The sequence below is a fragment of the Myotis myotis genome, unplaced genomic scaffold (assembly GCF_014108235.1).
Source record: "Myotis myotis isolate mMyoMyo1 unplaced genomic scaffold, mMyoMyo1.p scaffold_m19_p_1, whole genome shotgun sequence".
NCBI lineage: Eukaryota > Metazoa > Chordata > Mammalia > Chiroptera > Vespertilionidae > Myotis > Myotis myotis.
Window position 1 is genome coordinate 118,052,283 of NW_023416313.1, and position 70,066 is coordinate 118,122,348.

The 70,066-nt window shown below is 49.7% G+C and overlaps 2 protein-coding genes across 2 annotated transcripts; one reads left to right on the forward strand and one right to left on the reverse strand.

The window, feature by feature from the left end:
• Positions 1-3,355: 3,355 nt before the first annotated feature.
• Positions 3,356-39,433, reverse strand: CSPG4 (chondroitin sulfate proteoglycan 4). Its single transcript, XM_036349697.1, has 10 exons — positions 39,295-39,433; positions 19,525-19,688; positions 14,567-18,094; positions 12,954-13,436; positions 12,443-12,619; positions 10,683-10,881; positions 10,467-10,601; positions 10,189-10,355; positions 6,473-6,656; positions 3,356-6,176 (listed from the first exon to the last, which is right to left on the reverse strand). Exons 1-10 carry the CDS (start codon positions 39,380-39,382, stop codon positions 4,354-4,356), a joined length of 6,948 nt encoding a protein of 2,315 aa, XP_036205590.1. The 5' UTR covers positions 39,383-39,433; the 3' UTR covers positions 3,356-4,353.
• Positions 39,434-58,979: 19,546 nt separating this feature from the next.
• On the forward strand, positions 58,980-69,064 carry ODF3L1 (outer dense fiber of sperm tails 3 like 1). Its single transcript, XM_036318272.1, has 4 exons — positions 58,980-59,100; positions 66,463-66,573; positions 67,678-67,791; positions 68,583-69,064. Exons 1-4 carry the CDS (start codon positions 58,980-58,982, stop codon positions 69,062-69,064), a joined length of 828 nt encoding a protein of 275 aa, XP_036174165.1.
• Positions 69,065-70,066: the final 1,002 nt, after the last annotated feature.

A 70,066-nucleotide genomic window follows, 5' to 3' on the forward strand; every position in this document is an offset into this window, starting at 1 on the left:
TCACAAGACCCTCTGAGGAGCTGGCACCCGTACAGTGGTTCTCAACCTTCCTAATGCTGCGACCCTTTAATACAGTTCCTCATGTTGTGGTGACCCCCAACCATAAAATTATTTTCGTTGCTACTTCATAACTGTAATTTTGCTATTGTTATGAATCTGATATGCAGGATGTATTTAGGCGACCCCTGTGAAAGTGTCGTTCGACCCCCAAAGGGGTCGCGACCCACAGGTTGAGAACCGCTGCTTTATGAGGCTAGTGGCTCTCAGTTAAATACTACACTCATTGCACTGAGAATGGAAATGTGACAGGAGGTAAGTTTGGCGTTTTTGGCTCGTCTTTAGTGGCTGCATAGCTGCTCCTTCCAGGGAAAGGCCCAACACTCTCTAAAAAAAGAAGGAAGCAGACAGAGCCAGTTGCCCTCTTTTTTTAAAAAAAATATATTTTATTGATTTTTCACTGGGAGGAAGGGAGAGAGATAGAAAGTTAGAAACATCAATGAGAGAGAAACATTGATCAGCTGCCTCCTGCACACCCCCTACTGGGGATGTGCCCGCAACCAAGGTACATGCCCTTGACCGGAATTGAACCTGGGACCCTTCAGTCCGCAGGCCGACGCTCTATCCACTGAGCCAAACTGGCTAGGGTGCCAGTTGCCCTCTTACTCTGGGGTTTCCCTCATCAGCCAGCACACATCATGGTATGGTAGTTACTCATGGCGGGTTGGGGGATCTTCAGCAAGGGCTGGGTGGATTCTTATCTGCATTTCCCATAGCAGTTTTGGCACAAAATAAATATGCTTTCCAACACCTGACTAATCATAGCAATAACTACACAGGGATGGTGTTACCTGAGAGCACTTGGGGTGGGCCAGGAACTTTGGAGAGAGGGGTCCTGTAGGTCTGGTTCCTGCTCCACCCACATGCCAGGGCTTACTCACATGTAGGGCCAGGAACAAGAGACCCAACCTGAGAACTCTGCGGGCACTGCCCAGGTACCTTTATTCCTTTAAGATCAATAATCTTCAGGGCCCAGAGGAAGATGTCAGCAACGCTGGAAGTTCCCATTGGTCAGCAGAAGTGGTGGTGGGGAGCCATTTCTTCTACTTTCTATTGGAGGATGATGGTTCTAGCTCTGTGGGTTCCACAGCTCCAATAGCAACTTCATTTAAAGGGCCAACTTGTAGAATGAGGAGAGGGGCTCAAAAAGAGCCTATTATTTGGTACCTAAGAGGTTAAACCATTTGATCTGGGCCTCTCTGGAGCCCCCTACTCTGCTCCCCACTGCCCTCTCCACTACAACCCCTCCCACTGTGGGGCACTTCCCAGTTCTGCTGGTGTCACTTGGGTCTCTGGATGAGCAAGGCATCTTGGTCCTTGGCTCATTGTGGCCAGCTCCTGGGATTGTGGGAAGGCCACAAGTAAAGAGCATAAATCTCCAGTTTGTGTGTGTATGCATGTATTATGTAGGCAGCTATTTATCTCTGTACTGTGTGTCTGAAGATGCACAGCTGTTTGTATAAGTGCACATTGTGTGTGTGTGTGTGTGTGTGTGTGTGTGTGTGTATGTGTATGTATGTATGAGAAAGAGGGTCAGAAGCTCCCAGACATTCCTGATCACTTATATACAGGTTGACTTCTGTCCTCAATGCCTGGGAGGAGCTGGCTCCTTAACAGGAAATGGTGGATTATTTTGTAAAGTGGATAGCAATCCCCTTAAGCCTCAGGGGCATATCTGAAATCTACAAGATCCTGGCATAGTTGCTCACACTATTCCTCTGGTGCCAGCCCACTGTCTAGCAGAGGCTTAGAAGAGCCAGAGTAGACACTGGGGACAGGTCAGGCTGGCCTGTAACAGAGAGGGTTTGGTCAATCCTCTGGGGAAATTCAAGCTGAGGCCAGATCCTGCCTGGAGAGTCTGTCACCTTGTCTCGGCTTACAGTTTCAGGGAAATTGCTTGCTCTGGGTGGAGGCTGGCCCCAGATATCAGGGCCCTGAGGATCCAGCCCTGGGTTTCTGGGAGAAGCAGAGCAAAACATGGGGTGTGGCATAGAGACACCCTTGGCAGGGCCCTGCATGAGGCTGGCCTGGAGGGTGCTGAAGAAACCGGAAAGTCAGACCAGGATTAGAGCTCTGGGTATGAAGGGATCTCTGTGGGGGTCCTCACCTATGGGTCCTGGCTATCCTATAGGACAAGCTTTTCCCTGTGGCAACAAGAGCTGGCTGGGCCTTTCTGAGAGAGTGAAGAGGATCTAGGTGGCTGGATATAAAGGCATCAGAAGGAGAGGTGGTCCAGGGGCAGCTAGTGAGGAGGATGGGATCTCCTCTCTTGTCCTAGTTTCTGGTTTAGATGTTACAGATGTTGAGGCACAGGGAAGAGGTGACTCAAACACAGGTCAGCTTCCAAAGGCTGGTTGGGGCTCTCTACTCCCAATCTGGCTGTGCTCAGGCCTCTTCCCCGCTACTCCAGAGCTCAGACACCTCTCATGCTTCTTCTGAGGACATTAACCTGGGGCCCAGAATCTGTCTCCATTTCCCCCAATTCTGGGAGACCCTCCAAAGGAAAAGGACCAGAGGGTGGTGGCTCCTCAGGAACTCATTAGGGGCCTTCTTGAGACCCCGTGTCTCTAACCCACCCCTAACCAAATGACAACACCGTGGGCCACACACAGAAATAGCTTGCAGAATCCTTGCTGCTTACTCAGCTTTTGAGGAGCACCCTTGATCCTCTTGTTGGAAGGTGAGAGGCCAGTAGAAATCTTCCTTGTGAATATCTCCATGGAGCTGAGAGCAGGTGTCTAAGATGGTTGTGTCTCAGCTTTCCCATCACCACCAGGGCCCAGCCTTGGGGTCCTCATGTCTCCCTTACTCTCCTCCCGTTTGGTGCTCTAACCTCTTGAGAGGTGGGTGGAGAGGGATAGGTATGTGGAAGCCAAAACTCAGGGTAAGACATCTAGGGCTGGGCACTGAATATCTCTTGGTTTCCTTTTTTGCTTTAAGCTCTTTGAAGAGAGCCTAGCCTATGTGTACTAAACCAAAGGGCTTTGGTCCCATCCCACAGAAGAAGCAGAGATCTGGAAGGTCCGAGGAGGGGGAGGTTCAGGGCTCCTGTGGCCTTGGCCACCCTGCTGGCTTGGGGACCAGGGGAGTGCGGGCTGATGTGGACAAAGGCCCAGTGCACAGTCAGACAAACAACACACAGCTGTCTAGAACAGTGATGGTGAACCTTTTGAGCTTGGCATGTCAGCATTTTGAAAAACCCTAACTTAACTCTTGTGCCGTGTCACATATAGAAATTTTTTGATATTTGCAACCATAGTAAAACAAAGACTTGATTTTTGATATTTATTTTATATATTTAAATGCCATTTAGCAAAGAAAAATCAACCAAAAAAATGAGTTCGCGTGTCACCTCTGACTCGCGTGTCATAGGTTTGCCATCACTGGTCTAGAACCTCTGAAGCACCGTTTATCTAGGCCCCATGGAGCCGAGTGTCCCAAACTGCCTGTCCTCTAGTCCTCAGGGGAGCACAGGCATTACAGTGCCCATGGCCTCAGACCCTGCATGCTCCCCAGCCCAACCTGTTGCAGGGCCACACATGCATGCTTGCTTAGCCCTCATCCCATGCAGGTGGAAATGAACTGGCCCCAGACCCTCCTCCATCCCACATGGCCAGGGACTCCATCAATCTGGGCTAGCTCAGCACGTTAAATACTTTCCTTGCAATCTCCCTTAAATAAACCCATCCCCAGAGCAAACCGCCCACCTTGCACTCTGAACATATTCTATTGGCTTCTGCTTTCCAGAGGGTGGAGGGACTCTCTCTTCCTCCGCTCCAGGGAATACCATTTCCCTAAAAGGCCAGTGGGAAACATTTTTCTCTCAACCCTGGGGCAGAGACAAGGGGAGGCCTGACTTGGAGGGACCACCTAGGAACCCTGCCTGCCCCTCCCTTTCCTTTCTTCGCCTTGCTCTTAAGAAGGTTAGGGGTGACTCACCCAAGGTCACAGACCCAGTACCCAGAGTTCTGACACATGTAGGAGGTTGCTCTGGTTTTGATAGCCTAAGGTTTAGGTCCTAAACTAGCTCCAGGGCAGGGGACTGACCTCCCAAACCTGCCTCTGTCCTTGGCCCCTTGTAGTTCTCCAGGCATGGAGTGAGCTGGGGAGATCACAGTTTCTGACTCCACTCTGTCCCAGACCCCTGAAACTTCCTCCCAGCACCCTCCATCCCTGGTGTCCTCAGGTCTTTCTGGCTCTGTGGTCACTCAGACAGTACAAGGGCATGGGAGCAATGGGGCCTAGGCCTGAGCAAGCCTGTCCCTGGCCTGTCAGCGTCTGGGCCAAGGACAATCCTTATACCCAGTACTGGCCATTTTTGAGGGCAGGGTTGGATGTCCTGCAGAACTGCAGAAGCTCTGGGTCCTGATGGCCCCCTAGTGGGGGCCTCTGGCCAGGCACAGCTGTGAGTGGGATGGTTTGGCCAGGCTCCATCTTGCGGAAGGTCTCCGTGTCTCCGTCTCCGGCCAGGCCGTTGCGGGGCTTGGCTGTCAGCACCTGGACGTGGTGCTTGCCTGTCTTATTGCGTTTCCGGAGATAGAAGAGCAGGGGCAAGATGAGTGCCAGGAGCAGGAGGACCAGGCACACGGGGATGATGACACTGAACATGTTGTCCTCGAGGAAGCCCAGGAAGCCCCCTCTGGCCACAGGTGGCACGGGGCTGGAGGCTGTTGGCCGTGGCTCACCAGTTGGAGGGCTGCTCTCTGGCCTCCCTGCTTCTGTCTGAGCAGCCTCAGGGAGACTGAGCAGGGCCACGCTGTAGGACTGGGCCGCATTGTAAGGCTCAGTGGCGAAGTCCAGCGAGGCCACAGCAGGTGGGACACCTCTTGCCCACAGCTCAAGAGTGAGACTGTCACTTGCGGGGCCAGGGGACCTACTCTCTGGCCTGCCTACCTCCAGCCCAAGCCTTCCATCCTCAAGGTCCTGCTGTGTAAACTGCTCCACAGGTTGGCCATCCCTGGGCATACGGACCACACGGCCATGCCGGGGTCCTACCAGGAGCCGGAAACAGGGTACACTGCCTGTGTGGTTGGCCAACTCACCTGCATCTAGGATGGTGGAGTCCAGGCGTAGGGTGGCACCCTGGGGCCACGGCCCACCTGCCCACACATGCAGCAGAGCCCTCACAGTGACATTCACTGTGGCTGATGTATTGGCACCTCTGGCCAGTGCCAGGACATTGAAGTGGTCGTGAGAGGAGGAGAAGTTGGTGAAAGCAAAGACCACCTCACCCTGGTCTACCTGGACCTGGCTGAAGGCTGTGGCTGGCTGCCCTCCCACCAGGAGATGCCCATACTGAGGCCCCTGGGTGAGGTGGTATGTGGCGTCTGGCTCCTCCTGATCTGAAACCACCCGGAGCTGCTGCCGGCTCAGTGAGGAGTGCCCTAAGGCTTGGGGCACCTCTAGGGGTGCCTGTAGCTGCACCTCAATGGTCGATGGCAAGACATCCACGGCCAGGGACATGGACAGGGGTGGACTGGCCCCATCAGACACGCTCAGCTGGAAGATGCCTGCCACACTGCTCCCATTGGCCACGAAGGCTAGCCGCCCTGCATCCACATCGCCCTGGGTGAAGTGCCTCACAGGGCCCGCACTGGCCCCTGCCAGGCTCAGGAAGCCATTGCCGGGTGCTCGTTGCACCTTGAACTCGATCTCCTCGGGAGCTGAGTCTGGGTCCACCACACTCAGCTGGGCCCTGGAGATTGAGGCGTGGGAGCCACGGGTGAGCCGGAGTGGAATGGAGGCCTGTGGCAGAGGTGGCCGCTCATTCACATCTCGCACCGTGATGGTGAAGGCCTCTGAGGTTTGGGGTCCTGCCAAGGGGGCCCCTGCCATCCCCTGGAGGTGGGCATGAAAGCGGAAGCCATCTGGCTGAGTGCCCCCACCACCATGGGCATACACCAGCTGCCCTGAGGCCAGCTGGGACTGTAGGAAGTGGGGCTGCCCAGCATGGAGGGGCTCCTCAGACAGCAGCAGCTGGCCCCAGGCAGGGAACTGTGTGACCTGGAACAGCACATCATGCTCTGGGCGCTGGGATGACAAAACACTGGCCAGGAGGTTGGAGGCGTCAAGGGCAGCCCTGGTAATTTTGGCTCGCTGGCCTTCAGAGACCCAGAGACCTGCAGGTAAAACACAGGCTATTAAGGTTCAGTCCACGCAGGTAAGAGCCATGGACCTTCAGCTGGGGCCCCCAAGGCAAGATTTGCCTCCCCCCTCAGACCAGGTATCCCAGGATGGGGTTCAGAGTTCTCAGGAGGAACAAGGACCATGTCTCCCCTCTGACCTCAAAGCCTCTCTATCTGCCCACCCTCTCTATAACATCCCAGGTCCTGGGGGTTGACCCTCTCTTTAGTCCACTCCTCTCTGGGCCTCTCCTAGTGTCCTCCTAACTTTGCCAGCCTATCATACTGTTCACCTTTGTTCCTCCAGAGACGGCTGGGGCGCTGGGGACAGGCAGCCTCAAAAGATACAGCCACAGCAAGGCTGGTGTCTACATCAGGAGCAGGAGGTGAGGCCAGACGGAGCTTCAGAGTGTCATGGGCCTCCCAGAAGGGCTCAGCAGGCATCTTGTGCTCATATAGAACATTCCCGGCATATACCTGTGGGAGACCACCACCGTTGGAACAAGGCAGGTCCCGCCTCTGTGCCCAGCAGCTCCCTCCCAGGCTGGCATCTCCCTCAGACCATCCCTGTATTATAGTGATAGCCTCCTAGCCTTATTCTAGGCTCTCCCAGTTGTGCCTGTAATGTGCACCTCCCAGAGGTGTCTGTAATGTGCACTCTCACTGTCTCAGGGGCTACCACTAGGCAGTCATATGGCAGACCCAGGCTTTGCCACCTTGGGCAAATCTCTGAGCCTCTGGGGAAAGCAATATTCTACCTTATTTCTCTCAACAGAGGTCTTTCCTCTTTTGCACTGATCCTTGCCCCTCTTGCCTACTGAGTACACCTCTTACCATCTCCCCTTTTTTTCATATGGTGTCAATTTTGCCCCAAATGGATCATTCCTATCATTATGCAGCCATATTATTCTTTCTTCCACCTTAAAGAAAAAACTTGACTTCACTTTTCCCACAAACATTTGCCACCTTCCCCTTGTTGTTCTTTGTAGCAAACTGCAAAAAGAGTAGCTTATACTGCCCAGCTGGCATGGCTCAGTGGTTGAGTGTAGACCTATGAACCAGGAGGTCATGTTCAATTCTTGGTCAGGACACATGCCCGGATTGCGGGCTTGATCCCCAGTAGGGGACGTACTGGAGGCAGCCAATCAATGATTCTTTCCCATCATTGATGTTTCTATCTCTTTTTTCCTTTCCCTTCCTCTCTGAAATCAATAAAAATATATTTTTTTAAAAAATAAAAAATAGCCCACACTCTCCCCATGATGTCCTAAGTGTACTCCACCCAGGCTTTGCTCCTATTCTGGCCAGGGGCACCAGTGGCCTCCGTGTTGTTAGATCTAATGGTGGGTTGTCAGGCCTCATCTTGCCGTGGATGTCATATGTGAGCATCCCTTCCTAATGCAACTTTCTCCAGGATGGCACTCTGTCTTTGTTTTCTTCCTACCTCAGTAGTTGCTTTTTCACAGACTCTTTTGGTCCCTCCTGTTCTTCCCAACATCTATGATTTGGCCTTGAGATTCTTCTCCATCTACAGGCAAGCCCAACTTGCTCTCATTTAGTCCTCAATGCCAGCTATGTGATGATCTGCTTATGTGTACCTCCCACTCAGGCTGCTCTCTCTGGAACCCCAGCCTCTCATATCTACCTGTGTCCTTGGCAGCTTCTTGGGGATGTATAGTGGATATCTCAAACTCTGCATGCACCATGCAGACTCCTGGCCTGCCCCCCTTTCTATCTTCCCAATGCAGAAGATAGCAGCTCTGTTTTTCTAATGGCTCAGGCCAAAGTCTGGCATCATCCCTGACTTCCCTCCTCTTCCCACAGCCCATCATCTGTGGCCTGGATTATGGTGATAGCTCTCCTAACTATGGCCTGCTTTGGCCCCTGCTCCCCTCCTCCTACAATTTATTCTTAATACAAAAACCAGAGTGAGCTTTTAAAAAGTAAGATCATGTCACTCTTGCTCAGATTGTGCAATAGCTTATCATTTGACTACAGAGACCCCATTGTGACCCCATTACCCTTTCGACTTCACCTATGACCACCCTTCTTTAGCAAGTCCAGTCCAGCCAACCTGCTGCTTGCTAGGACTGTCTGCATGTTAAACACCAGGCATATTCTTCATTTCCATAAAGAAGTTCCTCTCCCCTTCTGATCCTAATGTGTTCTCTTGGCTTATCTTTTGTTTTCTCCTTTTAGAAGACACAGAACTATTTTCATTCACTCAGAAGAAAAGGACTTGTGCAATAGCAACATGGAAACTGATTGGTGTGGAAGACTTTAGGAGAGAAGGGTTGTGATGACTGGGGAGCACAGCCTAATTAAAAGAGTGGTTGCTTCTCATCTGATTGCTGTAAGAGGGAACACAGGCCTTTTAAAAAACTGGAAATTAGCTTTCTTTAATTGAAATTTTCTAAAGGTTGTACGTTGACCATTAATTAAAAAAATATTGAATACATTGTGCAGGCTGTTGGCCAGATGTGGCCTGCAAGGACAGCCAGGTGTGACCTTTGGCCTAGGCTGAAGGGTGGGCAGGAAGGAAATGAAGACCCCTGGGAGTGAGGGTGGGAGGCTGAATGCCTGGGCACAGGAACATCATGGGTGGGAGGGGTCTGCTTGAGGGGGGGGCAAATCACAGGCAGAGTGGAGAGGGTCCCCAAGCTCTGGGAGCAAGCAATGTCTTCTAGGGAAAGAAACCTTGGACTAACAGTCAGAAGGCACAATCCTGGCTTTGCTTCTTACTAGCCACATGCTCTGACGTTTCACCTGACCTCTGTGACCTTCAGATTTCTCATATGCAAGATGGGGACGTTCCCTGACCCACCAAGCTCAGAGTATTGTGGGGCAGTGGTGGATGTCAGATATCACCAAGTCTTCCTCAGCCCCCTTCCTCAAGGGCAGATGGGTCTCTGCCATGCTCCTCTGCATGGCACTGCCAGCTCACCCCCTGTTGACTGTTCAACCTGGTCCTTCAGATTACTGGGATGTGGGGAGAAGCACTGTAGGGTGGGGGCAGGGCTCAGGAGGCCTAGTCTATTCCCTCCCACTTCCTGGGCATCTGATGATAAAGGCTCCCAGGGACTCAGGTGCACAGCTGCTGCAGCCTCCAGTCTACTGAATATTTCATTATAGGGAGGGGCAGGAAGAGGGCCATAGCAGAAGCCAGGGCTCCAAGAGAACCAAGAACCCAGGCCTAGTGGATGTTGATATGAGAGACCCAAGAAACCTTTCCCACTACCATTAAAGACTCTCCTTTCCTGAGGCCTAAAAGCTCCCTACCTGCTCTGTCTTTGGGAGAACCAAGGCTGCCCTGGCACCTCTTGCACATAGAAGGGGTGTTAAGTGATGGCTGCTGGTACTGGTACTGTTAGCACAGAGCTCTGTGATCCCAGCAGCCCTGTAGTCTGAGTGTTTACTGTTAGCTTCTGCTGTGTTTTAGGACAGTCAAGCCCTGAAACTGCAGTGATGGACAGATGGCAGCTCCACTCCCCACTGGACCTACTCAGCTGCCTTCTGTCCACTCATGTGCTCCCAGGACCCACTCTGCTTCTTGCTGGCTCCTGACCTGAGACCCAAGCTCATACATCTGTCCACAGGCCCAAATTGTCCAGGGGAAGCCTCCATTCAGGGCTGCCTTCATCTCAAACTCCATCCCCTGAACCAAACAATGCCCCTCACCAGCCACCGGGGTGTACTAATGTCCCCCAACCAGTGCACACTTTCTAGCTCCTAGGGTCCAACTTCATTTTCCTTCTGGAAGCCAAGTCCCAGGACCTGATCCCTGTTCTGAGCTCCTTGACCTCCTGAATCCTTCTCTCTCACCATGGAACACTAAGTCCCATTTGCCTTAAGGGCCTAGTGGCTCCTGGAGAGCAAGGCATGCATGGCCTGGGTCATAAGAGGTTCAGGGAGTGTGCTGCCAACTATGCTGGATCTGGTACCCGTATCCATGTGTGTCCATGGCAGAGTGGGCCACCTAAGATGTGGCTGTAGAGAGTGGAGGCCTTACCTCAGCCTGAGTGAAGTTCATCAGGGCCTCCTCAGTGCTGCCCTGCTGGGTGTGGAATAGCCGGCCAAGCTGGGGGCCCTGCACCACCCAATAGAGCAGATGGTGAGGGTCGGTGCCTGTGCTGGAGGTGGCTCTCAGATTCTGGCTGCTAAGCGGCTGGACAGATCCTATGAGAGGCAAAAAGGGCCTGTCAGACTCAGACCAGGGGCCAGGCAAGGCCTGTGACTTCTGGAGAGGCAGCATGACCCTGGTATGCCACCCATACTTGACAGACCCACCTGGGCAGACAGTTAGTGTTCGGCTGCCCTCCAGTGAAAGGAGTGGCTGCTTCTGGGCCATCACGTGGAAGAAGTGTCCAGGGGAAGTGTGCTTGCCATCAGAGAGGCTGAAGCGGAAGCCTCCATCCAGGGCTCCTGAGGGCAGATGTGGAATTGGGTATCACTGGCCCATGCTGGTACCCTCTCCTCAGGGTGTCCCCACATCTAAGCACCCACCTCTGTGTGAGAACAGCACAAGCCCACTGTCCAGCTGGGCCTGTGTGAAGTTGTGGGCCTCGGTGCCCAGTGTTGCCTGGAGCACTACTCGTCCATTGCTGGGCTGCTCGATGGTGTAGACCAGGTCCTCGGGCTCTGAGTCGCCGTCTGTGCCCTTAAGGGCTGCCACAGGGATGGGCACAGTGCCCCCCTCCCACATCTGAGGACACAGGCCTGTGAAGGTTCTGCCCCCACCAATGGCCATTCTGGGCTTGTCTGCACAAAGGGTCCCACCCTATTCACCTTTCTCTGTTACCCCAGGGACCCCAGGCCCAGGCTCCCTGCTCCCATCTGCCCTAATCCTGACTGTCCCTCAAGGACAGCTCATGTCCCTCTACCTCAGGAAGCTTCCAGCTCTCACTCTCACAGGCTTCTCACCTCCAGAACCCTCCAAACCTGGCCAACAGCACTGCTTAATCTGGTTGTCTCACTGGCAGGGCAGTGAGTCTGGGAAGCAGGGGCTGGGAACAGTAATTTCGCCTGCCCAGGATACTTAGAAATGGGCTCCCCTTCCAGATGAGGGAGGGGATGGGAGGCAGGGACAGCTGGAGAGGCTGATGGTTGGCCACCACCCTGAAGCACTGAAGCAGCACTGGGAATAGGGCAGTCACAAGCCTCAGTGGGTGGGTGAGGCCTGCCTGGATGCGGACTGCCCCTCCCTATGCTCAGAGTGAAGGGGAACCTCCCTCAGCCCTCCTACCTGCCAGCAGGGCAGGATACCATTCCCAGAGTAATGTTACATGCCCTGCTGTGTCAACAACTTGTGAGCAGTATTGGGGAGGGGCTTCCAAACCTGGAGAACTAAGGTCTCTGGGATGCCTGGACTCTCTCTCCCAGCCCCAGCTGACTCCTGCCAGAGCTCTAGAATGAAGACAACTATGGTCGAAGGCTCCTGGCATGAACACAGTGGACAGCACCACCTGGTGGCTGAGCTTCCACACAGTACCACCTGACTATTCCCCGGGGGTGAGGGGTGGGGGACAGGGGATGGGGTAGAGGGACAGCTCTTAGCCTATACCCTACCTTTTGCTGGTCTCCCTACCACTGAGCAGTAGCACATCCTATATCACAAAAATGCCCAGTGCTCATGTCACAGACAGCCTGTCAGCCCTCTTTCGAAGCCTCCCATGTCTTCTGCTGACCTGGAGTCCACACCCTGTCCATCGTTGTCTTGCTGGGTGAAGCCACACCCTTTCTGTTCCACCAATAACTAGTTTTGAGACCGTAGAGAAGTTTTGTCACCTGTCTGGGCTTCAGCTTCCACCTCTGCTGAATTGGGGCACCACTGTTGTGCCCCATGTGGGGGCAGGGACTTGGGGAGCCAAGCTGTGAGATTTACTTTCTGGGGGTGGAAGTGGGGAGCTTAATGGCTCCTCACCTGGAGTCCACCCTTAAGGGCTTGAAAGAACTTTCTTCAGGAATTCTGGTCCTAAGCCATAGAAAAACCCTTCTGTTGAGAGTGAGCCCAGGAAAGAGCAGTGCCAAGTGTGGCCATTCACAAGGTTGCTTCCTGTACTTAAAAGTGTCCAAGAAGAAAACCTCACACCTGTGTTCTATTTTCAGTGCAATAGCTCTTCCCTCTTCCCAACAACCTAGTGAGGCACGTGACATTGTCTCTATTATAAGGAGGAGGAAACTGAGGCTCAGAGAGGGGGAAGCTGTGTGTTGGGCCTTTCTCCAGGAGGGGGTGAGGGTGGGAGATGGTTCTAGAATGCTCTCACCTGCAGGCCTGTGTTTGTGGTGAGGACAGGGGGTTGGTCGTTGACAGGCAGGATGGTGATGGCAAAGGATACGGGACGGCTCTGGCGGTCCATCTCTGAGGCATTAGCCACTAGGATGAAGCTGTCTGTCCGTGTCTCGCTCCCATCATGAACATAGTGGATCAGCTGTTCTTTCACCTGCAGGTCGGCCCAGGCTGGAGGTCAGGCTCAGTACCATTCATGCCCTGCCCTCGGATGGGGGAGGAGACTGAGTCCCTCAGCACTTCAGTTTCTGCAGGTGGAGACAGCCCTTTCTCCCCGAGTAAAGGAATGAAGGAGTGAAGGAAATGGGATCGTCATTTCTATCTACCTGGTGAAGAAGGAATGAGGTAAGGCATCTGAAGCAAACATGCTCTGTAAAGGTGGGCTCCATGCCTCCTCTCTTCACACATCTCCAGACTGGGCACCCCTAGGCTCCCTCACTCTGCCCCCAGAACTGGACTGTACCCCTGGGACCTCCCTGACAGCATACCTCTCTCCAGGAGAAGGTGCTGAGGGTCCTGTTTTGAGGGTCGTCTTCTCTCCGCAGAGCCCCGTGCCAGGGTGACTCTAACACCTGCAGGACAAGGCCTGGCAGCATGGGGAAGTAGGGCCCAGTGATGCGGAGCAGCGGAGGGGCCAGGGTGCAGGTGCCACCCTCAGGAACACTGAAGTTCTGTGCCTCCAGTGGGATGGTGGTGGGCAGCACCTCCAGCTCCATGTGGATACCCTCGAGGGGAGCACCCAGGCCTGAGACCACATCCAGGGAGAAGGTATCACTCCAGAACTCAGGGCGGGAATGCAGGTATAGGACCCTGCCTGCATCCACGGCCTCCTGAGAGAAGCTCTGCACGGGGTCCAAGATGGGTGGCTCGGCTGCAGGGGCGGCATGAGACAACATCACCAGGTAGCCAGCGCTTGGGGGAGTCTTCACTGAGAACACAATCTCTGCAGGTGGCACTGTCTCCTGGGCTGCCTGTTTAACAGAGGGTCACAGGGACTCACCACAGGCATAGGGGAGGCCGTCATGACCTCTGAGACACACTCCCTGAGATGTACACAATCTCACATCCTCAGATTCAGTGACATAGACATATAATTTTACTAAATACTGACGTGTGACTAGGGACACACAATCATCCCACACGTGTGTACACACACACACACACACACACACACACACACACACACATGCTGCCCCGCCTCCACTATTGTCACTTCTCACCACCAGAGAGCGCCCCATCCTTCTTGAGGCACAGACGCTAAGACACTATAGGTTCCGTGGGACTTGCAGACCCTGTCTAGATCCAGGGCTTCTGGATGCTCCCTCACCTGATTGTCCACCCCCAAGTTCACATTCCTGATTCTGTGCCTTTGCCTGGGCCTGTAATATGGTTCCCCCCATTTCCTGCTAATTGAAATCCCAGACTCTTCAAAGCCTGGCTCAAATGCTGCCTCCTCCAGAGCAAAGACAGCCTGATGCCAGATATATAGTCACATTCTGACAAAAGCCCAGACAGCCAGAACCACAAGGGGTTCAGAAATTGACAGTGTAGGAGAATAAGGTCCAGAAAGGGCAAGAGACTGGCTAAGATCACAAAGCAAGTCAGTGGGCCTGCTGGGAAGCCTGTGGTTGCTCTGTGAGGTTCCTGGGGGTTCAGCAGCTCTCTTCAGACCATGAGTCCTAGTCTGAAGTCTGGGAAAAGAGCTGAGGACATGGGAGCCTGAGGACCAGCTAAGCCTGTCTCCAAGGTCTGTAGTCCTCAAAGTTTGTGTCCAAGAAAACCCTCCAGAGAACTTATTGTTACTAGAATACAGATTCTTAGGCTCAATTCTTAGGCTTCAGAGATTTTGTGGCCTGGGAGGGGCCCAGAAACATGCATCGTTAACCACAGCATGTACACATATGGAGGTACACACAATGCACAGGTAGCTTTATGTACAACAGATTCCCCAGAAACTCTTGGGCACACAACATGCATGTGAACAGGAGCATACTCAAGGCATGTACATACACCTGACCCAGAAGCCACCACAGGCATACCGGAAACATCCAAGCACACACAGCATGAAGGCCCATATGCTGCTCATCCCCCAGCCCTTTACCTCCAGCTGATCCTTTCTGATCTTAGTCGCCTCTCCCTGGAAGACATAGACCTTCTTGTGCTGGACCAGGTGCAGTGGGGCCAGTGGCCCTTCTAGGGCTATGGTCACTTGTAGGGTGGCATCTGTGTGCATAGGTCCTGCATCCACAGACAAGGCCAGGGTGTCATGGGGGCTGAGGCTGCCATTGTGGCTATAGAGAACGGCCCCATTCAGCAGATCCTGCTGAAAGAAGGCTGTGGCTGGCTGGCCTGCCCGGAGCAGCTGCCCCCAGTGTGGGCCAGCTGTGACATGATAGTGAACCTCATCCCCACTGCGGATGTCTAGGTTGGTGTCCAGGTGGAGTACAGCTGTGTCAATGGTGCCCTGGCCTCCTTGAGGGACCACGAGGCTAGAGTCATTGGCCACACGGAGGTACGGCTCTGAAGCCTGCACTTCAAGCAGTGTGGTGGCCTGGTGCTGCCCATCAGACACTTGTAGCTGGATCCAGCCACGGTCAGCCCCGGAGTGCACGAATAGTACTCGCTTCTTTCTGAGGTCCTCCTGAGTAAAGCGGTAGATGGGCCGCATGGGGTCATCCACAGCCACAATACTGCCAAAGAGGAGGTCCTTGCGGGTCAGCACCAGTTGGGCATCAGTAAAGCCAGAGTCGGCATCGCTAAAGGCCACGTCATCTGTAGTGAGTAGTCGCTGCCCACCCCGGGCTACATGGAAGATGCGGCTGATGGTCTGCATGGGGGCGTGGTCATTCACGGGCTGGATGGCCACTCGGAAGACACCACGTACCTCTTCCCAGGCCATGCCACCGCTGCCCTCCCCCTGGCGGGTAGCTACAAATGGAATGTCATCTTCTGTGGTCTCAGAGTCATCATGCTGGTACACCAGCCGGCCATGCAGTAGGTCCTCATTAGTAAAGGATGTCACCATGATGGTCTTGTCTTGTGTCCCTTGCCATGCCAACCTCCCATGGCGGGGCCACTCCATGACCTCATAGAGATAGTTGGCACTGTTGAGACTCTTGATGAAGAGGTGGTCAGCGGAGAGGATAGCCTCACCACCTTCAGGGACTGAGAGGAGAACATTGGTGAGGACAGGAGCATCTGGGTCACCACCAATATGGATGGGGAAGGTGTACAGAGGGGAGAAGTGTGGTGGAGCTGTGACACGGAAATGGAAGACATCCTCGACCACCTCTGAGGCACGTGCTGTGGCCCCATAGGTCACCCTACCAGCTTGCAGGTCATCTTGGGTGAAACCCTGACCTTCTGATAGCCGCATGCCCTGGAGTCGCAGATTTCCTTTCCTGGGGGCCTGAACCACTTCATAGTGAAAAGTGGTGGGGCTCAGGCCTGCCTCCTCTATGGTGGCCTCCAAGTGGGCTGTGGTAAGGGCCTCCTGCCGGGTGTTCTGAGTGTGCAGTGGCTCCAGCCGCAGCAGCCACACGGTGGCTCTCTGGACTGTCACAGGGAAGGACAGATTGCTTAGGGTCTCCTGACCCACCTGCACCTCCAGGGTCAGTTTCTCTACCATGTCCTCAGCATGGTGCTGTGGGTCAGTGCTTAGGTACCTCACGCGGCCCTGTTCCACATCCCGCTGGTGAAAGGCCTGTGTGGCCCACCATTCTGCACCCTCTGCCCCGCCTGATCCCTGCTTCTGCAGCTCCCCGAACTGCAGGGCTCCAGTGACTCGGAATAGCACACTCACATCCTGCCCTACAGCATTTGTCTCCACTGACAAGTTGGTGGGCAAGACCAGTGCAGCAGAGCCCTGGGCCAGGCGCAGCCCTGTGTTGTGGCGGATCTGAATGGCTGGCCGGATAGCCACCACCTTCAATGTGGCCAGGGAGCTGGCCTGCAGCCCATCGCTGATCCGGAAGATGAGGTCCTGGGCAGGCCCGCCGCTGTGGACATAGACAAGGCTGCCTGCCTCCAGCTCCCGGCAGGAGAACTCTGTTGCTGGCTCCCCGGGTTTGTCTCGGCGTTCCACGGGGCCACTAGCCAGGAGCTGGAAGGTAAGGTCCTTGCAGGGGGAGTCTGGGTCATAGGCCTGGAAAACCTCAGGCCCCAGTGGCTTCTGTGTGTGTTCCAGGATCACCATGAGGCTGCCATGTGGGAAGATGACACGGGGCGGGTCATTGACAGGGTTTATCTGGACAGGCAGAATGTAAGTTTGGCCCCTCCGAAGGCAGGAGGGCACGGGCCCCTGAGCTGTCACTGACACCTCCAGCACCAGCTGGTCGGAGGTGTCCTCAGAGCCATTGTGGACAAAGCGGGCCTTGCGGTTCACCACATCTAGGAGAGTGAACATTTGCCGAGTCCGCGCACCCGGAATGTCCAGCTCTAGCTTGCCGTGGCGTGGCCCGCGGCTCACACTGAACAGCACCTGGGATTTGCGCAGTTCAGCCTCTCTCAGGTCCAGGGTGGGTTGCACATGCCGCCATTCAAGCCAGGCTGTGCCACCCTCGGCCACTACCAAGGGGCTGATGGTCAGCAGTTGGGTGAAATTGTCAAAGATAGGAGGCAGCCCAGATTCAGGCACACAGGGCTCAGGCAGCTCCATGGCTGGCCAAACTTCAGGTGCCAGGGTGGAGAAAACTTCGTAGGGGCCATAAGCATCCTCTTCGTATTCATCTTCCTCAGGCTTGCAGCCGGCCACCATGTTTCGAGTCAGCCAAGCCTCCCGGAGCCCCCACCTCTGGCCATTGATGCTGAGGTCCTCCATGCAGCCCAGTAGGGAGACACTGACAGCCCCCGCGGCCAGGCCCAGGCGGTGTTCCTGAAGGTGGTGAGAGGCCTCTGCATCTAGCCCCCCGAGGAGAAGACTACCACGTGGCTCCAGGTAGCTGAGGACCCCACGGTTGGAAGTACGTGTTGGGTACTGGTCCACGGAGATTTCCAGCTGGTGAGCATCCATGTGGACACTGACCTCGTGGGGCTGTCCATCGGCCACAGGCACACTGTTGTGGAGCAATACAGTGCCCTTGCCTTTCTCGACCACAGCTCGCAGGTGGCCCTCAAATATATCCAAGTAGATGAAGTCACCACGCTGACTGCCTGCCTGGAAGGCCAGGGGTGCCTGCTGGCTCCTTGTGATGAGTGTAAACTCTAGGGTGCCTTCATTCCGAGTGCTCCAAGGAGGGAAGGCTGCCAGTGAGTGGGGCCCAGAGAAGCCCAGGGCCACATCATCACCAGCAGAAAACTCTTCAGCACAGCCCTCATGCACATCTGGGGTTAGTGGCTGAAGGAGGCTGTGGCCATTGAGGGTGGCTGCATGGAGGCAACCCCTCAGAGGTCGGCTGGTTCCCCTCAAGTAGGGCAGGCCCAGGCTTCCAGTGCCCCCCACAAAGAGTCCATAGGGGACCTTCAGAGGCCCCCCTGCGACTGGGGTGGAAGTGTTGAGGAGCCCATCCACTGACAACGAGGCCCAGCCATCTGATATCATTAGCCCCACTGTGTGGAGGACGGAGTCACTCAGCAGCATCTCCGATGGGGTCTGCAGCTTCAGTTCCTCCTGGCCTAGGACAAGTCTGACCTGAGGAGAGATGGGGAATAGGGGAGGCAGCCCTGTGAATCTACCAGTTTTGCTGGAAAAGCATAGTTGGTCCCTAGGGCCTAGGACAAGGTCTTCTCATGCCACTCTCTCTCCTTTCTGTCATCTCTTATTTTCTAAACATTCACCAGAGTGATCCCTATGAGGCCTGGATAGCCTCTGGTCTCTGATATGAGTCAGATGTGGTCCCTATCCACAAATAACTGATATCTAGAGGATGCTCTCCTAGACATTCAATCTGGGTTAAAAAAAATTTGTTCCCTCTTTCCTTGGCTGGGAGATGCTAGAAAAATTACTTTGGAATATAAAAGATTTCATCATGGGCACCTGGGAACCCCTGCTGAGGGCCCTCAGTGGGGCAAACATGGAGGGTTACCAAAGCAGCCAGGCTCACTATTCAGGGATGGGGAGCCCAACCAGAGGTTCTGCATTGTGAAGGTTTAGTAAGAAAAGCTCCATGACCTAAAGTGAGGGGAGATCCTAGGGAGAGAAGAGGGACATGGTTTTGACTGCAGGACATTGACACCAAAACTGACTCTGGTGCAGTGCTCCCACAACCAGAAGGCAGAACAGGTCTTGGCAGAGTAGGGGAACTGAAAGGGCAGAGCACTATTAATAAGACCTTGGCAGTCCAAGTAGGGAGCACCTCTGTAGGGGTGTGGCCTTATTGCATCTGGCCGAGAGGAAGGGTATCAGGACCAGGCTATAACCAGGCCAGGTTTAACAGTGATATCTTATGGCAGTGAGAAGCAATGGCAGCAGCAGATGGATTGATGGGTGATCAGGCCATGGTCCTCTCCTCAGTGTGGCCTGGAATCAGCTGACTCTCATTTGGACTAAGACCTTGGGTTCTCAAACTCTTCATGGTTAGGGAGAAGCCTCAAGAGAGAGCCAGAGGAATCCTTGCTAATATAGCTTGTAGTGACTTGAAGGATTAAATGGAAAAAAGAGGAAGCTGTGGCAGTACTGTTGTTGCCATCATCTACAGACATGATTGTTGCTATGCAGAGCCCAGGTGATCACTGGGTGGGGTTGGGGGTAGGGGGAGGGAGAAATGTCCATGCTGAGACTTCAAGGAGAGACTAGTGTTAGGTGCAGGGGGTTGGTGAGACAGGCATGAGGCACAGGGATTGGAGTGAGAAAACACCTGGCAGCAAGAGACCATAGATAACCAGGGAACTGAAAGCCATTGGAGTAGTCAGCATCTAAAGGCCAGCTAGAGTTGTGGTAAGAAGTGAGGTTGGAGAACAGGAGGGCAGAGCAAGTTCATGACAGACTCACAGCTTCTGGGATTCAGTTGTCCATCTCACAGTGGAGAACTTGAGACCCCAAGGTGAAAATGACTTGCACAAGGTCACATAGCTGGTTAGGGGCCATTGAAAGCTAGAGTTCAGCAGGGAGATGTCACTGACCTGCAGGCGTCCAGAATTGAGCTGCAGGAGGAGGTGGTCAGCTGGGCCTGCTGCCAAGAGAAGCAGGGCTTCACGCTGGGATGTGGAGAACTGTAGCTGTAGGTCTATGTTGGTCAGAACTGTGGCCACTAACACCTCCAGGTGGTTCTCACCAAAGAAGGAGGCTGTGTGAGAGAGGGAGTTTTAGTCAAGTCTCAGACCCTTGCCTGGAGGAGGACAGGTGCTACAGAGTGAATATGTGTGCTGTAGGGAACAGTTTCATGCTGGCGCACCCTCATGGTCTTCCAGATGGCTGTCCCATGGGCCTCAGCCAGATCCCAGTACCTGCTTGGTCCTGGCCCCAGAAGGTACCCAGTCTAGATTTTGCCTCTGAAGAAGGCCCAATCCAGCAATTTCAAGCAACTCAGGTCTCCTCTTCAGAGGTTCCTGGGGCCAGGGTCCTCTACTAGCAATGGCTCTCTTCCCCTCAGCCCCAGCAGAATCTGGGTCTGGCCCCTTCTTGGCCCAAAGGAAAACCATCACTGGTGTGATCACCTCTCTGGTGGTCCAGACTGGAGTTCCAGAAGAATCACCTTTACCCTCAACTGATCCCTGTTCAAATTTCTTCTCCTAAGTACCCTTACACTTTGGCCACTTTGCATGCTATGCCCCACCTCCGTGGGTTGGCTGGGGCCTGGTGGTGTGGCTGTCAGGCAGCTCACCCATCTTTGCTTTTCTCTTGGGCCATGCTCCCAGCTGCTTTTGGGGGTGGGCAGAGGCAGCTTGTTTGGTCTGAGTCCATAGAGAAGCAAAAGTTCTAAGGCCAGATGGAGGCCATGTGCAGTGCTAGACCCCAAATGGGCCAAAACTTCCTGCATCACCCCATGCTGCATCCTGTGGTAGAGCTATTACTGGTCCCTGGTGAGCAGTCAGATCCGGTCCCATTGTTTGCAAGCCAGGGATGACAACAGCTGAGTTCTCTAAGGCAGGGTCTGAGGCTGAAGACAAGGCTTGGGAGGAGCTGAGGGGCTGCTGGGCAGGCCAGTGGGCCTCCCAAAGCAGCAGCGGCTTCATAGGGTTAGTGGTCACTGTCCAGGGTCCTTTTTGTCCCATGCTGGGACACCTCCTCTTTTTAAGTTGCCACCTCCTTCCAGGCAGTTTCCTCAAATTAGCCTCTCTTGCCCTCCAACTTGCTGCTACAATTTCTGGTCTATTCCTTGATGGAGATTAGGGCCAAAAATAACTTTGAATCTGTCCCCCAGATGTCCAAGGCTGGGAGAGGCAGACAGTAATGGTTTAAAAAGATGATTCATCCCTGTTAGGCTTCCCTTAAACCCCATGCGAGTGAATAAAGGCTGATGGCTTGATAGGGATGGTCTAGCATTGACTATATACCTACTAGTCCACGGCCAACCTGAACCAGCTGATGTGTGCCTGAAAAAATAGCCACTGGAGGAGTCAGAGGCATGTATGCCCTACGGGAAGCCAGCACTATGTGAGGGAGGTCCAAGGATAATGCTCTTCCACTTGGGCTGAGCTTACAATCCTTATAGTCATCTCCTTTGCTGGCACTTGCTGGAAACACAGGAGCCTTTGATTGGGTAGGTAAAGGAGTCAAATAAGAACTTCAAAACCACCTGAGAACGTGGCCCAGTAAGCCCAGCAAGGCCAACAGACCTTGGTGCTGGTAAGGGACAGGTCAGGGGACCTGTGGGTAACTTACCTGCAAGGACATTGATTCTTAATAACAAAATGCAGCACACTACACTGAGTGCACACACAGCTGCAGAGGTTGGGGCACGTGGCCCCTGCAGAACAGGGCCAGCATGGTGGTAGGCCAGCGCTCATAGCAGCTGGCAATAGCTGGTTGTAAATTTTTAGGGATATTGTTAGCCAGGTGATGTTGCATGGTGAGAATATTTATACCATGATGTAAAGAGGCCAAAACCACAAATCAGGGCTCACTCTCTCCCAGAGAACCTGTGGCTGAACATTTACCTGCCTACCACCCACAGAGAGAGGGCCCAGTTCTCTCCCATGTGTGGGAATGAACCCAAACACCCATCGGTACTCCCTTTTGCTAAAGGTGGATATAAATCTATTGGGGCCTGGCCGGTGTGGCTCAATGGTTGAGCATTGGCCAGGAGGTCATGGTTTGATTCCTGATCAGGGCACATACTAGGGTTGTAGGCTCAATCCCCAGTGTGGGGCATGTAGGAGGCAGCTGATTAATGATTCTCTCTCATCATTGATGTTTCCATCTCTCTCTCCCTCTCCCTTCCTTTCTGAAATCAATAAAAATATATTAAAATATATTTTAAAAAAATAAATATGCTGGGGCATGATCAAGGTCAGGGCTCTGGATTAAGCAGGAATTGAAATAGATGGCTGGCTCTAACCAACCTGCCTCCAGTGCCCTCCCAGCAGCCAGTTTGGCCTGGTTCTCCAGGCCCAAGTGGGAGGGCAGCAGGATGTACTAGTAGAGGTACTTTCCAGAGGGCTGGAGTCTGAATGGGCTCATTGAGGGGCTGGACCCTGCTGTTTCCAGTGGGGCCAGGCAGGGAAAGGCTCACACAGCAGCCTTGTGCTATGCTGGGAGTTCACAGGCCAGGCAGCCCCTCCACCCAACAGAGGCTTCTGAGGCCTTGCTGGCCAGGGTTTTGGAAACTCTGACAGTCCCCCCTCCACCCCCACCTCACTGCCTCTACTTTCTGTTCTTCTTCTGCCCCTTACTGTCTCTGATGGCTGCAGATGCAAGAACCTAGAATCTCTGTCCTGGGGAGGGGGCAGTTGGAGAGGGAATTTGAATGAATAGGTGGTACAGGATAAAGAAGTAATGAGCTAGAAGTCAATCCCCAAGGGCTTCCCGGGGGAGATAAAGGTGGCGTAGAGGAGCAGAGAGGAAGGGGAATGGGAAGCAAGGACAAGGACAAGTGAGAGACCAGCAGGAATATATAGGCTCCAGAATGTTGAAGACAGAGGAGAGTAGAAGGAAAGGTAACATGACTAAATTGGGCTTAGTGGCTGCTGGGGGATTTGGGTGATCCGGGAGGAGAGGAGGAATTAGAAATGTCTGGAGACCTCCCCTTGATTCTCTTGGGTCAAGAAGACCCATGATTCATCAAAATACCAGCTCAGGCCTGCAGCAGCTGGAGAAGGGCCCATGCTAGGGTTGGAGGCTTGATCCCCAGTGTGTGCTGTACAGGAGGCCTCCTGGTCACCATTTTGTAAAATGAGCACTCCTTCCAATCCTTCCTCCTCCTGTCTGTTGGAATTATTCCTGGAGGTCCCTCCCCCCTCCAGAGGTTTGCTCTCTAATATGGATGTGCAGAGGGTTCATGCTGTGGGCTGCCGGAGTGGTGCCAAGCTTTCAGAATGGTGGGAGCAGGATGCTCCACAGGGTCAGGGGGATAAGTGAAGGAGCAAGAAGAATCCCATATGTATGAGTTTCTCTGCCTAGAAGAAGGAAGATAGGTGAGTGTCCAGAGTAATACAGATGTGTATTTGCATGTGTGTGCAAGTGTGTGGGTGGCTGCTGGGGGTATGTTTTGGATTTGCATAAGGCTGCACGTTTGTGTATGTGTGTGTGTGCGTGCGTGCGTGTGTGCGTGCGTGCGTGCGTGTGTGTGTGTGTGTGTGTGTGTGTGTGTGCTGGGAGCTGCCAGGACAGAACAGTGATTGTGCCTAGGCCTGTCTTGCCCCTCAGTGCCCACCCACAATGACTTGGCTGGGCCTGGCTCTGTGAAAGGGGCCCTGTGTTCCTGGAGGCTTTCTGCCCCTCCTCCCTGGCGCCCATCCATCTAAGTCTTAGATTCTAAGAGGTTTACTGAAGGTGGAGAAGGCCCATAACATCCCACCCTTCCTGCCCATGAACAGGGCACTGCTGACTGTGCCCAGGGCTGGGCAGCTCCATTCCTCTTCCTGAGACAAGGGCTGGGAGCACAGAAAGAGCTTGTGTCCTTCCCTACCAAGCCCCTTCTCACACGGGGAGATGAAGCCTAGGCCAAGGGACCCTAGCAAGCCACCCTCTAGCAGGGCACAGGTTATGTGGGCATCTTCTGGCTCCCTGGGGGGCACTCCTGCGACATTTATGAATGGGAACCTGGCTCCTGCTCTGCAGGGAGTGGTGGGGAGGATCCTAAACCTGAGGCTTACTTCCATGGTGATGCCCAAGTGTCTGCCTGTCAATAGGCTCTTGTGACATGGGGCAGAGTATGTGCACATCAGGCTGTCGACCACTTCCCAGGCTAGGGACAGGTTTCAAATATGGTGCCTTTCCAGTCGGGCATGGGGATGGGGGGGGGTGTGGGCTGCTGCAGACCCTGCTCCTTCTGAGTCCTTAGGAATAGGCTAGCCAGCCTGTCTCTCCCTCTGTCTGTCCCATCTCTCCTTATCTCTGTCCTGGCTCTTCAGCCACCCTGCTGCCTGTCTCTGCCTCTGTTTTCCCTCATCTCTCCCTCTCTTAGCCTTTGCCTCCCCTCTTCCCTTTGCCCCATCCTGGTTGTATCTTAGAACATCACCCTTGCTCCAGAACAGTCTAAAGAGTCTGGCCTGGGGCCTCTTGCCTTCTCAGTCTGGTTCCCACTTCCTGGGTTGTGGGGACCACAAAATTCTCTGTAGCCCTGCCTGCAGTAGGGGGACTTGGCTTCCATTTCTTTGAACACCCAAGGCCCCAGAGGAGAAGCAATTTGACAGAGAAAAGCAGAAAGCCTGCAGTGCTGGCCCTGCCACCTGTCTGGGCACCCCCACCCCCACCTCACGCCTCCCTGGCAATTGATTCCTTGTGCCTGCTCCTGCCACATTCCTGGTCGCTTGGGGGCAGCCAGGCAGCCCCACAGCCAGCATGCGTCATGGGCAGCAGCAGCATTCCTGGGTGTTTGCTGCTGTCTGACTTTATAAGGGAGAAAGTTTGGGAGCTGAGAGCTGCTGGGCAGGATGGCCAGTGGGGAGTGCCTAGGCGCACAGTCAAGTGTGGGTGGTGTGAGACCTGGACATGTGTTGTTGAGGAAGGACTTATTGGTACAGAGACAGAGCAGGAGCTGAGAGATGGATGGTGAGAGAAGGCAGAACCATATTCATTCATCCACAAATACAATACTGAAATGATAGGGATGTAGAGGGAGAACCAACCGAGGAAAGACAGAAAGCCTGAGAAAGATATTAAAACTGAGAATGGGCCCTAGCAAGTTTGGCTCAGTGGATAGAGCATTGTCCTGCGGACTTGAAGGGTTCGATTCTGGTCAAGGACACATACCTCGGTTGCAGGCTCGATCCCGGCCTTGCATGTGGGAGGAAACCAGATGATGCGTCTCTCTCTATCTCCCCCTTTCCACTCTCTAAAAGTCAATGGAAAAAGATCCTCAAGTGAGGATTAACAATGAAAACAAAACAAAACACACCTGAGAATGGAAAATAAAGACCCTTCCTCCACAAAGACTGAACTCAGGGATCCAGACTGAGGCCTGAGGGAGATGGGGAAGGAAAAACCCAAGAGAGTTGGAGAAGGCAGGATATCGGCAGTGAGCCTGCTGCTGTGGACAGGAGCAAGGAGGATGAGGAGGGGACAACCCGCAAGCCAGTTGGAGACTGAGGGGTTCCTGCTCTAGGTGAAGCTGTACTCTTCCACTACGGGTGACAAATCCTGGTTCCAGATTCAGGGTAGGGAGGGACTAAGGCTGGGAGATTCCCCCTGGGGATTCTGAAGAGTGGGGTATTCTGAGAGTGCCAAAGCAAGGGTGAAGGGTCCTTTGTCTTCATGGGTGTGTTTGTGAATGGCCCTGTGTGAGAGCAGGGATGGACCAGGTGTCCTTCCCCTGTAGCTGGGCCCTCCCTGAGGTCACCTCAAGCCAGATCCCCAGTATTCTGCTGCCCAAGCCAGGGAACCTCTAATGAGGCTGGGGTAGGAAAGTTCCCTCTGATTTAGAACCTGATGGGGCTGATATTCCCTATGCTGCTCCCTCCCATTGCAGAGCTGGGAGAGAAAATGTACGGGTATGAGAACTCAGTCCCATGGAGCAGCGCAGACCCTAACCCTTGCACAGTGGATAGCGGTGGAAGTGAGTGCAGAACAAGAGAGGATTTGGTGTGGTGGGCCCAGCCTGTCTCTGAATACTGAACCTGCCAGGGCTGGCTGCCTGGAAGATGCTCATGCACCTGGCACCCTCAGTGCTTACTACCTGTGTCCTTGGTTCCAGATGGAGTCCATAACCCAGCGCCATTCAAGCACCCTCAAGGCACGAACATAGGAACAACAGTAGATTAGTTCAAAGTCATGGGGAACTTAAAACAGCGGCCATTCCTGTTCCTCTCAGGAGACAACAGCTTGTCCCAGTATACAGAGTGTGGGAATCACTGAGAGCAGGCTGTTGGAGAGGCTCCTGTACTTGTGGGCAAACCCCTATCTTTACATCTCAACACTACAGAGACCTCAGCTGTGGTCCCCATTCCTCCTCACTTGGAGAACGCTTAACCACAAGACTCACTCTCAGGGTACTTGACCTTGTGTTTGGTTGCCAAGGAGTACAGGGCAGGACAATGGCTTCCTCAGTTATTGGCTGAGCCCTGACCCTGGTCACTGGCCTCAGCTACTGGTCTTCTAACCAAGCACCTGGAGGCCACCCATACCAAGGGCCATACACTGAGGAACATGTCCAATTTAGGAACCCCTCTGGAAGGTGAGTGCCTCTGGGGAGGAAGCAGGGGACTAGTGGAGTAAGATACAGAGATTGGTCCACAGACAATGATCAGGCAGAGTTGGTGCCCTGGGCTCCCAGCCATGTGTTCCTACCCTGGGGCCATGTGGGACACAGAGGAAGTGGGAGAGAAAATGAAAGGTTTTGCTGGAAGAAGCAGCCCAGAGTCCACCCAGGCTGGAAGGCTGGGGCAGGAGGAAGCAGGGCCCTCAGTGGAGTCTTTGTGGAAGCCTGCTGTTCTCCAAGCCAGAACATGAAGGGGTGGGGCTTCTGTGGTTTGAAGCAATTCAGAAAGGCCTTTTCTTGTCCTGTGATTTTCCTCCTTATAAAGGGAGGATTTCTAGGCCCTCATCCATATTCCCTTTCCCCTAGCTTTCCTGGCCCTGGAGGGAATATGGGTCCCTCATCTCAGTTGACCAGGCTGAGGTAGGGGCTCTGGAGAGAAGAAAGAGTGAAGGAGCTTGCCTGGCATCTGGCCTGCCCAGCCCTCACCTCCAGCAGGGTCCCCGTGAGATTGCTCTCATTTTACAAGTGTGAAAACTGAGGCAAGGAAGATAGTTACCTGTGCTAGGGCATAAAGAGCAGCCATGGAATGGGATTCAAGACCTTGTTGGTGTGCTTCCTGAGCCTGGTACTGTAGGTGTCAGGGTGGGGTATGCACATAGAAGGGGGTGTTGATTGCTATGTGTGACTTAGAAGTGGAGCATCTGCCTGAGTGTGAGAACTGGCCCCCTGCCTGGGAAAGACACACTTTTTCCCTTCCTGTCCTTAAGACTCCCTCTTTCAGGGTTGGGGGTAGTTGAGGGGGGAGGGAGTGAGGGAAGGGGAGAGCATGGTTTGGCAGCTGGCCTCTCCCAGCATGGCTGGCTGGGGTCTGGCTTTGGGTCTTCAGGGCTGGCTGAGAATGACACGTTCCAGAAAATAGTGATAAGTGAGTCAGCACTGAAGAAGGTCCCTCTCTGATCCACCAGCCCATAGAGGTCTTAGAGGTCATGGAAGAGGCTGGAGAGGTGGGAAGTGTGGTTCCACTCAGGGTGAGAAGCCTGCCTTCAGGAGGCTGAGGGGCCATCCCTTCTGTCAGAATCCTTTCTGCTCTGGGATGAGAAATCACTGAGGGAAGGCTGTTGGAGAGGTGTCTCAGGGCTTTTCTGAGCCTGGCAGACGGCTTGGAGACAGTGAATGTTAGCTGGGATGGGGGAACAGTGTAAGCCAGACAGAGGTCTGGACCAACTTGACCAACTTGTGCTCAATAGGCTATGTGCCTTAGAGAAGACGCCACTATCTTTGCCTTAGTCCTCCCAACTGAAATATAGGGAAGGGAGGTAGGATGACCCCACAGACAGAGGTTCCATGTCCAGGAGACCTGGGGGAAGCAGAGGCTTGGGTCAGGAACCCACACACACACTATACTCAGAGCCACATGCTGCCATACCCTCTCTGGCCTCAGTTTTCCCATCTGTGAAAAGGGACTTAGGTGTGGAGACTGACACATACACCTAAGCCCTGGCCAGATCAGCCTAGCCCAGCCCAAGAGGAACTGCTGGTGTAGAGGTGTGGTCACTACAGTGGATACAGCAGAATTCACCTCTGACCTAAGGGATGACAGGCCTGACCAGGCTGGAAATTCTTGAGAACAGGGCCCAGAGCCTGTGTCCTGTGCCTGGGGCATCTATCATCCAGGAGGACTAGACACATGTACTGACAGAGGAAGTACCAGCACCTAAGGGAATACAAAGATTAAATGAGGAAGCATTTGGCTCATATGAGGGATTTTCTATTGGCAGAGCTGACAGCAGATAGGCAGAACAGCAAGCTCTCATACTGGTGTTGTGCTGCCAGGAGGGTGTGACCTGTGAGGGTGGACCAGGTAACCTAAGTGTCCTTGCTAGTGGCCTCTTTGCCAACCAGGTACCCCAGAGATCCCCAGACTGAGTCCCCCCACGACAGGCCTGAATCCTCTTGGCATAGGTCCCTACCTAGCATGCTCACTAATTCTGTAACCCCTATCAGTACCTCCACGCTGTGCCCATACTACCACATTCTCTGGTCCATCTCTCTTTCCTGGCCTCAGGTACCACCTCTTTGCTATGGTACCCAATCTCTGTCTCTGGCACTGCCAATGACCTCTAGACATCTACACCAGAAACAACCCTAGGAACCCCCAAGCCCACCCATCTCAAGCCAGAGTCAGTGTCATCTCTGCTCCCATCCAGTGAAGGTCCCACCACCCACCCACTGCTAGGCAGAAATCTAAAAGTTGTTTCAGACATTCTTTCTCCTCCCTCCTTATGGACACCCATCCTACTTTTAAATTCTCCTTCAAATTCATCTCCCCCTCTTGCTCCTCTGTGCTATCCTGCAAAGCAGATGGCCACCATCAATTGCCTGGCTTAATAAATTTTCTGCCTTGTTTTGCTAATAGCAGCCACAGTTAACCTAAAATGAAAGTCACTCCATCATCCTTCTTTGCCTGGAAGACTTTGATGGCTTCCCATTGCCCCATGATCAAACCTCAACCCACCAGTGCAGCACTGATGTGAGGTGCTGTGTGACCTTGCTCCTGATCCACAGGCTTTCCTGTGCACCTCCCTTGAACACCCCACGTGCCACCCTTACCAGACCTTGGCTGTTTTCCATCCATACCTGTCAGGTTCTTACTCCCAGCCTCTGCTCAAGGCCTTCTACGTGGTGAGCTCTTCTTTCTTCTCTGCCTGTGAAATGCCCTCATGCTCCTTCATAAAAGTTCTCCTCATCCTTCCCCACAGCCCAAAGCTCCTCTGCACTGGGGGTGCAAAGACACTCCACTGTGGCTTGGCGAGTTGTGTCACTGTCACTTCTCTCCATGAACACTATGAGTCTTGGGATAAGACTGGCTGCTTGGTGAAGGGAGATGGGAAGAAAGGAGGACGGGCCCAGGAGGATGAGAGGGGCAGCCATATTCCCTAGTGGACTGCTGGCAAGGATGGCACCTGGGGGCTTGACCAGCTCTACCCAACCTGTCTCACCTCCAGGCTTCTTTCTAGTCCCTCTTTGTCTTTTAGGGCCCCAGTGACCAGAGGCAGGGGCCTGCACACAATGTCCCCACCCTGCCCCAGCCAGGGAGTGCTTTTCTGGGCCTGTGGTAACAGAGTCTGGTGCTTGTTTTTAAAGAAAATAGAATCAGAGTCCCTATTTATAGCTGGAGTCCATAGCACAGACAGGAGATAGATGGGGTTTGAGGCTGTGCAGGCTCCAAACAGGCGGGGGAAAGGCGGGGAGGAGGAAAGGGGCCTCCAAGGCCCTGTCCTTACCCCCCCACCCCCCTTCTCAGCTGCTAAGGAAGTGCCTGTGGGATCTTGACACTCCCGGGGACAGGATATAGCTGTGTTTTTGGACAGGGGAAGGAGGGGACTTGGTTGAGGGAGATGGAAACTTTTTCTTTGAATTGGTCCCTGGAGCCCAGAGTCTCTGTGGGAATGGGTGGAGGTGAGGTGTGTCATGTCTACTGGGAAGGCAGAGAAGAACCTGTGGAGGTGCCAGCTGCAGAGGGAGCACTTTGGACTGCCACCACAACTAGGTAAAGGAAGAACAGAGCAAGGCCAGAGAGATGGGGCTGACAGAGGCAGAGAGAGAGACAGGGATGGGGGAAAGTTCGGCAGCTCAGTTGGTTCTGTGGAAGGGACATAGAGAGAGCAAGGAAAGGTTTGAAGTGGGGGCTTCTGTCCCACAAAAAGTCTTCCTGGTGCTCTGGGCAGAGTGGTCACAGTCTGAGTTGGATCCAGTGAGGAAAGGCAGTAATTGAACATCTCTGTATCCTTCAGCTCAGAAAGCCAAGCCATGCTCACTCCTACCCTGCAGGGCTCACCAGACCTTGGGCTGTTTTCCATCCATTGCCTGGAGACCCTCTGTTCCTGGCAATATGCTGTGGAAGCAGGGCCGATGCAGATGGGCTTTGTCACCAAAATCCCTGAAGGACTGTCCTGGCAGATGGGGCAGGGTAATGCCAGGATCATTAGGGGCAGGTCTGGGCTCTGGATTGCTAGGGGGTGAGTTCCTTAGGCCTGGAGGCCCTAGCCTGAACTCACACCTGCTGCCAGCCTCTATTCTGACTCCTCCCTCATTTGGACCTTTGGGGGCTGCAGCCTGAGGTATGTGTCATGGAGACTTAGCCACACTGGTGACTCAGACAGTTAAAAAAGGAAGCAGCTCCAAGCGGTGACTCAGCTGCCTCTGGAGGGGCTGGGTGGGTCTAGCTGGTACAAGACGGGGTGGTCTGGGTTTATTTTTGGCAGGGTGGGGCTGGAGTCAGATGGTGTAAGATGGGAAGGGGGGATGGAGAGAAGCTGCTACTCTCATTCCAGGAGAGCCCCAGGGCTTTGTGCCACAGAGAAAATCGGTTTCCCAATGCCTGGGAGCTCTGGCAGGCTGGGCTGCCTCTCAGTCCTGTCCCAGGCCCAGCCTACCTTGTTATGTGGCCCAGAACAAGCATCTGGCTCTGTCTGGACAGAAGCAGAGTCTCTTGTCCTGTTCCTAAGAGGCTTGAGCTCAGAATTTTAGAATTGACCTTGAAGGATGAAGATCCTACACAGAGACCCAGAGAGGAACAGAAGTCTGACTAAGGCCACCCAGGTCCCTACAACTTCTCCCCTTCCCCAGGGCTGTCAACAGTTGAAGAGACAGGCTCCCATCTGAGTACAGAAGTACCCCCTTATTCGTGGTTTTGCTTTCTGTGGTTTCATGGTAAACCATGGTCTGAAAATATTAAATGGAAATTCCAGAAATAATTCATAAGTTTTAAATTGTGTACCATTCTGAATAGTGTGATGGATCATCACTTTGTCCAGCATCTCTCCACACTGTATGTGCCCCCCACCTCTTTATCACTTAGTAGCTGGCTCAATGATCAGATCAGATCGGCTGTTTTGTTTAAGTAATCCTTATTTTACTAATGGCCCCAAAGTGCAAGACTAGTGATGCTGGTAATTTAGATATGCCAAAAAGAAGGCGTGAATTGCTTCCTTTAAGTGAAAATGTATAAGCGTACCTTGGAGATATTGAGGGTTTGAATCCATACCACAAGAATGAAGCGAACTTTGCAATAAAGTGAAAAACACAATTTTTTTGGTTTCCCAGTGCATATAAAGGTTATGTTTACACTATACTGTAGTCTATTAAGTGTGCAATAGCACTATGTCTAAAAAGACCAATGTACATACCTTAATTAAAAATACTTTATTGCTGCCCTGGCCAGTGTGACTCAGTTGGTTGGAGTGTTGTCTGATGAACTGAATGTCATGGGTTCAATTCCTGGTCAGGGCATATACCTAGGCTTTGGGTTCAATCTCCAGTCTGGGAGTGTGTGGGAGGCAACTGATCGATGTATCTCTCTCACATCGATGTTTCTCTCTCTCTCTCTCTCTCTCTCTCTCTCTCTCTCTCTCTCTCTTTCTCTCTTTCCCTCCCTCCCTCCCTCCCTCCCTCCCTCCCTCCCTCCCTCCTTCTTCAATATTCTAATAAAAATTAAAAAATACTTTATTGCTAAAAATGCTATCCATAATATGAAAATGTCAAACCAATAGATTTGTTTGACAAAGGGTTGCCACAAACATTCAATTTGTAAAACAAAAAAGCAATATCTGTGAAGCACAATAAAACGAGGTGTGCCTGTTTAGGAGAGAACATAGTATATATACGACTCAGAACTATCTGAGGTTTCAGGTATCCACTAGGGGTCTTGGAACATATCCCCCATGGATAAGGGGAACAACTGTACCTGCGCCTGGAGGGGCTCAGCTGGGCTCCAAATGGGTAGCTGGAAGCATGTGGGCACCAGATGCCCAGAAGTAGAGTCTCAGCTAGCAGCTGGGGCCTGGATTTTATTAGCTATTAGCTCATATCCGGGGAGCTAGCTGGGATCTGCCCAAAGGTCTGTTGAGACGAGTTACCCCTATGGGGGTGAAGGCAGAGGATGCCCACACAGTGGGATTTTAAGCTGGGGGCCCAGGCTCTGGCTAGTTTATTATCCAGAGTGTCTCTCCAGTGACACCCCCAACCTCCTCAGCTGCTCATTTCCTGAAACTCACTTCCCCTCACCTCTACCAACCCTGATCTCACACATACAGGGACTCATCACCAACATCCCAATGGCTCCAAGCAGCCCAGGGCAGAGAGGATCCCCCACTCCCTCAGTTTTCATTTTGCTCTTCACTTTGCAGCCACTGCCACCTATGAGTGGTGGTAATATCTCCATGGGAACTCTGGCAGTTGAACCATCTCATGGCCCTGGACTTTTGCTCCTACCTCTGGAGAGGCCCCTGAGGGGTGGGCAAAGGAAGAGAAAGGCAGTTAGGCTCCCTGTCATGTAGGAGGTGCTGGTGCCTGTCCTCTCTTTGTCCCAGCTCATCTGCTTTTGGGCAGGTCTGAGTGTCATTTGGTCATCTGTTAAGCACACGCTGATTATATTGCACTCTGGCTCAGTGATATCCATCTAAGGGACTATTAGGATTTGGGTCAGGGCTGGGAGGGGTTGTCCTGCTCCTCCTCACAATGGGAAGGGTGTATAGGTCTCAGCCAAGAGGGTCAGTCAGATGCAGACTCCCTTCCCCCTGGGCAGGCTGTCAGTGGCTGGCTGACAGCTCCCTTTGGAGCCTACCTCCTCTTTTCTATGTCACTTTATCCCACACAGACCCTCTCACAGGGCCCCCACATCCAATACCCAACCTGGGGACCTTTCTGAAAGATTCCTAAGCAGGATCCCCCATCTTGCTGGGGCTGCCCCCATTCCCGAAGGAGATGGAAATAGAGTAACAGCAACCTCAGGAGCAGATTCCTATTCTAGGTAAAGGGCTTTCATCCTTGATGAACAGAAGAAGTAGGAATTACTTATCCATTTTAGAGAGGAGAAAACTGAGGCTCAGAAAGGCCAAGTCACTTGCCCAAGGTCATGCATCCAGTGGTAGGGCTGTAATTAAATTCTAGACTCTCTAATACTGTGTTCTTTACCATTATGTTCCTGCCTCCTTCATCCCCCAGCCTGTAGAGGTTCCCAGAGCTAAGGACTCACAGTGGGGAGAGGTTGGGCCTGAGTCAGAATTGAGAGTGGAAAGGGAGCTCAAAGCACCCAAAAGGGTGATTTGTTCCTTTCCTGACCACTGTGGGAAGTGTGTGTGTGTGTGTGTGTGTGTGTGTGTGTGTGTGTGTGTGCCTGAGGCCTGCCTGCTGACTGGCCTAAAGCTGCAGGAGTGCGGGGCTGGTCCCAGCCAATGTGCATGAGGGAAGGGGGCAGGGAGGGGTTGGTGTCATGGGAATCAGCATCCAGGGCCCACTGATATTTATAGTTGGCCCTCCTGAAATGTGGGTGGGGGAGGAGTTGCTCTTAGGTGGGAACGGAAGTTGATCTCCTCTTCCCAGCCCCCTCTATGTCCCCAGAGAGCAGGCTGTCTCAGGCCAGAGGCCTTGTTCTGGTGGTGGAGCTGGGGCTGTGTGTCCTGAGTTGGGGGACTTCCCCCAGGACTTCTGTCTCAGGGGCTAGACACTCTCCTTGCTAGGCTCTAAGCCAGGCTGCTGAGCAACACGGTATGTGTGCGTGCCCATGCTCCCACTGGGTGCAATGATGGAGGTCATGGACCTGGGGCAGAGGCCAGATGAAGATAGGGGAAGAAAGGCTTGTGAGCTCATAGAGATGCAAGGTGGGGGCCAAGAGGAGGGCAGACCAGGCTGTGGGCCTCAGCAATCAATGGTTAGAAAGGCTCCCAGAGGTGGTGATGTTGGAACTGGGCCTTGAAGGATGGGGAGAAAAAGGGAAGAGCAGTTGTAGGGAACCGGCTGGGCAAAGGTGGAAGGGTATTAGGGGTTATGGGTTACTATCTGCTGTCCTAGTTCATCAGTTAGGCTGTGGGACACAGGATCACTTTGAATGTGGAGGCTGGTATTTGAGGCGGGGACAGGCAGGTGGCACCATGAGGCTCTTGCTTATCTGGATGCTTAGGAATGTCCCATTTGGCTCTAGGAGGGTTACGAATGGGACGCTGGGGCATGAGAGGCCAGGCCCCCAGGCCTGGTTGGGAGGAAGTTGGGACTGTGTTCTGCTCCCTGCCTTTGGGTCTCCAGACTGTGTCCACCTGGGGGAGGACAACTTCCAGGGGTCCTTTGTAACAATCGTGATTTGGATTCTCTGAAAGCCAGGAAGTTCTTCCTTGTATCTGGTCTGGATCTCCTATGCTCTCAATATGTTTTAACTCAAAGCAATTTATTAGTTTTCAAGTTTTTTAAAGCCACAGAATACTTTATCAAAAATAAAACCTCAATTTATAAATGTTTAATCCATGAAACTGCTAGGCATGGATTAGGGTGGGGCATGTGTCCTATATTTCTAGATATGGGGATGTAAAGCCCTGGAGCACCTGGGCACAGTCTGGAAACCCCTGGTTGACTCAGTGGTCTCTATGCCCCTTTGTGGGTCCAGTCCTGTGCTCAGCAAGAAGTGGAGACCCCTGAGAAAAGCAAATAGGCGGTCTGCTCTCAGGGAGCTACTGGTCTTGTGGGCAAAGCCACATCTAGACCAGGGTATAAGGGCAAAGAGCAGAGAGGCCCAGACCCTGCCCAGCTAAGGACTTGCTGTGTGACTCTGAGAAAATAGTTGCCCCTCTCTGGGTTCTGGTTTCCTTGTGAACCATGGGGGTCTGGCCTGAGATCAGCAGTCTCTGCAGTAAGGTCTGGGAGGGGAGGCAGTCTTGCTGACCCACCATGACAGTTAAGCCATGAGAGAGACACACACTGAAACAGTTTAGCATGAGCAGTGGAAGGAGGCCTGGCAGAGCCAGCTCCTTCAAAGGCTGGAAGCGGACAGGGCATGGGCAGGAGTTGAGTGGGAGGAAGGAATGGTCAACAGGATAAGCACTGTCCAGAACATGGGTGAGCCATGCCACCAAGCCATCTTGCCGGCAGCCCCAGAGCCACTCTCCTACATCGGAGACAAATGTGATTTCCTTTGCCATTCCAGCTGTTGGGGGAGGAGTGCAGAGCTTTCTTGAAGAGGATTTGCTTATGCTATGAGAAAGTGGAGAGGATCTGGAGAGGTGGGGTGTTAGAGGGACATGGAGGGATGGGAACAAAGATCTGGGGGCCCCAGGGAGCTGTCTCTCCCTTGATGACCTGTCTCTCTTCCCTGCTGGGGGGCCCTGGTGGTGGCTGTCCACCTGGTTTTATATGGGAGAGCCAGCGGTTGTTGGGGTGAGTGAGAACACCATGGCCTGTGTGCCCAGAGTGACCTGAGGCCAGTCCCTCCTGTTCTTTGAGCCTCATTTCTTCATCTGTAAAACATGGATGTCCTTGACTTGCAGGGCTGTGAGGCTTCATGGCAATATGATTAGCCTTCCCACAGGGTATCTCTGGAGGTAGAACCCCTATTATAACACAGCTCCATTCTCTGCCCTGTTTGGAGTTATGGACTCTCCTGAGAAGCAGGAAGAACTAGGATTTCCTACCCCAGAGAAAATCCTAGTACAAAATTGTTCATACCAATTCAGTTAATTAAAAGATGACTCCTACACATTCAGTAACAATGAATACAGTACTTCTGAAACACAACCTACATTTGCCCCTGGAGAAAGAGTCCTAACTCTAGAAGACTCTACAGAACTAGACATATGCTGGGGCAGGGGGCATGTTGGAAGGAAAAGGGGAGCTGGATGGGACCGGGAACTGGGGGACAGGCAGTGGAGGAGCAGAGGGAGCAGGCAGTGAGCAGGCTTAAGTCCTGGACCCAAAGGACCCTTTGTTCATTTGCTCCTGGCACCAAATAGGAGCCACAGATCAGCATAGCATCCCTGGTTCCATCTTGTCCTCACCTCCTTCCCCCTCAGGCATACCCAGCCCAGGTTTGTGAAATATGGGGCTTGTATTCCCAGATAGGGAGGCAGCAGCCATCCTGGGCTACTGGCAGCAGCTACCCACCCAGGTCTGTGAGGGCAGCTGGCTGTGTGCCGGGTTGTCTGTACTCATGTGCGAGCCCACATCTGTGTGCACCAATGAGTGTGTATGTCAGGGTTATTTCCAACTCCCCCTCCCCTGCCTGCCCCCTCCTGGGCAGCATGCCCAGTTCCCAGACTGAGCCTATACACTTCCTCTGAGAACTCTCCACATGCCCCACTTCCTCCTAGCCATCGCCAATGGCCTGGCCCACCTGGCCTGGCCCCCTTCTGGGCCCCCTAGGCAGCTGTACTGAAAGGCCCTTCTTATCCTGCCCAGGCAGGCAGGCAGACAAACATTGGGAGGGGACTCAGTTATACTTGGTTCTGAAACAGTTTTTCTAGAGTCTGGGTGGTCTGGGCTGAAGGCCCTAGCCCAGGGGTGGGCAAACTTTTTGATTCGAGGGCCACAATGGGTTCTTAAACTGGACCGGAGGGCCGGAACAAAAGCAGGGATGGAGTGTTTGTGTGAACTAATATAAATTCAAAGTAAACATCATTACATAAAAGGGTACAGTCTTTTTTTTTAGTTTTATTCATTTCAAACGGGCCGGATCCGGCTCGCGGGCCATAGTTTGCCCATGGCTGCCCTAGCCTCCGCCCTGCCCTGAGGCTCAGGCTAGTATGTGCATGGCTCAGAGACTGTTCCCCCCAGACCATCCAGGGAGTCTGCCCTGGTTGAGTTCCTTGCACCTGGTCCCCCCATGCTCTCTAAGACAGACCCATTAGTTCAGAGCCCCCATCAAGTTTACACAGGAGCCCTCCCTGCCAGGTGCTCTTGCCTGAGTTCCACTTCAACCCCTCACCTACCTTTCAAAGGCAGCTACACCCGTTCTATGCTCACTCTGACCTCCAATTCTGTCATCTCCACATCAGCTCAAACCCAGTCTTCCCCAATGTTTGTTACTCTGCTGAGGGCCTCCCGCAGTGCTCTGAAGGAGTTGGATACCACACTTACTTCTTCAGAGCAGGACTGGAGGCTCTTCCCTGGCAGCTGGGCTTCTCCGTGGGACTTAGGGCACTTTGCTTCCTCCCTGGGGCCTCAGTTTCCCTGTCTGTACAATTGGAAGGCTGGACCAGATGGTTTCCAAGGGTGCTCAACTCTCAGGCCCCATGACCTAGATGCCCAATGTGCCTCACTCTTGTACCTTGAGGGCCTTTGGGGCCAGGGGTGTCTAGGGGTGGTAGGAGTGACGTCCTCCTCAGGCAGGGGCTGTCCCTACTGCAGAGACCAGGAAAGGGAGTTAACTAGGTGTGGTGACAGAGATGGGTTTTTGGAGAGGAACTCTGCCTGGGAGGGGGAGAGGATACCAGGTCACCCAACCCCTACCCAATTCCAAATCCTTCCTAAAGGCAGGGTTTGGCTTAATGTTATAAAGCCCCAATTGGCATCATGTCATCTCCTCTCTAAAACCTTTGTTGGCTCCTCAGCAGGGCATAGGCAGTGGGCTGCATTTTGCCATTTAAAGTTTCTGGGCTCCAGTGCAATTGCTTTTCCTAGCTCTTGCTCAAAATGTGTCTTTCAGCCAGGCTGCTGGCCTTTCTATCTCAACATCCTTCTGCTCATACCACCTCAGGGCCATTGTTCATGGACCCCCTTCCTGGAGTGTGACCTTTCACACCCTCCAAGCCTTGGCTCATGGATCATCCTCTGCCTGGCCCCAGCTGCCTCTGGGTTTCTTTTCTCCATACCCTTTATCAGGATCTTTGCAGACATGACAGGAATTGCTGTTTGAGTTCTAATCTGCTTTTCTAGCTCCTGAATGAAATCAAGTTCAGCTTATAAATTTCTGTGCACTCCTCACTGCCCAGTGTGGTACCTGCACATTGTCGATGCTGAGGAGGTTTTGAAAGAGGCTCTCAGTTGAAGCTAAGGAAGTGGTGGTGCTGGAACCTTTCCCTTGGCTGGAGGCTGTGGAGCTACATGAGTGAACCTCCCCAGTCACCTCAGATGCCCACATCCCATCTCTCTAGAGACCTGCCCATCACCCAGGCCCTGAGACCTTGGAGGATGGAGTCTCTGGCGCTGGGAGTAGCAAGCCTGGGGATCTGGCTCTGACTCACCCAGTATGTGTGGGGTTCTCCCCTGACTCATTTCCCTTTTAGTGGTCTGAGCCCATGGAGGGAGACTCAGGTCCTTACTCTGCTCAAAGTTGCTCTTGGGAATGGTCCCAAAAGTTGTAGGCTGAAGCACTGACTCATAATGGGTATAATGACTGATGGGTTCTGAGGCCACAATTCTTATGCTTTCACTAAAGGAAGAATGCTGCAGTGGTGGGATTTCTGGCATTGTGACTGAGAGGGGACACATCCTAGCACCCTTCAGAAGGCAAACTGTCATCCAGTCTCTGCTGGGGTCAGCCACCAATGCCTGGGACAGGGAGGTGTGTCAGGGGTTACCCAGAGCTGTCTGAGGGACAAGCCCCTGTTGGAGCACAGGATATGGAGAGGCACCAGACCTCCTCTAGGAGGCTGAAGAGTGGGTGGTCCTGTCTGTCACCAATCAAGACTTCTCAGTGAGGAGAGAGGAGAGAGAAAAAGACAGGAGGGGGATGAGGACAGGAGGAAGGTGGCGATGAAGAAGCCAGACAGAAAATGCATCTCTGGACAAGGGGAGTAGGAGCAGGAACTGAGCTGGGAGGCAGCTGGAGGAGACCAGAGGAGGCTGGAGGAGGTGGAGGCTGAGGTGCCTGTGCCCCATCCCCCCAGCATAGGGTGGGGCAGGGTAGCTCCCTCCCCATTTCTTGCTTTTCAGCACTCCCCATTCCTGGCCTGGGTGGCTGAGGCTGGGGTACTTTTCATCACTGGGTGTCCTTTGGGCACCGTGTGGTCACAGAAAGCCTACTGGGCTCAGGGAGCTCAGACAGCATTGAAGGGGCTCCACTGGGTATGGAGAGCAATCCTACATAGTGCCATGCCCTGGGCAATCCCTTTCTGGGGCCAAGCTCAGGAAACCAGAGCCCATATAACCCTGAGATGGAGAGCGTCTCTCCCGGGTGGAGTTCCCAGAGACCCCAGCCTGGGGTGGCAGGAGCACAGCCTCCTTGTTTCCTAGTCTGGAGGCCACTTCTGGGGCCCATCCCTTTTCTCTATCTAAGGAACCCTCCACAGCTCCTGCCAGTCTGGGTTGGGGTCTCAGGTCCCTCACTTACCTGCAGATGCTGGTTCTGCCAACATAGCCAAGGTCAAAGCCAAGGCCAGGGCAGGGGCTGGGATTCGGGGCTGAGGATCTGTGTGCATCGCAGCGGGCTGGCAGCCGGACTTAAGCGCCAAAGTCTCCAGTTGAGAGAACTCGGCTCTTCTGGTGTGGGCTGGGGCTCCCAGTGCACATAGTCTACTTAACTCTGGGGGCGGAGCAGCAGCCCAACCAGCACTCGGATTTCACCGGGCTCCCTGCCTGTCCCCACCCCCCCACGCCCCCATCCTCCGCTTCTCCCCCCCCAACAACCTTCTTAAAGGGCCCATGCTAGGCTACTCCTTCCTATGGAGGGGTGAGTGGACCCTTACAGCTCAGTCAGACCCAGACCCCACCCTGAATATTTGCAACTAAGTCCCAGAAGAGATTAGACCTATATGAGTTAGAGTGGCCCACTTACTTTTCTTCCTTTTGCCCTTGCAAGGATTGGAGGCAAGGTCTCACATTAGGGCTAGGAGGAAGGACCCCACCGCACATACTGCTTTTGGGCCTCTTTGCTTCTGAGGTCTCCTCAGGATTCCATTTGGGCAGAGAGGCATCACCCTAGGTTCTTCACCTGCTCTATGCCCACTGGTGTTGCAACCTTGACCTTCTCCTCTCTGCAGAGCCTCAGTTTTCTAGTATGTAGAGGAGAGATGTCCTACACTCACCCACAAGGCAGGAGGGGTTCTCAATTCCGTGGTATCATTTGCCTTAGAGTAGCCTTGCAAGGTGGGTAGAACCACCCCTTTCCCCATTTCATGGAATAGGAAATAGGCTGAGAGCAGGAAGTGGTTCTTTCAAGGACCCCAGGTGGAGATTAGGTCCCTGACCATTTGGTACCCAAATCCCAGGCCCCCTGACTCCTGAATTTGGTTGTTTCAACTTCCTGGGGCTGCCTCCTAGAAATCTGGCCCTGGATTTAGCTTCTACCTAACAGTTTCAGGCTGGAGCCTGGCTCCTTCCCAGGCAACAACCTCATCCTGTCCCAAACAGGAGTGGAAAAGGCTATATTATTGTAGATTTCCAGTACCTAGGCTCTGCCTGCTTTCTGCTGGTCCTGGCATCAGCATTGCCTGGCCTCAGTTTTTATGTCCAGCGAATGGTTGGACGTGTACCCCTGCAGTGCTCTCCCTTCTTGTATCAGAATTCCTCTATCACACCTGCCTGCTTAAGCCTACCCTCAACCCCAAGTACTCTCTCCCCAGCCTCTCCCCTTGACCAGTAACATTCTCACCATGTGTACAGCATTTCACAATTTGCAATAAAATTAAGCCCCATTTGAGATGAAGAAACTGAGGCTTAAAGAGTGAGTCTACACAGCTGCTAAGAGGTGGAACCAGGTCTTTTGATCCCAAGCCCAGCACTCCCACCACCAAGGCACAGTGTGATAGTGCCAGGTCTGTGAGGTGGTTGTGAGCACTGGTCTTGAACTCAGCCCTGATTTAAAATTTCAGATTTTTCACTTAACTGTCCAAACTTGAGCAAGTTGCTTTACCTTTCTGGGGCTCAGTTTCCTCATTCCTAAAATTGTATTTGTGAGGACTGAATGCTTTAATGTACTTCAAGTGTCTAGCCCAGTGCCTGGTATACAGCAAGTGTTCAACAAATACTTGTCCTTTCTCCTCTTTTTCTGTTGTCCTGCTGCACATCCGCGTTTCAGTTTGCATACAGCTTCATACTCTTCATCTCCCTTGAAGGAAAGCCCTTTGAAGGCTGAACTTTCCCCTTCAGAGGCAGCTGCGTATAGTAGACGCTCAATAAATGCATTGTGGGGTTGACTAGGAAGCCAGTTGCTGATGCTCTGTGGGAATTTTGGCAAACCTAAGAAGTCTCACCTAGGTCACCCTAGAAGGCCTGGGGTGAGGCTGTGCTCAGTTGGTCTTAGTGGCTTAGCTGATTCTACAACTTGCTCCTTTTCCCCCCTTCTCCCCTAGTTAGCAAGGCACTTGGTTCTTGTTAGGGGTTAATTTCTGGCCAAGTGTGGGCCTGGGGCAGGGGATGGCAGCTGCTGGGAAGACTGTGTTTGGAGGAATAGAGCTTTCATTTTAGGAATAATAAAAATAAAAGGTTGGAGAAGGGCTTTGCCTCTTTATGAATCACAAACTTGGGGGGAGATTTCCAGCCATCCCATCTTCTCATTCTTCCCTCTCTCCATGTTATGCCTGATTCCTACCCACACAGATTTACCCACCAGGAGTCCACTGTCTGTGGAGCCGCCCGTTGCAGTTCAAGATGGAGTCAGGATTAGCTGGAAGCCTCCCTTGCCTTGTCACTAGCTAGGGGGAGAAAAAGGCCTGGAAAAATAATGGCAACCCATGCTTGCTTCTCTGCTGGGCCTCCCAGCTTATAAAACATTCACCTGGTCTCTTGACGACCCTGAGAAGTGTGTGTGTCAGGCGACCATGCTTCCTTTTCACTGATGAGAAAACTGAGGCTATAATGGAAAAGTGATGCTGGGGCTCTGGCACATACAAGCCTGGCCTTTGCTCAGCCTGTAGCCCAGCATTTGAGCCCTGGACCAGTGCTGAGTGGCATCATGCAGAAAGTTGGGGCCCTGCATTGCTTTTGAACTGGTTCCTGACTACTTCCTACTATCTCAGAGCAAAAGTCTCTGGACTGGGCAATGCTTGCTGCCTGCTCCTCAATTGTCCTCTCTCAACCTCCTCAGCATGCCCCTGAGGCCCCGAAGCTCTGGCATCCTCAGGCCTTCTCCCTCTGCATTCTGACCTTTGCCATGACTTTCTCTGGCTTGGATTGGCCAGGTATCCTCAGTGACCATCTCTGACTGCTCCTGCTTCCCTGGCTGCATCTCAGCTTCCTCCAGGAAGCCCTTTCAGCCCTCCTTCCCATCATTCGCCTCCTTTTCCACAGACTCCCTGGAGAAGTGATGTCTCTGTATTCTCCTCATGCCTAGTTAGGTCAGGAAGTCTGAGTCAGGGTCTCACCTGTCCCCTTGACTGACTTTTCCCCAGCAAAGCACAGGACAGAACTCCCAGTTTGGGAAGAGGGAGACTCAGAACACATTCAAAGAATAAACAGGATGCCCACAGTCCAGAGGTGGAGAAGGATTCCAAATTTTCTGAAGCTACACTGACCTGTGGTACGTGCTGCCTCAGTTTCCTCAAGATATTTGCTTCTGGGAGAACAAACAAGAGAGCCCAGCATCACTCCATCCTTTCTCTGCAAGCAGAACTCAGCCAATCATGTTGGTCAGGCCCCCCTGGTCACGCTTACCCTTAGTGCTTCTGGGATTAAGAATGCCTGCTCTGGTAGTGGCTGTGGCCTGGTCCTGCCCTTAGCCATGGCCTGGCACTCTGAGTGACTCCATATTTTGTACCTTGAACACCTGGGCCCTACCTAAGGAACCTGTGACCAAAGCCAGCTTGCTAGTAAATGGTGAGTGCTTATGCCCTATATGGGATGGTACCTGAGCTGGGGTGTGCTTTCACTATCCAGGTCCTGCCCTCAGGGAATTGTCCTTCTGCCATGAAGAACACAGAACCCAGACCACTACTGTGCAAAGAGACACAGGTTTTTGTCCCTGATTCTGTGCCCCTGCAGTCTCATGGGCAGGAGCTCCACATCAGCAGGCCCCAGGCCTGGTCCTCTGACAGGGGCCTCTGCTAGGAGTGGTCTTGCTCCTGCTCTAGGCTGAAGGCATTGATGGAGCTCCTCCAAGTGTAGAGGCCAGGCACAGGAGGGGTGGGGCAGCTATTCCCAACAATTACAATATTCAGGAGCTGAAATATCATGTTTGCTGCCCCCAGCAGCCGTCTGTGGGCTGGAGGCCAGTGGCAGAGTTTTGCCCTGGCCAGGGACAGGGTCTGAGCCATGCCCCAAGCCCTTCTGGACAGACAGACTGGGGGTGGGAGGACCCTCTCAGAGCCTCTGTTCCCAGGAGCAGACACTCATCATGCATACCACATCGACAAAGGCTGTGGCTTCAGTGGCTGTGACCAGCTGGCCACAGCTGACTCCCTTGGGGTTGCACTATTTCTAAATAGTGGTTCATGTTGTTAACCCTGCTGTGCCCCACCAGTGGACACCCAGCTACCTACAGAGAAAGCCTTGGGAGGGGGAACAAACAGTCCCTGTTTGGATGGAAAATCTATGCACATACTTGCTCAGGCTCTAGCATAGGGCAGGCACATTTTGAGGATTGTGGAGGGCTTTCCCAAAAGGATGAGAAATACCTACTCAGGACTATGAATGAAGCTTCAGTGGATGTTAGGGGACATGGGTCTGAGATGGAAGCTGGGCAGGGCAGTGGAAAGAATGTGGAGTTAGGAGCCAGAAGTCTGATTCTGCCAAGCCTTTCTGTGTGGCCTCAGGTGAGTCACTTCACCTCTCTGGACCATTCCCCTAATCTGTAAATTGTACAACCACTGTAGCACTTGGATGATGCTCTCCAACAGAGGTGCTAGGGCTTCATAAACTGTGAAGGACAGTGCCTGGTGGTTATGTTGATGGAAAGTATTGATGGCAGGGTCCTGCTCTCTGCATGACTCCTGGGAGTCCCTTGAAAGAGAGGCAAGACTGACAACCAAGAGCCAGCTGGAGCCAGCTGGCAGGGCTTAGTTGTGTGGGACTTAGTGGGTATGCCACTCTACACAAGAACAGAGAGCTTGCATTTTGGCCCCATTGGCTAAGTGTTCTTGTGCAGTAAAATACCTGTGGTAGCCAGCCTCCAAGATGTCCCTCAGTGGTATTCTGGCACTCATGCCCTCGTGTAGTCAACTTCCACATTGAATAGGGCTGACCTGCATGATCAATAGGGCATTGCAGAAATGATGGAGAATGACTTCCAAGGCAAAATTATAAAAGACATGGAAGCTTCTGCTTTGCTCTCTTCTGATTGCTTGCTCTGGGGGAAGCCAGACACCATGGCCTGAGGATAGTTAAATAGCCTGTGGAGGACCCATGTGGAGAGGAACTGAGTCCTTTTCCAACAGACAGCATCAACTCACCATTCATGTGAGTGGCCATCTTGAAAATGGATATGCCAGCCCCATTCAGATGACTGCAGGCCCTACTTGTGACATTTTTTTTTTTTTTTATTGCTTAAAGTATTACAAAGGGTATTACATATGTGTCCATTTTATCCCCCCGCCCTAGACAGTCCCCTAGCCTCCCCTATCCCCCAATGTCTTATGTCCACTGGTTATGCTTCTATGCATGCATACAAGTCCTTTAGTTGATCTCTTACCCCCCTACCTCCTGCCCCGCAACCCTCCCCGGCCTTCCTGCTGCAGTTTGACAATCTGTTTGAGGCAGCTCTGCCTCTGTATCTATTATTGTTCAAAAGTTTATAATGGTCTCTATTATCCATGAATGAGTGAGATCATGTGGTATTTTTCCTTCATTGACTGGCTTATTTCACTTAGCATAATGCTCTCCAGTTCCATCCATGACGTTGCAAATGGTAAGAGTTCCTTCCTTTTTAGAGCAGCATAGTATTCCATCGTGTAGATGTACCACAGTTTTCTAATCCATTCATCTACTGATGGGCACTTAGGCTGTTTCCAGATCTTAGCTATGGTGAATTGTGCTGCTATGAACATAGGGGTGCATATATCCTTTCTGATTGGTGTTTCTGGTTTCTTGGGATATATTCCTAGAAGTGGGATCACAGGGTCAAATGGGAGTTCCATTTTCAGTTTTTTAAGGAAACTCCATACTGTCTTCCATAGTGGCTGCACCAGTCTGCATTCCCACCAGCAGTGCACAAGTGTTCCTTTTTCTCCACATCCTCTCCAGCACTTGTCGTTTGTTGATTTGTTGATGATAGCCAGTCTGACAGGTGTGAGATGGTACCTCATTGTTGTTTTGATTTGCATCTCTCGGATGATTAGTGACTTTGAGCATGTTTTCATATGTCTCTTGGCTTTCTGAATGTCCTCTTTTGAAAGGTGTCTATTTAGGTCCTTTGCCCATTTTTTGATTGGATTGTTTATCTTCCTTTTGTTAAGTTGTATGAGTTCCCTATAAATTTTGGAGATTAGGCCCTTATCGGATATGACATTGGCAAATATGTTTTCCCACACAGTGGGTTTTCTCGTTGTTTTGTTGATGGTTTCTTTTGCTGTGCAGAAGCTTTTTATTTTGATGTAGTCCCATTTGTTCATTTTCTCTTTAGTTTCAAGTGCCCTAGGAGCTGTATCAGTGAAGAAATTGCTTCGGCATATGTCTGAGATTTTGTTGCCTTTGGATTCTTCTAGAATTTTTATAGTTTCCTGTCGTACATTTAAGTCCTTTATCCATTTTGAGTTTATTTTTGTGTATGGTGTAAGTTGGTGGTCTAGTTTCATTTTCTTGCATATATCTGTCCAATTTTCCCAACACCATTTATTGAAGAGACTATCGTGACTCCATTGTATGTTCTTGCCTCCTTTGTCAAATATTAATTGAGCATATTGGTTCGGGCCGATTTCTGGGCTCTCTATTCTATTCCATTGATCTATATGCCTATTCTTGTGCCAGTACCAGGCAGTTTTGAGAACAGTGGCTTTGTAATACATCTTGATATCTGGTATTGAGATCCCACCTACTTTGGTCTTTTTCAGGATTGCTGCAGCTATTCGAGGTCTTTTTTTATTCCAGATGAATTTTTGGAGAGTTCGTTCTAGATCTCTGAAGTATGCCGTTGGTATTTTAATGGGAAGTGCGTTGAATTTATAGATTGCTTTGGGTAGTATGGACATTTTAATGATGTTGATTCTACCAATCCATGAACACGGTATGTTCTTCCATCTGTTTATGTCTTCCTCTATATCTTTTTTCAACGTCCTGTAGTTTTCTGAGTAGAGGTCTTTTACCTCTTTAGTTAAGTTTATTCCTAGGTAGCTTAATTTTTTTGGTGCGATGGTAAACGGGATTGTTTTTATAATCTCTCTTTCTGAAAGTTCACTATTGGTGTATAGAAATGCCTCGGATTTCTTGGGGTTAATTTTGTATCCTGCTACATTGCCAAATTCATGTATTAAGTCCAGTAGCTTTTTGATGGAGTCTCTAGGGTTTTGTATGTATAATATCATGTCGTCTGCAAATAAGGACAGTTTTACTTCCTCTTTTCCAATTTGGATGCCTTTTATTTCTTCTTCTTGCCGAATTGCAATGGCTAACACTTCCAGTACTATGTTGAACAGGAGTGGTGAGAGGGGGCATCCCTGTCTTGTTCCTGTTCTTAGGGGAAATGGTGTTAGTTTTTGTCCATTGAGTATGATGTTGGCTGTGGGCCTGTCATATATGGCTTTTATTATGTTGAGGTATGATCCTTCTACTCCCACCTTGCTGAGAGCTTTTATCAAAAATGGGTGTTGAATTTTGTCAAATGCTTTTTCTGCATCAATTGATATGACCATGTGGTTTTTTTCTTTCAATTTGTTTATGTGATGTATCACGTGTATTGATTTGCGGATATTGTACCATCCTTGCATCCCTGGGTTAAATCCTACTTGGTCATGGTGTATGATCTTTCTGATGTACTGCTGGATCCGATTTGCTAAGATTTTGTTGAGGATTTTGGCATCTATGTTCATGAGGGATATTGGCCTGTAATTCTCTTTCATTGTGTTGTCTTTACCTGGTTTTGGTATTAGGGTGATGCTGGCTTCATAGAATGAGCTTGGAAGTGTTCCTTCCTCTTGAATTTTTTGTAGTAGTCTGAGGAGAATAGGTTTTAGTTCTTCCTTGAATGTTTGGTAAAACTCCCCTGTGAAGCCGTCTGGTCCTGGGCTTTTGTTTGCTGGAAGCTTTTTGATGACTGCTTCAATTTCTTCCATAGTTATTGGCCTGTTGAGATTTTTAGATTCTTCCTGATTGAGTTTTGGAATGTTGTATTTTTCTAGGAATTTGTCCATTTCCTCCAGGTTGTCTAGTTTGTTGGAGTAGAGCTGTCCATAGTATTTTTTAACAATCATTTGTATTTCTGTGGGGTCTGTTGTTATTTCGCCTCTATCGTTTCTGATTTTGTTTATTTGGGTCCTCTCTCTTTGCTTCTTGGTGAGTCTGGCTAGAGGTTTGTCAATCTTGTTTATCCTTTCAAAGAACCAGCTCTTAGTTTCATTGATTTTCTGTATTGTTTTTTTGGTCTCTATGTCATTTATTTCTGCTCTAATCTTTATTATCTCCTTCCTTCTGCTCACTCTGGGGTTTTCTTGTTGCTCTCTTTCTAATTCTTTGAGTTGTAGAGTTAGATGATTTACTACCATTTTTTCTTGTTTGTTGAGATAGGCCTGTAGAGCTATAAACTTCCCTCTCAGGACTGCTTTCATTGTGTCCCATAGGTTTTGGATTGTTGTGTTTTCATTGTCATTAGTTTCCAGGATGTTTTGAATTTCTTCTTTGATTTCATTGGTAACCCAATCAATATTTAATAGCATGCTATTCAGCTTCCAGGTGTTTGAGTATTTTGGGTTGTTTTTATTGTAGTTTATTTCTAATATTATGCCATCGTGGTCTGCGAAGACGCTTTTTATGATTTCAATTTTCTTGAATTTGGGGATACTTTGCTTGTGACCCAATATATGGTCTATTTTTGAATATGTCCTATGAGCATTTGAGTAGAATGTATATTCCCTGGCTTTCGGGTGAAGTGTTCTGAAGATGTCTATTAAGTCCATCTGATCTAGTGAGTCATTTAGGATTGCTATATCTTTGCTGATTATTTGTCTAGAGGACTTATCCAGTGCTGTCAGTGGTGTATTAAAGTCCCCTACTATGATTGTATTGTTGTCGATGTCTCCTTTGATATCTTCCAGGAGTTTTTTTTATGAATTTGGGTGCTCCTGCATTGGGTGCATATATGTTTACCAGGATTATATCTTCTTGTTGTATTGATCCCTTTAGTATTATGAAGTGGCCTTCCTTATCTCTTGTTATGGCCTTCACTTTGAGGTCTATTTTGTCCGATATAAGTATTGCTACCCCAGCTTTCTTTTCCTTTCCATTTGCCTGAAAGATATTTTTCCATCCTTTCACTTTCAGTCTGTGTGAGTCCCTTCTAATGAGGTGGGTTTCTTGTAGACAGCAGATGTATGGGTCATGTTTTTTTATCCATTCAGCCACTCGATGTCTTTTGTTTGGAGCATTTAGTCCGTTTACGTTTAAAGTTATTATTGAAAGGTACTTGTTTGTAGGCATTTCTGTTTTTGTGTGGCTGTTTTCTTTCTGAGCTTTTTATTTCTTATTTTTATACCAGTCCCTTTAGCATTCCTTGCATTGCTGGCTTGGTGGTGATAAACTCCCTTAGCCTTTTTTTGTCTGTGAAGCTTCTTATTTCCCCTTCAAGTTTGAATGATAGCCTTGCTGGATAGAGTATTCTTGGATTCAGTCCTTTGCTTTGCACCACTTTGTAAATTTCTGTCCATTCTTTTCTGGCCTGATGTGTTTCTGTTGAGAAATCATTTGACAATCTAATGGGAGATCCCTTGTATGTAACTTTCCGTCTCTCTCTTGCAGCCTGTAAGATTCTCTCTTTGTCCTGAACATTTGCCATGGTAATTATGATGTGTCTTGGTGTGGGTCTTTTTGGGTTCACCTTGTTTGGGACTCTCTGGGCTTGTGTGACTTTTTTCTTCCCCACCTCAGGGAAGTTTTCTGATATTATTTCTTCTAATAGGTTTTCTAATCCTTTTTCATCCTTCTGTTGTTCTGGTACCCCTATTATTCGTATGTTGTTTTGCTTCATGTTGTCCCAAAGCTCCCTTAGGCTCTCCTCCTCTCTTTTCATTTTTTTCTCCAATTGCAGTACATTTTGGGCGTGTTTTGCTTCCTTGTCTTCTAAATCACTAATTCGGTCCTCCGCTTCTCCTAGTCTACTGTTGATACTTTCAATGGAGTTTTTCATTGCAGCTATATCACTCTTCATATCTTCTTGGGTCTTACTTAAGTTGTTGATTTTTTCATCTGTTTCTTCTAGCTTCTTCCATATGTTATTGATTTTTTCATCTGTTTCTTCTTGCTTCTTGCTGAGGTTGTCGATTTTTTCCTCCATCCGGTTTATGCACTCTAGGACCCTTATTCTGAATTCTTTTTCTGTCATGTTGCATGCCTCTGTATTACTTAGCTGCTTTTCTGGAGAGTCCTCCTTCTCTTTCCTTTGGGGGTTTCTTTGTCTACCCATGTTTGATCTCACTGACATATCTAGACGTTGAGTCGTTCAGTGGCTGCTCCCTTGGTGGCAGTGACTCCTTGGTCTGCGGTTCCTCTTCGGGCGGTTGCGGTAGCAGCTGCTCTTCAGTTGGCAGCAACTCCTCTGGTGGGTGCTGTTCACAGCTGTGGTGGCTCTTCTGGCTGGTGGGGCGAGGTTTCACGTACAGCTGCTGTTCCTCAGCAGAGGGTGTGGTGCTCAGGAGGTTGCTGTTGCTTGGATCTGCTGGGTTCAGTCATGTTTTCAGTCCGGCTGGTCTCCACACCTTGCCCTCCAAGCCGCTCTCCTGTAAAATGGCGACATTTTTTTTTTTTTTAAAATTAAATCTTTATTGTTCAGATTATTACAGTTGTTCCTCTTCCCACCCCCGCCATAGCTCCCCTCCACCTTTTTCCCATCCCACCCTCCGTACTCACCCCCCCACCCCCACACTGTCCTCATACATAGGTGCACGATTTTTGTTCAGTCTCTTCCTGCATCCCCCACACCCTTTGCTCCCCCAAGAATAGTCAGTCCACTCCCTTTCTATGCCCCTGATACTATTATAATCACCAGTTTATTCTGTTCATCAGATTATTTATTCACTTGATTTTTAGATTTACTTGTTGATAGATGTGTATTTGTTGTTCATAGTTTGTATCTTTACCATTTTCTTTTTCTTCCTCTTCTTAAAGGATACCTTTCAGCATTTCATATAATACTGGTTTAGTGGTGATGAACTCCTTTAGCTTTTTCTTATCTGTGAAGCTCTTTATCTGACCTTCAATTCTGAATGATAGCTTTGCTGGATAAAGTAATCTTGGTTGTAGGTTCTTGGCATTCATCACTTTGAATATTTCTTGCCACTCCCTTCTGGCCTGCAAAGTTTCTGTTGAGAAATCGGCTGACAGTCGTATGGGTACTCCCTTGTAGGTCACTGACTATCTTTCTCTTTCTGCTTTTAAGATTCTCTCTTTGTCTTTTGCTCTTGGCATTTTAATTATGATGTGTCTTGGTGTGGCCCTCTTTGGATTCCTTTTGTTTGGGGTTCTCCATGCTTCTTGGACCTGTAAGTCCATTTCTTTCACCAGTTGGGGGAAGTTTTCTGTCATTATTTCTTCGAATAGGTTTTCAATATCTTGCTCTCTCTCTTCTTCTGGCACCTCTATAATTCGGATGTTGGTACACTTGTAGCTGTCCCAGAGGCTCCTTACACTAACTTCATCTTTTTGGATTCTTTTTTCATTTTTCTTTTCCAGTTGGGTGTTTTTTGCTTCTTCGTATTTCAAATCTTTGACTTGATTCTTGAGATCCTGTAGTCTGCTGTTGGAAGTCTGTATAATATTCTTTATTTAAGTCAGTGTATGATTAATTTCTAGTTGGTCCTTTATCACAACCTCGAGGGTCTCATTAGGTTTCTTGAGGGTCTCATTAAGTTTGTTGGCAGTTTCTAGAAAATTCTTGAAAAACCTTAAAAGTGTGGTTTTGAACTCTATATCCAGTAGTTTGCTTTCCTCCATTTCTGTCATTTTTGTCCTGTTTCTTTGTCTCCACATTTTTTTTATGATTTGCTGTGTCGATAGAGTGGCTTTCTGTACTAGGTGTCCTCTAGGGCCCAGTGGCTCAGCCTCCCCAATTACCTGAGGTAGACACTCCCTTGTGGGCTTTGTGCATAGTCTTGTTGTAGTTAAGCCTTGATTGTTGTAGGTAATACTGGGAGGGATTGACCTCCAGGCCAATTGGCTGTGAGAATCAGCTGTGTCTGCAGTGGGAGAACTTCTGTGCTGGAGACACCCCTCCGGGGCAAGACTTGCTTCAATGGGGCTTTGGTGCTCACTGAGTCTGCCCCCTGAGTGTGTCCTTTATGAATCCGAGGAGCTGCAATCTGGATGGTCCCACTCTGACCACAGGGCACACTGGCTCCTGGATCTCTAAGGAGGTGCTAATCTAGCCTCTGCCTGAGGCTATCCAGCAGGAGCCAGCTGTGACACAATGCAAGTTGCCCTGGGGCCTTGGGCCAGCTGCAGTTTGTTAGGTAATTATTAGATTGCAAAGGGCCATGCCTTTCATATGTAAAAGCCTCTATGGCTTGGGCAGGGCGGGGTCCCAAGGGATCAACAGGGCGGAGTGAGCAGTTATGGCTGCTCTCAGTCCTGCCCTCAGAGGCCCTGCTTCTCAGTGTCCTGGCAATTGCTGCAAGCACCCCTGAGAGAAAGCTGCCCTCGAGCTCCGACCAATGCCAGACAGTCCAGTTTCTCCCGTATGAGTCTGGGTCCCCAGAGACTCGCCCGGAACTGGAGCTCAGAGCTTGAGACTCCCTCCCAATTAAAAAAGAAAACCGTGTCCTCAACCGCCAACCCTCTCTGCATGCGCCTCTGTACCTCTGTGTTTTACTTCCGCACCGCACCTCCTCTGAGTCTCAGTATGCTTTTCTCTTTCCTTCTAGTTGTAGAATTTCCACTCAGCCAGCCTTCCTGTGGTTCTGGATGATGTCGTTTCCATCTTTTAGTTGTATTTTTGAAGTGGTTGTGTAAGGCAGCAATCTCTGATGTTTACCTATGCTGCCATCTTGGTTTCTCCTCTACTTGTGACATCTTGACTGCCACATCTTGACTTGGAGCCAGAACTATCCAGTTAAGCCACTCTTAAATTCCTGACCTACAGAAACAACCTTAGATTTTTTTTTCTTTTAAAAAAAATATTTTATTGATTTTTTTACAGAGAGGAAGGAGAGGGATAGTCAGAAACATCGATGAGAGGGAACCATCCATCAGCCGCCTCCTGTACACTCCCTACTGGGGATGTGCCTGCAACCAAGGTACATGCCCTTGACCGGAGTCGAACCTGGGACCCTTGAGTCCGCAGGCCGACGCTCTATCCACTGAGCCAAACCGGCTAGGGCCAGCCTTAGATTTTGAAGACAGTTTTGTTATGCAGCAAAAGGTAGCTGATACAAACCTGTACAACTGTAAATGATAGTCCAGTGAGCCAGATTGGAAATGTGTCTGGGACTCACAGAGTAGAACTCTGCTTCTTTGAGGAGGAGTGATGTTTCCTTGACCAATCAATGAATAGAGTCATTCATTCATTCAACAATATTTCTCAAGCACTAGAGAAATGTTAGGCACTATGCTGGGGGCTGGGGACCCAAGAGTAAATGACAGAAACCCTGCCTTTGGGAGCTCACAGACTCCCTAAGTCACTTGGTGATTGTTGGATATGGGGAGTAGGGACAAGTGAGATGTATAGGACAAACTCAATTTTCTAGTGTGGGCACTTGGATGGATGGTGATACCATTCATTGAGATAAATGGGTGGCAGGGGCATCTCATGGGAAAAGCTTTGGGCATGTTGATTTAGAGATGCTTGTGAGAAAACTAAGTGACGCTGTGAAGGCTGTCAGATATGTGGGCCTAAAGCCCCTAAAATGGTCTGGGCCAGAAGCATATATCTGGGAATTGTTGGGGTACAGTTAGTGGGGCTGGAGCAACAAGAGAAGATAAGACTACCCAGACAAGAAGAGTGTAGTGGCAAATGACAGGAAGCCCCAGGACTGAACTCTGACACACCAACATTTTTTTTTCTCCTCACATTTTTTTTTTTGGACATAATTTCAGACTTCCAGAAAAGAAGCAAGAACATTATAAATATTTCTCACATAACCTTCATCTAGATTTCCCAGAGGTTAATATTTACTACATTTTCAATTCTTTTCTATGTACATGCATATATTTTCCTGAACTATTAGTATTTGAGAGTAAGTTGCAGACATACTGCTGCTCCTTTATCTTTAAATACTTCAGTGTGTATTTTCTAAGAACAAGGACCGTCTTTTTCACAATCAGAGTACAGCAATCAAAATCAGGAAATTAACATTGGTATAATACCTTTAACTAGCCACAGATGTTTTTTCTAGTTTTGCCAATGTTCCCCAATAACATCCTTGATAGCAGAGTGTTAATGTAAAAAACATTCAAGCCTGTAAAGAATTTTTGTGAGTTTATTTGAGCCAAACTGTCGACAATTGCTGGGAAGCAATATCTCAATGGATTGGGATAGTGCTCTGGAGAATGGCGGGTTTTCCTCTATTTTTATACATTGCAATCAAATGAGGAGATGTAGGTGGGTTACCTGAAGTCCATTGGTGGTAGACTAGAGAGGGGGTGGTGGTGGTGGTGGTGGGGTGGTGGTGGGGTTGGGGGAAGCAAAAGGGGGTGGGGGAGGAAACCTCTGGGATAGGATAAAAAGTAAAATGATAGATAGACACATACTTAGGTGGGTGCAGGAACAATTAACATGATAACAATGCAGGAATTTGTGGTATCTGTCCTGGTGCCCAGGCACATTAAGTTATGCCCCAAGGGGTCCGGAAAAAGGGAAGTTACAAGTTACCCAGACATTTCAAGGGTATGTTATTACAGATGCAAAAAGACAGATAGGCTCAGTTAAGGTAAAGATTGACCTTGTCGGTGAAGATACCAGCCTGGGACCTAACTATCCACCATAACTGCTTTTAGTTAAAGTTTAATTTCAGACCATCCTTTGTGGTTACTTTAGGTCTCTGAGTTTGCAAGACCGCCATGCAGGCCTTCCCTGAGCTTGTCAGGTTAGCATGTGGTCCCTTTTGTCCACAAAAGGAAAATTCTGGCTCCTATGTTGCACTTAGTTGTTATATCTCTGGAGTTTTTATTAATCTGGAAAAGTTCTTCAGTGTTTCTTTGTCTTTCATGACATTTCAGAAATGTTATTTTGTAAAGTGAATCTTGATTTGTGTTTATCTGGTTTCTTCATAATTAGGTTCAGGTTATGTATCTTTGGTGGGGACAGCCCAGAAGAGATGCTGTGTCCTCAGTGCACCCTTTCTGGAGGCACACAACACCTCTTTGTCTCATTGTGGATGATGTTAACTTATGTTACTTGGTTGATGTGATACCTGCCAGGATTCTCTCTATAAAGCTACTGTTTTCCCTTTGTAATTAATAAGCATGTGCCAACATTGAAAGGTTGGTTGAGGAAGAAGAGCCAGGAAGAAAGCTTATGAAGACACATGGGGACATGGAAGGAAGTCCAGAAATCTTAGAACCAGGAGGAGGTGCTACAAGGAGGGGAGAATGGTTAGTCAGTTTGGTCCAGTACTGCTGAGAGGTTAATTGGGTGAGGGTGAAAGTGTCCATTGGTTGCAACTTCCACATGCAGATCATAGTTGAAGTCTGAAGCCAGCCTGTGGAGAGTCGAAGCATGAAAGGGAGGTGTGGACAGACAACAGGGAAATGCTGTGGACTGGAGGGATCTAGGTAGTGATGGAGAGGTGTGCGGGGCCAGGGACATGGTCTGTGACAGATGGAAGAATGTAGTATATGTAGAGTGAGCTAAGAAGGGGTCCGATGAGGGGTTAAAGCGGAGAGAGGAACCATGGAGAGCAAATGTTCTTGAGGAGGCAGAGGAGATGAGAGAGTCTTAGAGGGTCCTTCCCAGCCCCAGAAGGAAGTGAGAGCAGGTGATGGTGGAAGCAGGTGGTTCTGATGGTGTGGCAGGGAGAGGCCTCCCTTTTCTTAGCTGAGGAGGAGGTGGAACAGGGGCTGGAGGGAGGACCAGGCATGAAGCGGGGATGAACCATGCTTGAAATGATCTCTGGAAAGGGAGACAGCAAGCTGACCAGAGTGGAGATGGGGTGGATGACATGAAGGCAAATCCAGTGTTCAGGAGCCATGAGCTTTCAGCTCACTTTTGACAGGGAGTAGACACTGCCTGGTGGCTACTGAGGAGACAAGGAACCCTTACCTTGGGCTCGAAGGGGCAGGTGTATGGGAGACAGAACAGAAGCTTTGGAGAGGACCGACGTCTGTCTCCAGGGGTTAGCTAGTCTCTGTGAAAGCTGGAAGGGAGCTTCTGCATTCAAAACAGAAGCAGGGTTGTAGAATGGCTCAGTTTTTCCAAGAGAGCTGTGCACAAGGATGACAGCCAGGAGCAATGCAGGTGGTAGTGGGTGGGAGGAGTGGAAGGAAGGCTCCCTGGGTTGAAATACCAGGAAACTTCTCCCCCGTCCTCCCTCCCCACCAAGACCAAGAAGGTGGAGCTCCTGGCCCCACATCTGGCCCCTATTGGCATGAGGCCATCAGGGCTCTAGCCCAGTAAGCTCACAGCTTCCTCCAGGAAAAGCTGACGAGCATGGGGTGTGGAAGCAGCACTGCCCATGGCCCCAGACGAACTGAAGAAGGGCCAATCCCCGCTTTGCCAAGCCTCACCTCTCCAGAAATCAGAGGCTTGGCTACTCCATAGGTGATGTGAGGGCATGGGCAGCTCTGCTGCTGTTGGGGTGGGACCTTGCCATCTGTTCTGAGCCTTCTGGTCTGACAAGGGGCTTTTGGAATGCCAGCATGTATGGCTGATCCACTCCCCATCCTTATTGTGCCTGCTGGTGGGAATAAGTGCTCAGCATATTTTGGTTTCCATTAGATCAGAGGCTGTGATCCAAAGAGAGCCCTGGGTTTTGTCCTGGTTCTGTTTCCGATACTGATGTGAGGAGAAAATTTGGGCAAGTCCTTCTCTTTTTTGGGTCTCAGTTTCCTTATCTATGTACTTGTGTTGTGACAGATACCCTCTCTAAAGCCAGGTGTCATCTGTTCCCAGAATAGAAACCCCTCTTACCTGGTTCCCACCAAATCCAAACTGAGCTATGAACTGGTTGGTATAAGCAGGCCCTGAGCCCCCCAAAACTCGGGATTTTAGGGGTGAAGAGATCTCCAGCATTTCCTCTGCCCAGGGGCTCATACATCAATCATATGTTTTCTCTCACACTCCCCTCCACCCAGGGGTGCTCCTGACCACAGGCACAGGAAGTGGCTTCTTAAGGCCTCAGAACTACCCCTCCATCCTCCTTTATTTGTTTCTCATTCCCTGCCTGAAATGTCAGCAGGCAGGCAAGTATTCCTTGAGCTAGACATAGATTTCTTTTTTTTTTAAAAATTAAATCTTTATTGTTCAGATTATTACATTTGTTCCTCTTCCCCCCCCCCCCATAACTCCCCTCCTCCCAGTTCCCGCCCCACCCTCCGCCCTCACTCCCCACCCACTGTCCTCATTCATAGGTGCACGATTTTTGTCCAGTCTCTTCCCGCATCTCCCACACCCCTTTCCCCCCCAGGAATAGTCAGCCCATTCCCTTTCTATGTCCCTGATTCTATTATAATCAACAGTTCATTCTGTTCATCAGATTATTTATTCACTTGATTCTTAGATTCACTTGTTGATAGATGCATGTTTGTTGTTCATAATTTGTATCTTTACCTTTTTCTTCCTCTTCCTCTTCTTAAAGGATACCTTTCAGCATTTCATATAATACTGGTTTGGTGGTGATGAACTCCTTTAGCTTTTCCTTATCTGTGAAGCTCTTTATCTGACCTTCAATTCTGAATGACAGCTTTGCTGGATAAAGTAATCTTGGTTGTAGGTTCTTGGTATTCATCACTTTGAATATTTCTTGCCACTCCCTTCTGGCCTGCAAAGTTTCTGTTGAGAAATCAGCTGACAGTCGTATGGGTATTCCCTTGTAGGTAACTGAGTTTCTTTCTCTTGCTGTTTTTAAGATTCTCTCTTTATCTTTTGCTCTTGGCATTTTAATTATGATGTGTCTTGGTGTGGTCCTCTTTGGATTCCTTTTGTTTGGGGTTCTCCGCGCTTCTTGGACCTGTAAGTCCATTTCTTTCACCAGGTGGGGGAAGTTTTCTGTCATTATTTCTTCAAATAGGTTTTCAATATCTTGCTCTCTCTCATCTTCTGGCACCCCTATAATTCTGATGTTGGTACGCTTGAAGCTGTCCCAGAGGCTCCTTACACTATCCTCGCATTTTTGGATTCTTTTTTCATTTTGCTTTTCCGGTTGGGTGTTTTTTGCTTCCTCGCATTTCAAATCATTGACTTGATTCTTGCGCTCCTCTGGTCTGCTGTCGGGAGTCTGTATAATATTCGTTATTTCAGTCCGTGTATGCTTAATTTCTAGTTGGTTCCCCAATATAACATCGAGGGTCTCATTAGTTTTCTTGTAGATCTCATTAAGTTTATCGGTGGCTTCTAAACAGTTCTTGAGAGACCTTAAAAGTGTGGTTCTGAACTCTATATCTTCCATTGACAATTTTGTCCTGTTTCTTTGTCTCCGCATTTTGTTATGCTTCCTTGGTGCACCCCCTAGTGGTCTTTGTTCGAAGTCTTATAATTAAACCTTGATTGTTGTAGCTAATACCAGGGAGGGTTTGACCTCCAGGCCAGGTGGCTATGAGAATCAGCTGTGTCAGCAGGGAGAGAACTTCTGTCCTCTAGGGAGGTGCTAATCTAGCCTTTGCCTGAGCCTATCCGGCAAATGCCTCTGTGCAGGGCTTGGGCGGGGCGGGTCGCACAGGATCAACAGGGTGGGCCGGAGAGAGCAGTTATGGCGGCTCTCAGTCCTGTCCCCAGGGGCTCTGCCTCTGAGTCCCAGCACCCACTGCAAAGCTCGGAGAGAAAGCTGCACTCGCTCTGACCAAAGCCAGACAGTCCCGCTTCTCCCGTTTGAGTCTGGGTCGCTAAAGACTCGCCCAGATCTGGAGCTCAGAGTCTGCGGCTCCCTCCCGATTGAAAACGCCAACCGCGCCCTCCGCCGCCAGCCCGCTCCGCGCACTCCACACCTCAGAATTTGACTTCAGCACTGCGCCTCCTCTGAGTGTCCGTATGCGTTTCTCTTTCCTCCTAGTTGTAGGACTTCCACTCAGCCAGCGTTCCTGTGGTTCTGGGTGATGTCCCTTCCGTCTTTTAGTTTCACTTTTGAAGTAGTTGTTCAAAGCAGCAAACTCCGGCGTTAACCTATGCCGCCATCTTGGTTCTCCCCCGACATAGATTTCTATAGATACTGGCCTTGGGATAAAATCTGGAAAGCTATTGAACCTTAGTGTGAAGTAATTGGCTTTATCCTTTCCCAAGGAAACAGACTTTGATAGAAGGGAGGGATAGGTAGGAGGGGCAGGAGGTAAAGGGTCACCCTAGAGGGCTATGCAGGCTTCAGGAACCCTTGACCCATGACCTACCCATTCTTTCTATTCCTTTTCCCACCCCTAGGGCACCCACCAGGAGTGAAGACCTGGCTCTGTCACCTCCACTTCTCTGTTTTCCTTCCCTGACCCAGTGTCCTGGGGACCCTTCAGGCAATATAGCCTGGTTGGGTGGAATTCTCAGGGTTCTACAACTGAGCTGCTAGCATAGAATTTCTATGCCACAGTTCAGGCACCATAGCAACTGACAGAAATAAACACCATGCTTCACAATCTATGTTCTGCAGTGATGTCATCTCCAGGTCCTGTCTCCTGGGCCCTGTGGCTTGCTGCACCCTAGACTATCTCAGCTGCTCAAGCTGGAGTACTGTCTTCCTTCTCAGCCCCCACGACACCTCTGGAGTAGGGAAGAGTGGATTCAGGAGTTTGGGCAGGGGAACCTGGAATAAGCCCCACACCAGCTCAGCTCCTTGCCTGCTGCTTAGATGCTATTGGAGCTTGGTTCCAGCCATGAAACTGCCCAAGGGGTCCAGGAACTCTGTGTTCTATGGGCAGCACCCAGAGAAGAAGGTGCAGGTGCCCTCATGGAAAGAGGTGAAGCAGACCCCTGTGATCATGGCGATGATCAAAGGTGAGAGCAGAACGCCCCCTGACCCCACCCTGAGCTTGGGCCCATTTCTCTCTCTGCTGGGCTGCTGAAGGTGTCCCAGCCTTCCTGCCTTGTCTCCTGCAGACTCTCTTTGAAGTCCACAGAAGATGTGTGCCTCCAAGCTGAACCTTGCAGGCAGTGATTAACTGCTGGGAATTTTCAGGGGGGAGGTAGGTAGGAAAGGAAGGGAGGATGTGGCTTGGAGTGAAGCCACCTTTAAAAAAAGGCTACGGATTTATGGGAGCCTTTAACCCAGCTTTAGCTCCCTCCCCTTCCCTTGAGCCTTAATCTCAAATGAAAGCAGAAACATTAATTTTTACTACATTGTTAATGACTGATTATTGCTGTTTGGGCGGTGGTTTAGTGCATGGTTAAATGTTTGAGCTCAGTTGGCTGATTGTCTCAGAATTTTCACATTACCAGCTTTTGTGACTTTGGGCAAATTGATATTTTTAAACCTCAGTTTTCTCATCTGTAAAATGGGAAAAATGATAGTATCTACCTTACAGAGTTGTTGGGAGGCTTAACTGAAATAATTCATATAAAATGCTTAGTATATTACTTGGCACAGAATAAGTTCTCAATTAATTGTAACTATTACCTTTTTTATTATGCAGTGCCTATCCAAGGGAAATTACATTTTTTTTTGGTATTTTTATTTTTATTTTTACTTTTTATTATTATTATTTTTTTATTGCTTAAAATATTACAAAGGGTATTACATATGTGTCCATTTTATCCACCCGCCCTAGACAGTCCCCTAGCCTCCCCTATCCCCCAGTGTCTTATGTCCATTGGTTATGCTTATATGCATGCATACAAGTCCTTTAGTTGATCTCTTACCCCCCTACCTCTTGCCCCCCAACCCTCCCCGGCCTTCCCGCTGCAGTTTGACAATCTGTTTGAGGCAGCTCTGCCTCTGTATCTATTATTGTTCAAAAGTTTATAATGGTCTCTATTATCCATGAATGAGTGAGATCATGTGGTATTTTTCCTTCATTGACTGGCTTATTTCACTTAGCATAATGCTCTCCAGTTCCATCCATGACGTTGCAAATGGTAAGAGTTCCTTCCTTTTTAGAGCAGCATAGTATTCCATCATGTAGATGTACCACAGTTTTCTAATCCATTCATCTACTGATGGGCACTTAGGCTGTTTCCAGATCTTAGCTATGGTGAATTGTGCTGCTATGAACATAGGGGTGCATATATCCTTTCTGATTGGTGTTTCTGGTTTCTTGGGATATATTCCTAGAAGTGGGATCACAGGGTCAAATGGGAGTTCCATTTTCAGTTTTTTAAGGAAACTCCATACTGTCTTCCATAGTGGCTGCACCAGTCTGCATTCCCACCAGCAGTGCACAAGTGTTCCTTTTTCTCCACATCCTCTCCAGCACTTGTCGTTTGTTGATTTGTTGATGACAGCCAGTCTGACAGGTGTGAGATGGTACCTCATGGTTGTTTTGATTTGCATCTCTCGGATGATTAGTGACTTTGAGCATGTTTTCATATGTCTCTTGGCTTTCTGAAATTCCTCTTTTGAAAGGTGTCTATTTAGGTCCTTTGCCCATTTTTTGATTGGATTGTTTATCTTCCTTTTGTTAAGTTGTATGAGTTCCCTATAAATTTTGGAGATTAGGCCCTTATCAGATATGACATTGGCAAATATGTTTTCCCACACAGTGGGTTTTCTCGTTGTTTTGTTGATGGTTTCCTTTGCTGTGCAGAAGCTTTTTATTTTGATGTAGTCCCATTTGTTCATTTTCTCTTTAGTTTCAAGTGCCCTAGGAGCTGTATCAGTGAAGAAATTGCTTCGGCATATGTCTGAGATTTTGTAGCCATTGGATTCTTCTAGAATTTTTATGGTTTCCTGTCTTACATTTAAGTCCTTTATCCATTTTGAGTTTATTTTTGTGTATGGTGTAAGTTGGTGGTCTAGTTTCATTTTCTTGCATATATCTGTCCAATTTTCCCAACACCATTTATTGAAGAGACTATCTTGGCTCCATTGTATGTTCTTGCCTCCTTTGTCAAATATTAATTGAGCATATTGGTTCGGGCCGATTTCTGGGCTCTCTATTCTATTCCATTGATCTATATGCCTATTCTTGTGCCAGTACCAGGCAGTTTTGAGAACAGTGGCTTTGTAATACAACTTGATATCTGGTATTGAGATCCCACCTACTTTGTTCTTTTTCAGGATTGCTGCAGCTATTCGAGGTCTTTTTTTATTCCAGATGAATTTTTGGAGAGTTCGTTCTAGGTCTCTGAAGTATGCTGTTGGTATTTTAATGGGAAGTGCGTTGAATTTATAGATTGCTTTGGGTAGTATGGACATTTTAATGATGCTGATTCTACCAATCCATGAACACGGTATGTTCTTCCATCTGTTTATATCTTCCTCTATATCTTTTTTCAACGTCCTGTAGTTTTCTGAGAAGAGGTCTTTTACCTCTTTAGTTAAGTTTATTCCTAGGTAGCTTAATTTTTTTGGTGCGATGGTAAACGGGGTTGTTTTTATAATCTCTCTGAAAGTTCACTATTGGTGTATAGAAACGCCTCAGATTTCTTGGGGTTAATTTTGTATCCTGCTACATTGCCAAATTCATGTATTAAGTCTAGTAGCTTTTTGATGGAGTCTCTAGGGTTTTGTATGTATAATATCATGTCGTCTGCAAATAAAGACAGTTTTACTTCCTGTTTTCCAATTTGGATGCCTTTTATTTCTTCTTCTTGCCTAATTGTAATGGCTAACACTTCCAGTACTATGTTGAACAGGAGTGGTGAGAGGGGGCATCCCTGTCTTGTTCCTGTTCTTAGGGGAAATGGTGTTAGTTTTTGTCCATTGAGTATGATGTTGGCTGTGGGCCTGTCATATATGGCTTTTATTATGTTGAGGTATGATCCTTCTACTCCCACCTTGCTGAGAGTTTTTATCAAAAATGGGTGTTGAATTTTGTCAAATGCTTTTTCTGCATCAATTGATATGACCATGTGGTTTTTTTCTTTCAATTTGTTTATGTCATGTATCACGTTTATTGATTTGCGGATATTGTACCATCCTTGCATCCCTGGGATAAATCCTACTTGGTCATGGTGCATGATCTTTCTGATGTACTGCTGGATCCGATTTGCTAAGATTTTGTTGAGGATTTTGGCATCTATGTTCATGAGGGATATTGGCCTGTAATTCTCTATCATTGTGTTGTTGTTACCTGGTTTTGGTATTAGGGTGATGCTGGCTTCATAGAATGAGCTTGGAAGTGTTCCTTCCTCTTGAATTTTTTGTAGTAGTCTGAGGAGGATAGGTTTTAGTTCTTCCTTGAATGTTTGGTAAAACTCCCCTGTGAAGCCATCTGGTCCTGGGCTTTTGTTTGCTGGAAGCTTTTTGATGACTGCTTCAATTTCTTCCATAGTTATTGGCCGGTTGAGATTTTTAGATTCTTCCTGATTGAGTTTTGGAATGTTGTATTTTTCTAGGAATTTGTCCATTTCCTCCAGGTTGTCTAGTTTGTTGGAGTAGAGCTGTCCATAGTATTTTTTAACAATCATTTGTATTTCTGTGGGGTCTGTTGTTATTTCGCCTCTATCGTTTCTGATTTTGTTTATTTGGGTCCTCTCTCTTTGCTTCTTGGTGAGTCTGGCTAGAGGATTGTCAATCTTGTTTATCCTTTGAAAGAACCAGCTCTTGGTTTCATTGATTTTCTGTATTGTATTTTTGGTCTCTATGTCATTTATTTCTGCTCTAATCTTTATTATCTCCTTCCTTCTGCTCACTCTGGGGTTTTCTTGTTGCTCTCTTTCTAATTCTTTGAGTTGTAGAGTTAGATGATTTACTACCATTTTTTCTTGTTTTTTGAGATAGGCCTGTAGAGCTATAAACTTCCCTCTCAGGACTGCTTTCATTGTGTCCCATAGGTTTTGGATTGTTGTGTTTTCATTGTCATTAGTTTCCAGGATGTTTTGAATTTCTTCTTTGATTTCATTGGTAACCCAATCAATATTTAATAGCACGCTATTCAGCTTCCAGGTGTTTGAGTATTTTGGGTTGTTTTTATTGTAGTTTATTTCTAATATTATACCATCGTGGTCTGTGAAGACGCTTTTTATGATTTCAATCTTCTTGAATTTGGGGATACTTTGCTTGTGACCCAATATATGGTCTATTTTTGAATATGTCTTATGAGCATTTGAGTAGAATGTATATGCCGTGGCATTGGGGTGAAGTGTTCTGTAGATGTCTATTAAGTCCATCTGATCTAGTGAGTCATTTAGGATTGCTGTATCTTTGCTGATTGTTTGTCTAGAGGACTTATCCAGTGCTGTCAGTGGTGTATTAAAGTCCCCTACTGTGATTGTATTGTTGTCGATCTCTCCTTTGATATCTTCCAGGAGTTTTTTTTATGAATTTGGGTGCTCCTGTATTGGGTGCTTATATGTTTACCAGGGTTATATCTTCTTGTTGTATTGATCCCTTTAGTATTGTGAAGTGGCCTTCCTTATCTCTTGTTATGGCCTTCACTTTGAGGTCTATTTTGTCCGATATAAGTATTGCTACCCCAGCTTTCTTTTCCTTTCCATTTGCCTGAAAGATATTTTTCCATCCTTTCACTTTCAGTCTGTGTGAGTCCCTTTTAATGAGGTGGGTTTCTTGTAGACAGCAGATGTATGGGTCATGTGTTTTTTATCCATTCAGCCACTCGATGTCTTTTGGTTGGAGCATTTAGTCCGTTTACGTTTAAAGTTATTATTGAAAGGTACTTGTTTGTAGCCATTTCTTTTTGTGTGTGGCTGTTTTCTTTCTGAGCTTTTTATTTCTTATTTTTATACCAGTCCCTTTAGCATTACTTGCATTGCTGGCTTGGTGGTGATAAACTCCCTTAGCCTTTTTTTGTCTGTGAAGCTTCTTATTTCCCCTTCAAGTATGAATGATAGCCTTGCTGGATAGAGTATTCTTGGATTCAGTCCTTTGCTTTGCATCACTTTGTAAATTTCTGTCCATTCTTTTCTGGCCTGATGTGTTTCTGTTGAGAAATCATTTGACAATCTAATGGGAGATCCCTTGTATGTAACTTTCCGTCTCTCTCTTGCAGCCTGTAAGATTCTCTCTTTGTCCTGAACATTTGCCATGGTAATTATGATGTGTCTTGGTGTGGGTCTGTTCAGGTTCACCTTGTTTGGGACTCTCTGGGCTTGTGTGACTTTTTTCTTCCCCACCTCAGGGAAGTTTTCTGATATTATTTCTTCTAATAAGTTTTCTAATCCTTGTTCATCCTTCTGTTGTTCTGGTACCCCTATTATTCGTATGTTGTTTTGCTTCATGTTGTCCCAAAGCTCCCTTAGGCTCTCCTCCTGTCTTTTAATTTTTTTCTCCAATTGCAGTACATTTTGGGTGTGTTTTGCTTCCTTGTCTTCTAATTCACTAATTCAGTCCTCCGCTTCTCCTAGTCTACTGTTGATACTTTCAATGGAGTTTTTCATTGCAGCTATATCACTCTTCATTTATCTTGGGTCTTACTTAAGTTGCTGATTTTTTCATCTGTTTCTTCTAGCTTCTTCCATATGTTATTGATTTTTTCATCTGTTTCTTCTTGCTTCTTGCAGAGGTTGTCGATTTTTTCCTCCATCCGGTTTATGCACTCTAGGACCCTTATTCTGAATTCTTTTTCTGTCATGTTGCATGCCTCTGTATTACTTAGCTGCTTTTCTGGAGAGTCCTCCTTCTCTTTCCTTTGGGGGTTTCTTTGTCTACCCATGTTTGATCTCACTGACATATCTAGACGTTGAGTCATTCAGTGGTTGCTCCCTTGGTGGCAGTGACTCCTTGGTCTGTGGTTGCTCTTCGGGCGGTTGCGGTAGCAGCTGCTCTTCAGTTGGCAGCAGCTCCTCTGGTGGGTGCTGTTCACAGCTGTGGTGGCTCTTCTGGCTGGTGGGGCAAGGTTTCACGTACAGCTGCTGTTCCTCAGCAGAGGGTGTGGTGCTCAGGAGGTTGCTGTTGCTTGGATCTGCTGCGTTGATTTAAAGGCACAAAATACAACACAACAAGGCACCACGTACCAGGCACTATACACAAATATATTCACGATATTAATAAGCCCAAAGAAAGGTGACCACCCGAATTAAGAGAATTAGGGTATAAGGAAGAAGGAAGAGAAAAAGATAAAAGAGAAAAAAGAAAAGAAAAGTTGGGACCAAAAAAAGGAGTGCAAAAATGAAATTGGGAAAAAGGAGGGGGGAAAATAAAAGCGAGAAAAGAAAAGAAAAGAAAGAAAGAAAAAAAAGAGCGAAAAGAGAGAATGAAGTGGAAGAGGGGAAGAGACTTTTTATATGAGGAGAATACTCCTCTAGAACAGCCACTAATCCCAACAAATTCCAGCAACAGCTCCCTGGAGATGAATGCAAACTAGAAACAACCAATAATATAATGATGAAAATAGAATGGAGAACACTAATCCCAAAATAAAATAAAGAGAAAATAAAATGGCGCTTTAAAAAATGGTAAAATGGTAGCAGTAATAATACTGGTTAAAAATAAGAAGGTAGTAATTAAAAGGGTAAAATCAGGTGATGGAAAAAGAAGAAAAAAAAAGAGAAAAAAAAGAAAAAGAAAACAAAAGAAAAAAAAATTGGTTTCTTAGTTAAAAGGTGAAAAAAGAAAAAAAAAATTGCAGTAGTGAAGGTCCTTCGGTTCTTCTATTCTTCAGTGTGGCTCGCCTCAGACCTGCCAGGTATTCAGGAGAGTGTTGAGTTTCCCTGCGATACACTGTTCCTCTGTGTTGTAAACCACAGTTCTTATTTTAAAGCAGGCCGCATTTGTTTCCCAGACTGCCTTATTTTGTGTTTAGCAAAGAGTCAGTTTGTGGGTCAGCCTCTGGGTGGCAGTGTTCTGGGGTTGGCCTCTGAGGCTATAGGGCCTCTCTGTCCAGTGGACTACATTTTTTAAAAAAAATATATTTTATTGATTTTTTTTACAGAGAGGAAGGGAGAGAGATAGAGAGTTAAAAACATCGATGAGAGAGAAACATCGATCAGCTGCCTCCTGCACATCTCCTACTGGGGATATGCCCACAACCCAGGTACATGCCCTTGACCGGAATTGAACCCGGGACCCTTCAGTCCGCAGGCCGACGCTCCGTCCACCGATCCAAACCGGTTTTGGCGGGAAATTACATTTATCTGGGAACACTGCCTTTCGTGCAAGGAAGCAGCTCGATGGTGGGATTTGTGGTAGTGTGACGTCAGTGGGAGCAAAGACCCTGAAGTTCTCATGGGGCACTGTACTTGGGGCTTCCTGCCTCTGACCTTGTCGGCCCACAGTGAGCATTGCTCTGTCTGTTCTCATAGGTCCGGGGCCTGCCAAGTACTTGCGGCCATCCTGCACAGGCTACCTAGGCCATGACAGCTCCATGTTCCAGGAGCCAGCCTGCACTCTGCACACTCAGCACTCAGAGAAGCGTGAGTGTTCCCCACACCTTGGGTGTAGGGTTATTGTTAGATGTTTGGGGGTGGCAATGAGAGAAAGGAGCCATTATCTGTAGCCACAGCTCCCTGGGAATGCAGGCCTGCCCTGACCTGGACACCAAGGTTATCTGCTAGATCTAGGTGGATGTCAGCAGGGATGCCCAAGTGACCCACACCTCTGAAGGCAATTCTGTGGGCATCTCCCAACTGGGCCTCCCGAGGGAGCTTTAGAGGGATGCTGTCACTGTCCAGCTGGCAGAGCAGGGTCTCCTTTCTGTCTGGTCATTGGCTGGAACCCTTCAGTTCTGGCTATTATGGATTCACTTGCCATAGCAGCTGGGCAGGAATAGCTGGAGATTGGGGGAAAGTGGTGGGAATGGTGGCCCCCAAGGCTTTCCAGGTGGCTTGGAACCCCCTGAAAGGGTAGGAGCATTGGATCACAAAAGAGCTGGAACTGCTGGCCAAGGCCAGCAAGAGGAGAGCCTGGGCAGGAGTATGTATCTGGGAGTCTGAAATCTAGGGTGCCTGCCAGACCCCTTCCTGGGGTGACATATTCACCTCAGCAGGGTACCCCCATAACTGAGGCTGGGACCCCTTTTTATTATTGACAATATTACCTATATTCCCCATCCCCCCACCCTTTGCTTCCCTGTACCCAGTCCCCATCCCTCCCAGGCCTTCACCACACTATTGGCTGTGTCCATGGGCTATGCATATATGTTCTTTGGTTAATCTCTTCCCTTTCCTCCTCCCCTCTGAGGTCTCTCAAATCTGTCCCATGCATCCATGCCTATGGACCTATTTTGTTCATCAGTTTATTTATTTTGAGCCCCTTTTTAAAACTAACAATAGCCACTATGCCTATTATGACCCCTTGGCACCATCACTGACTAGTGGACTAAGCTGCTATGCAGCTGTCCCTCTGGACAAGTTCTCGAGAATGTTAAAAGCCCCATTTTACAGATGAGGAAATCAAAGTTCCCAAAACACCCAAGAACCTGAGGAATTGAGAAAGAACCCTTCACTCCTTTCTTGGGGAGGAGGGTCTCACCTGGGGACAGACTCTGGGACTGACTGAGCTCTGTGGCTGCCTTGCAGGGATAATGGACATATGCAACCCTGGGCCTTGCTATTTCCTGAATCCTAAAATAACTCGGGTTGGACTGTCCAGCTGCCCGCAGATCCCCATGGCGGAACGCATCTCTAACCTGTGTAAGATGGGATGGGGAGTGGGGTTGGGAGGTTGAAGAATGGAGGTGTACCCTTAGGACCTGAGCGGGGTCAAAGGATCATGACTCTCCTCTTCCAGGTGTGTCTGTGGATGCTGGCATCTCCCTGCAATGTCACATCAAGACACTGATGTCACCATGTCTGTGTCACAGTACTTATGTGCTGAAGCCAATGTTATGCATGTGTCAGGGGTGATTGTTATGATACAAGGGGCCCCATATAGGGGCAGCAATATCGCTATGCTAACGAGCTCATGGACTATAGTGATTTCAGGATGTTTTCTTGGTGTTGCCATAGGGACAATGTCAGAATGCTGACAGCCCAAGGTGACATACTGATAACACTTGTGTTTTTTTCTTTTTGTTAATCCTCACCTGAGAATATTTTTTTTCTCCATTGATTTTTAGAGAGATTCGAAGGCAGGGGGAGAGACACAGAGAGAGAAACATCGATATGAGAGACACACATTGTTGGTTGTCTCCCGCACACACCCTGACTAGGGCTGGGGATCAAGCCTGTAACTGAATATGTACCCTTGATCAGAATCGAACCTGAAACACTTCAATCAATGCTCTAACCACGGAGCACTGACTAGGGCATAGTTTTTATATTATGACAATAGTGTCACATTCTTATGTCAGGATGGCCTAAGTCCCTCACCTGCCCATAGATCCTGTAGGGTTGGAAGTCTCCCTGTCCAAAGCTAAGGTGGCTCTAGTGAAGTCACATCAGGCTAATCAAGGCCTCAGTTCCCCACCTTCGCCCACTTTCAGGCCTGAGCTCCACCCCAGCCTCCTGCCACTACTGCTTGGAGAAGACCCACCCCCCTGGAGAACGCAGGGCTCCGCAGTACACTTTCGGCTACCGGTGCCCATACAGAGTAATGGACCCCAACCCGGCCCCCAACCACTACCAGCTGCCACTCTTGCTGGGGCCCAACATCCCCATCAACCGAGCTGCTCCTTGCTATAGTTTGGCCTCCACAGACAACAACTGGTTCTACAAGAAGAACGTGGCAGGAGGTCCTGGGCCAGCCATGCACACCCGCCCTGAGCCATCTGTCTACCAGAACCGCAGCCCCATCTACAGCATGGCCAAGCGCTTTGCCTGCCCAATGGACGATACACCTCAGCCTGGACCGGGTTCCCATGATGTCCAGCTGGTTACAGTACACAAGCCCCGCACACCTGCTTTCACCATGGGTGTTAAACACTCACCCTACCTGTGCCCGCTGGTCATTGACATTCACAACTGAGGGCCCTCCTCGTGTACTCACTCACTCCTCCCCACAGAAGATATTTTCTATATCAAAATGAGCAACTTACCAAGGTTTTGAGTAGCAGAGCTGGTGCCTGCTGTGTTTAGCACACAGAAAGTATTAGATAAATATTTTTATTTTTTTATTTCTTCATTTTGTAAATGTTCATGACTGCTTCCTTTGGGCCCTGCCCTGGATGAGGGGTGGGAATACTGGGAGGCATTACAGGTCAATGTCTTGGAGAAGTTCTGTTCTGGCTCACCAGGAGAGGCCACATGTTCTCAAGAAGCCTTGGGCAGAGGTTCCAGAGAGCTGAGTTCTAGTTCTAACTTTGCCACTAATGTGCTGTGTGGTCTTGTGCAGCTCCCGCCCATCTCTGGGCCTTGGGATTGCATTTTGTGCAGTGAGAGTGGGGGAAGACCTGGAGGATGATCCAGTTTCCTCTAGGTCCAGAACTGTGTGACTCTGAATCCTGACAGTGCTCAGTACCTTAGAGGGGAGAAGGGAAAATGGGTGGGGATAGAGGATGGAGGGGTCACTCTGGTTGGGAAAGGGGGAGAGGTGAGTTTTCCTGGGGGAAGGACTCAGGAGAACAAGCAGAGACAGTGTGTAGAAGGAAGGGTATTCCTGGTGGTGGTAAAGATAAGAGCAAAGGCAAGTAGATGGGACCAAAGGGTGCAGGGCAGGGAGTTGGGGAGGCTCAGAGGGCTCAAGCCCAGGCTGCAGGAGGCTGGCTGGTAATGGGACCAGATGGTAGTCAGCTTGGAGTGGACTCAGGCTTTGCCCACTGGGCAGTAGATAAGATATAGTATTTTCAGAATTCTTTGGGCAGAGAGAGAAGGTTAGCAGGATGGGCATAGCCTGAAAGCTGCAGTCAGCCTAGGGAGGAGGCAAAGGGGCTGAGCAGGCTGCTAAGAGAAGGGTCTGCATGTCACATGCTGTCTTTGGAGAGTCACTTGTATGACCCCAGCCTCAAAAGCTTAGCCTAGCAGTGCTGGT

Bases quoted from the DNA above. Each gene is read 5' to 3' on its own strand.
- ODF3L1 (XM_036318272.1), top strand. From the start codon at position 58,980: ATGAAACTGCCCAAGGGGTCCAGGAACTCTGTGTTCTATGGGCAGCAC. The intron at 59,101-66,462 runs GTGAGAGCAGAA...CTGTTCTCATAG, and splicing joins GATCATGGCGATGATCAAAG to GTCCGGGGCCTGCCAAGTAC. The intron at 66,574-67,677 runs GTGAGTGTTCCC...GCTGCCTTGCAG, and splicing joins CACTCAGCACTCAGAGAAGC to GGATAATGGACATATGCAAC.
- CSPG4 (XM_036349697.1), bottom strand. From the start codon at position 39,382: ATGCACACAGATCCTCAGCCCCGAATCCCAGCCCCTGCCCTGGCCTTG. The intron at 13,437-14,566 runs GTAAAGGGCTGG...TCTGTTAAACAG, and splicing joins TCAGAAAGGATCAGCTGGAG to GCAGCCCAGGAGACAGTGCC. The intron at 6,177-6,472 runs GTGAACAGTATG...TTTTACCTGCAG, and splicing joins CCGTCTCTGGAGGAACAAAG to GTCTCTGGGTCTCTGAAGGC.